The 72,089-nt window shown below is 35.6% G+C and overlaps 2 protein-coding genes across 5 annotated transcripts in view; both read right to left on the bottom strand.

Annotated features, from left to right (window-relative positions):
- Positions 1 to 14,909, bottom strand: part of LOC138711951 (leucine-rich repeat-containing protein 38-like) — a 17,265-nt gene extending 2,356 nt beyond the window's left edge. Inside the window, exons 1-3 of the mRNA XM_069843255.1 lie at positions 14,665 to 14,909; positions 13,545 to 13,658; positions 1 to 2,045 (exon numbers count right to left, since the gene is read on the bottom strand). The exon at positions 1 to 2,045 is cut by the window's left edge and continues 2,356 nt beyond it. Of these exons, the coding sequence (XP_069699356.1) occupies positions 746 to 2,045; positions 13,545 to 13,552 (1,308 nt within the window). The 5' untranslated portion in view covers positions 13,553 to 13,658; positions 14,665 to 14,909 and the 3' untranslated portion in view covers positions 1 to 745. The remainder of the gene's footprint in view (positions 2,046 to 13,544; positions 13,659 to 14,664) is intronic.
- Positions 14,910 to 30,632: 15,723 nt separating this feature from the next.
- Positions 30,633 to 53,845, bottom strand: LOC138711950 (leucine-rich repeat transmembrane neuronal protein 4-like). 4 transcript variants are annotated; one of them, XM_069843254.1, is made up of 3 exons: positions 53,628 to 53,845; positions 53,180 to 53,299; positions 30,633 to 37,281 (listed from the first exon to the last, which is right to left on the bottom strand). In XM_069843254.1, exons 2-3 carry the CDS (start codon positions 53,185 to 53,187, stop codon positions 35,970 to 35,972), a joined length of 1,320 nt encoding a protein of 439 aa, XP_069699355.1. In that variant the 5' UTR covers positions 53,188 to 53,299; positions 53,628 to 53,845; the 3' UTR covers positions 30,633 to 35,969. The 4 variants fall into 4 exon arrangements, 1 of the variants encoding a protein (XP_069699355.1); XR_011335544.1 differs by lacking the exon at positions 30,633 to 37,281 and adding an exon at positions 40,885 to 41,298; XR_011335545.1 differs by lacking the exon at positions 30,633 to 37,281 and adding an exon at positions 41,317 to 41,725.
- Positions 53,846 to 72,089: the final 18,244 nt, after the last annotated feature.

Here is a 72,089-nt window from a genome sequence, read left to right as displayed (position 1 = left end):
GTATGCAAAAAATCTTAATAATCTAGTTGGAAATTGGAAAAACAAGTTATTTTGAATGTTTTATAATATAGGAACCTAAGGAATTCATTTTGCAGCAGTCAATTGAATTAACGTTGTTCTTTCAACGAGGATTCCAAATTAATGTAATATATTCCAACTTGCTTCTAAGTGGTTATAAAATACAAAAAGAAGTTGCTTGAAGAATTTAGAATTTCCAATTACAATTCCCAGTGATTTATAAGCAGACTTACCAATAACTGTTATAATGTGATCTTTGAAGTTTAAATAATATTGTCAAATTCTGTACCTAAATCTCTTATTCTTGAAATACATTCCAATTTTTTGTCTTTAGGAGAATAAGATGTGAAAATATATGAATATTTCAGAAAATTGAAGATAATATATATAAAGTGAATTTAATGTAAACAAATAATATTTTTCGAACAGTGTTTATTACTATAGCTATATCTCATACATTTAATACATTTGGTCATACAATCACATGCAATTAAATCGGTTTTTTGTCTCTTTTCTTGATCGATTGATAAGCTAACAGTCACCATATTGATATCAGCTAGAAGCCTAACTAGACCGAAGAGTTATATTGCATATTAATTACCGTAAAATTTAGTGTGAAATATATTAACTTTCTGTGCATCACCTTACTAATTATACTTTTAATTCAAATTAACAAACAATAATTGATACAGTGAGATAAATGTTAACAAGCGAATATTTACACTTTTCAAGCATTAGAATTTTCTTCTGTTGTTCGTAATCTTTTATAATTATTGACGTACCGTGCCAGTATAAAACCAGAGACTATACTGACAATGACCGTTAGAATTAGTAAGAGCGCGCAACAAATTGTCAAAAGTGCTGTATTTACTTTTATTATCTTGTCATTACTGTCTTTCGTAGTAGGAGTAGGGGTAGCATTAGCATCTTCTGAGTCAATTGTGAATGTTTTAGAGGAAGGGAGTTGCAATGTTTTCGTTACACTGCTAGTAATCGTGGGTCTTAGTTTCACCGGGCCCTTGACAATAGTTTCTGATGGATAAGTTTTGCCAGCTGTATCAGTAGTTGACTCAGCAGAGGAAATTTGATTGTCATCTGTGGTGTCCTCATTTGGTGTCGTCTCAGAGAATGATTGTTCTGTATTGTCTACTGTCTTCATACTAATTTCGAGCAAGTTGTGAACAATTTCTGTTTCAGGAGTAGTACTAGAGACCAGTCGAGTAGAGGAAGTGTCACTGCAAGATATTTCAAGCTCCGCCAGGTTGTAACTTCGTACATCACGACTCTTTGTGTAGCACTGCAGTTGACCGGCTGATCTCTGTCGCAGCCAGCAGAGGAAAATGTTAAACTGGTTGCCACAAATCCACTTATTTCCACTGAACCGGACTTGTGTTACATGTGATAGTGACATCAGTGTGTCGTTTGTTGTAGTGTGCAATCGGGTTTTGCTCAAATCTAGGTTCCGGAGCTGAGGGAGTTTGGAAAATGTTTGAGGAGAAATATTGGATATTTTACAGGAGCCGAGATCGAGGTGCACCAAAGAAGCTGATATCAGTATGGGGATGTTATCTGGCATCATGGATAGAGGATTGTTACGAAGTGACACTGATTTTAGATTGGGATTCTCTGCGAACATGTCGGAGAAAATATATGCTAGAAAGTTATTGGACAAGTCAATTGTCGTCAGACGCCCCAATTGCTGGAATGCGGTGAGGTCGATTTTACGTATTCTGGCGTTTTTGAGAAGCAGTGTATGCACGTTGAAGTAATACTTGATGGAGTGAGACTCCAGTTTATTAAAGCTGTTGTATGACAAATCCAAAGAAACCACCAGACTCGTAGATGCCGATGTGGGAATTTGGGTCAAATCTTGATGGCGGCAGTCTACCTCGAGAGCAGGGAGTTCGGCTTCTTTGGCGTTGCATGAACACAGTGAAGGACAAAGGTCCTGCTCACCCGTGATGTATAGAAGTTGGAATACCAAGATGTATGCCATTGTCAACATTTGGTTCACTGTCATTTTCTTTCTGAAAATATAAGGACAGAAAAAGTAAATTAGTACACATAAAAGAATTGTAATAGATTTTAATACACAGCATGATTAACGAAGATTTATTGACAGATAAATAGTTAACCAATTAATGAAGTATTAACTGTAGACCAATCTATAAGACAATCAAACGTAGCCAAATATGGATGGTAGCTCTAAATATATTGAATAAGCAGTCGCGGACAGCCGATGAGGGGTGGTCCTCCAGTTTGGGGGTTGGGCGAAGGGCTAACAACCTATCACCATAAAAAAACAGCTTGTTACGAAACCTCAAAATAAGCCACGGACTGGGACTGATTCTCTGGCAAGACCACAGCAAAGGAATAAGATTAAGAGAGACGTTTTATATGATATTCTTATTGAATTTGGTATTCCCAAGAAACTAGTTCGATTAATGTGTCTCAGTGAAACGTACAGCAGAGTCTGTATAGGCCAGTTTCTATCAAATGCGTTTCCAATTCACTGTGGGCTAAAGCAAGGAGATGAACTATCACCTTTACTTTTTAACTTTTCTCTAGAGTATGCCGTTAGGAAAGTCCAGGATAACAGAGAGGGTTTGGAATTGAACGGGTTACATCAGCTGCTTGTGTATGCGGATGACGTGAATATGTTAGGAGAAAATCCACAAACGATTAAGAAAAATACGGGAATTTTACTTGAAGAAAGTAACAGCTTTAGAAGTAAATTCCGAAAAGACAAAGTATGTGATTATGTCTCATGACGAGAATATTGTACGAAATGGACATATACAAATTGGAAATTTATCCTTTTAAGAGGTTGAAAAATTCAAATATGTAGGAGCAACAGTAACAAATATAAATAATACTCGGGAGGAAATTAAACACAGAATAAAATATATGGGAAATGCCTGTTATTATTCGGTTCAGAAGTTTTTATCATCCAGTCTGCTGTCAAAAAATCTGAGTTAGAATATTTATAAAACAGTTATATTACTGGTTCTTTATGGTTGTGAAACTTGGACTCTCACTTTGAGAGAGGAAAAGAGATTAAGGGTTTTTGATAATAAGGTGCTTAGGAAAATATTTGGGGCTAAGAGGGATGAAGTTACAGCAGAATGGAGAACATTACACAACACAGAACTGCACGCATTGTATTCTTCACCTGACATAATTAGAAACATTAAATCCAGACGTTTGAGATGGGCAGGGCATGTAGCACGTATGGGCGAATCCAGAAATGCATATAGAGTGTTAATTGGGAGGCAGGAGGGAAAAAGACCTTTGGGGAGGCCGGGACGTAGATGGGAAGATAATATAAAAATGGATTTGAGGGAGGTGGGATATGATAATAGAGACTGGATTAAACTTTCTCAGGATAATAACCAATGACGGGCTTATGTGAGGGCGGCAATGAACCTCCGGGTTCCTTAAAAATAAGAAAGTAAGTAAATTAGTAAGTAATTATTATTATTATTATTATTATTATTATTATTATTATTATTATTATTATTATTATTATTATTATTTAAAAAGAGTACCCATCATCGGCTATAAAAGCAATAAATTTCTTTCTTTTTACGACAACATTAACAAAACTGGCTTCTCTTTGGGTGGTTTCACGTTGAGAGTGGCCTGAGTTTAAACTTAACAATAAGTTCTTCCTGACTTAAAAATTTAGTCCTCAATATGAAGGCCATTCTTCTCATTAAGACCATATTTCGAATTTCTAAATCCAATAAATTTAATTATGAAAATACTTAAATTCGTGGAAAATCTCTACATTTCCTCTGATAAGTGGTTCTCGAATATTGAGCACACAATTATGGTATTGTGAGAAAAATATGAGAACTTTTGATTTGAACTAAACACTTCTTGTAATGTTGTTTACCATAATTAAATTCTCTCGCAGTTGTTTCTGGAGACATATGATCTACACTTCTTCAAGTAAATTTCATTTTATGTGAGAACGATATTCAAGATTATCATTAGAGACAATTTGAGTAAATCCTTATGTCATTCTTCTTAATAAAAACCCATTTGAGTAGTAAAAATTGTTGTTATGTATGTATCATTTCCGGCTGAATTTACTCGTAGCTGCTGAAATACAATACTGTTCGTTATGAGGAATGCTGAAAATAACATGTCTTTGTGTAAGTCTTGAAATCAATACTTCTCTTTATACTTCGTATAACGGAAAAATAAAAACAAAAATTGAGGAAACTATAATAAATGTACGTTTCAGACATAATATATTCTTAATCTTTTACTTCTGTACTCCTGAAGTTAAAATTCAAAGTTTATTCTATTCAAATTTTTAGTTTACATTTTACGATACAACTAAGTTGCCCGAAAGAGCAAACGCTCGTATTAGGGTGCCGTCTACTGGCGTAAAAGTTATAACTTAATTAATTACATTTAGGCCCAATTGTATAAAACTCCCTGACTAAAGATCAACTTTGATCGAAGATCGAAAAGTGAACCGAGTTCAGACACTTCTTCTATTGTATAAAACTTTTCTGCGATCAAATTACCTTGGTTCAAATGCAATCTAAGTTCACGTGAAAACGATTTGGCAACATCGCATAAACAGGTGAAATACGTGATGCGCGGACAGGTTTGTTCAGTGTTGCCAATCTAGCGACTATAACTCTTTTTCAACAACAATTTCTTTTAACTTTTATATTGCTTAAATAGGGATTTAGTGACCTTTTTAGCACCCCATAGTGACAAAATTTAATCTTTCTTTGTTGATAATGAGAAATCTAGCGACTTTACAACTACTTTTTGGCGACTTTCCGTACACTCTGTTGGAGACACTGGTTTTTTTGTGCAATGTAAATAATGGCTTTATAAAACGACAATTTTCGTTTAGTAATACAGTTAATTGAAAATTTATGAATGTACCTATCATATCCATTAATAATTAATGGTTGTTATAAACATAATATAATAATAGGTTATGTTATTTGATACTGCTGAACACGATAGAGCCTTATAAAATATAAGAATGTTTGTGTATTATGGCAAGAAATTGAAAGAAATATATATAAATGTACCGATCATATCTATTAATATTAATAATAATGGATATTTTATTTGCACAATCTGTCACACGTATATTTCAAACAGAAAAGAAATAACTGAACTTGGATCATCTAACTTAATCGGAGAAATTTCTTCAGTCAAAGTTGACTTTAGTTTGAGATAAATTAATCTCAGATTAGACTTTATACAACACAAAATTCCAAGTTCAGCTGAAACAAGGATCAATTTAATCTCTGATCTAAGATTAAATGGTTTATACAATCGGGCCTTAATGTTGCTTAGTCAACTGTCCGAAGAGAGGTTTGAATCTCACAAGTGACACCAATAAGGCATCACTCATGGGTCAACTAAGCCAGGAGATAATGGGGTAGGGTGGCTAGTTCCTTTCCCCCCTCCATTGCTTACATCACCGACTAGCTACATATTACACTAGACAGATTTCAGATGTATACAACAATTATTCTTCCTCTGACACACATCGTCAAGTGAGATATACTGCCTGATAATAGATGTACATATCAGCCAAAACTTCAGTCAGAGGTTATACCTGTACTATACAGTTAAAATAATAATTAGGTGGTAGTAAATATTAGAAAATACTACTACTACTACTACTACTACTACTATTACTACTACTACTACTACTACTACTACTACTACTACTACTACTACTACTACTACTACTACTAATAATAATAATAATAATAATAATAATAATAATAATAATAATAATTATAGTAATAAATTAAAGCGTATTCAAGTAATGAATTTTACTTTATTTCTAAACTTATGAAGTCGCTCTCAGTGGCGCAGTCAGTATAGTGCTGGTCTTCTGTGCCTGAGGTTGCGGGTTCGATCTCGGCCCAGGTCAATGGCATTTAAGTATGCTTAAATGCGACAAGTTCATGTTAGCAGATTTACTGGCATATACAAGAACTCCTACGGGACAAAATTCTAGTACACCGGCGACTCTGATATAACCTCGGCAGTTGCGAGCTTCACTAAATAAAACAAATTACTTTACTAAACTTATGAAGATGTCAGTTATTTAGCTCAGGTTAATTGTTCAATGTAGAATTGTATAAACCTTGTCTATAATTCTGGCTATATCTTAAAACTAGCAGTTATATTACTTTTAGATTTAAGTGATAGAGTTGGGACATACCTTCTTATATTATGTTCATTTGCATCGGTATTGAATTTCATTAGATTTTTTTTAAATATATTAGTAGGGGAGAGTTGGGTAGTATCGGACATCGGGTAGTATCGGACAGTGAGTTTCATTCATCTACCACCAAATGAAAGTACCTGAATGACATGGTTATGTTTCTGTGATGTCGCATACAGAAACGTAACCATGTCATTCAGGAACTACCATCTGGTGGTAGATGAAAGAAACGCACTGTCCGATATTACCGATGTCCGATACTACCCAATTCTCCCCTAATGTATATTTATATCTTTCATCAATTTTACCACTTGAAATTCAGATCAAAATAATTTCGTCGGATAATCAAAATATAGTTTATGCAATCAAATTTTGATGATACGTGTTTGATGAAACATTAGTGCAGTCAGTATTCTCTTTGCAGTTCCACCCCAACCTATTATTCCATATTGAATGACAGAGTGAAACAAAACTAAACAAACCACACACATGATATAAATCGGCATATAAGAACGCATGGTTACAAATTTGTGGATGGTGTCCCACTGGATGATTTATATGTTTCCATTATTCCAAGTAGGATGTAGTAATATTAAACGTTTGGTATGGATAAGTGAAGACCAGACATAAAAAGGTTGTAAGTGCTAATATCTTTGAAAATTAGTTTTTCCAAAATAGAGTCTATGTCTCTGGTTGAAACCAGAAAGAAAAGAGGTTAAGTTCCATTTAATGTTATTTAGAACGTGGCTTCGCCCATAGATGTGCAAAATGTATGCACAAGAAAGCCCTGTTTTCTAGAGTTTTTCTCTCTGGCACCTACAGGCTTTTTATATTCGTCAAAAGCAAGAATAATTCTAGCAACTAATTCTTTTGCTGTGTCGATGAGTGTTCCATAAACAGTTGATTTAATGTGACCCCAAACACAAAAATCAACTGGAGTCATGTGTGGGGAATGTGCCGGCCAAGCAACTGGACTTTCTTTCCCTATCCAACGATTCGAAAAATGTATTTTTAAATAAATTCCACAATTTAAGCCGAAATGTGCGGGTGCACCGTCGTGTTGAAGGAACATGGTTCTCCGACTACTAAACGGGAAATATTCAAGTAGCTCCGGAATATGGCGCTGAGGGTGTTGCTTCGCTTTGCCAAATTAGCATTGCCGTGAGCTACTCCAAATGTCTTATGTATGTCTGCAAGTTCGATATTTGTATACCGATGCATTTTAATACCATGAAATTAAATGAACAGATCTCACAGACGATATTTTGTGACATACAACAACAAACTAATTTCAATTATTATTTCCATGGTAACAAGAAAAGCTAAAACATAAATGCAGCCACATGTGAATGATGAGCTTGTCTTTTATACGAAGCATATCCGGACACTACTTTATTAAGAAAAAATGTTTTTTCATATCCTCTATCACATCAGAAAATTAAGAAATATCCTCTATCACATCAGAAAATTAGGAATTGTTTTGTTATACTCTGCATAAGTTTTTCTCTCAGAATACTTACAGGTACATGAACTTAAAGCAGAGAAAAAGAAGAATAACAACAAAATATTTGTTAAGTTAGGAAGTCAGAATGAGGATACAGATATGAACTTTTTAAATATAGATATTGTGATTCTGCAATACACTGTTTAGGTTATATATAATGTGTGTGAACGTATATATATATATAGACACTAACATAAATTTACACAATTCTTGTAATACTACCAAAAAGGTGACCACTGATCGGGATCTATCTCATGTCACCTGTTTTTTATGATGTAGAAACAGCCATCCAAGAATGGTAAATTAAATTTGAAAACTAATTTTTGAAATCAGGGAAATGGGTTTTAAAGATCAAATAAGTTTAGTAAAATTAGCAAGACCTGCACAATTATTGTTACATACTATAGCACTAAAGTATTAAATTAGAAATATTCAGTGAATAATCCAAAGTAGTGGTCTTTAAGAATAAACTTATTTAAATTGGTAGTTCAGGATATTATAGAAAAAAGTAAATAATCTGAAATCTATAATCATGATGACGACCTACTAAATAAACTATATAAATTTAAGTACATGTACGAACTATCATTTGTATCCTTAAAAAGAAATTTAGAAAGGAAACTAAATTAAAATTTTATAAGCAACACCCACTCAAGTGGATGTAAAACTAGGGCACTAAATACAGCATAATGGAGGAAAAATAAGAAGAGCCAAAATGAAATTTCTAAGATATGAAGCTATATATAGAAGAATGTGCGACATACAATAACCTCACAATAAGAAAAAAACTAAACGATTTAAAACAAACTATTTAGGCCTTAAGCCCTAGTATGACGAAAGAAGACTAACTGGAAAGGACACGTATTAAGAACAAACAAGAATAGTTCAACAAGTTATGATCTAGTAATAAGAGAGTTGTAGTTCGAAGAAGAAGATTGTGGAGAGACGATTTCGATGCATTATGAGCCGAGCTGAAGCTGTAGTCGGGTGGTCCAGCGATAGTAAGATATTTTTTTTCTCCTATATAAGTTATAGTATAGTTTCATTTTAGATATTTCTATATTTCTGTAAGATGTTTAACTTACGCGAGGAGGATCAGCGAAGCGCGTAATAGGCTCTTTATTCACTCAGTCTGACAGGCGCCTAACGCATTTAAAACCAGTAGACGCGAGGTAGGTTACTGAACTTTAGCATAGCATAAAGGGGTTTTTCCTGTCTAGGAACGCGCTGGTAGCGTTGTTTGAATCTTGCAAACAATAGTAGCGTCTGGTGAGCGCGTCACCTTAGTGAGTATTTAAAAGGACGTGAGCCGAGCGTGTGCCCCCCGAGACGATTACCGGCCTGTGAGCCGAGCGTGTATTTTCTCAGAATATTACCGGCCAGTGAGCCGATCGTGTGTTTGGTCAGAAGACTGCCGGCCAGTGGCGTGTTTACTCACTTATATAGTCCACGGCCTGTGAGCCGATCGCGTGAGTATTATTAATATTTCCGGCACTTGTTCCGATCGTGTATATCTTATCATTCTCCGTTTTCCAGCCGATCGAAATGATAAAGTATAGATTTCGCACTTTTTAGTTTTGTGATTTACTCAAAAAGTGACAGCAGCGATTTTAAACTGGCGTTAGACGAGAAGCCGAAATCACACGGAAGACAACAGCCAGTATTCCGTCGCTTGGACTCAAGCACGGGAAGTGAGCCGAATAAATACACTTAGTGGATCTTTACTCCTTGGTTTCTTTTCGTGAGAACGACGAACATCACATTATATCCTACGCCCACAAAACCACAAGGTCCCTGAGAAGAGATCTCCTCTACCGGGGGACAAGATCTTCCAGCATCCGTCCATCGACTTCTCCTCTGCCGGCGACGCGGCAGAACAAGAAGAGGGCAACCGTCGAAATTGGCGCAACCAACACGTGCCACCAGGTACAAACCCGTCGCAGAGCAGACCGGAAGACTCAATCAAATGGTGGTGATGATGATGATGGTGGTGGTAGTGATGATGATGATGATGACGATGATTATGATTATGTATAGAAAACTAGTGAATTGGTACTCTTTTCTATGATAAGTATTTTACAGGTCATAAATACAGATGTCTAAATATTTGGTAACATGTTCAATCACACTCAAGACCACTAATGCAGAGTTAAATTAGTCCAAAAAAGTCAAATTTCTCAGAAAATCACGGAAAACATAATCATCGCAAGTTGAAAGAGACATTTCGCATGTAACAGCATAATCTATACTAATAATAAATCTGTAGCCGAAATTTTTCTGGTAATTTTCGATTTTCCAAAAATAATTGGTCCTAACATATATAATTAACCACCCTGAAACCGAAAATCGCTTTTTTGAAATTTTTGTTTGTATGTCTGTCTGTCTGTATGTTTGCTACCTTTTCGCGCGATAATGGCTGAAAGGATTTCGATGAAAATTGGAATATAAATTAAGTTCGTTGTAACTTAGATTTTAGGCTAGATGGAATTTAAAATACATTATTTAAAAGGGGGGTTATAAGGAGGCCTGAATTAAATAAATCGAAATATCTCGCTTATTATTGATTTTTGTGAAAAATGTTACATAACAAAAGTTTCTTTAAAAATAATTTGTGATAAGTTTTATACCTTGAAAAATTTTGATAGGACTGATATTTAATTGAGATAAATGAGTTTTAAAATTAAAATAACTGCCATCTAAGGCCGTGTAATGAATTAAAAAACAAATGACTTCGTCTATAAGGGGCCTTGGACAGCAACAATCGAAAGCTATGAAAGATAGCCTACAGAGAATGTTTCTGTGTTTGTATGAAGTAATATCGGAAGCTAAATTAACCAATTTGTAAATTAATTATTATTTCACCATTGGAAAGTGTAGTTTCTCTAGATGGACATAATGCTATAATGTTATTACAGTAACTTCTGATATAATATAACGTAATGTATTATAATATAATATATAATATAATATAATATAATATAATATAATATAATATAATATAATATAATATGTAATATTATATAATATAATTTAAGTTATTTGAAGGGTTCAGAACCATAGTGGGCCAAACGCCATTTACTGAATACGTAGAAAAGAAGGGTTAAAATTAAGTTATTACCATAATTCAATGGAAACCTGTAACAAGTAAAATAAAGTATAGACATTAAATCTAAATGATGTCAATATTCATTGAACTATGGTTGCATGTAATAACAATTAAGAAACATGTTAAAGGAATGTCATTGCACCAAATGAGTGACTCTGGACCGAAATGATCGCATTTTAATTATTTGAATTCAATTTAAATTAAGTAACATATTAAACGATTTATCCTTGTATCAAACACGAATGTTCCCTGGATCAAATGTCCTATTTTAATTATGTAATTACTTTATATTTATTTCTAACGGGTGCAGCGGAGCGCACGGGTGCGGCTAGTAATTAATATTTAGACATTTTATTCTTTTCTGTTATTAGTTGCTTTACTTTTAATATTTGCCAATTGCGTTATACCCTACAAATGTATAAATATTTCTCTTTGCCGTCAGCGCATGATTCAAAGCATTAACCTTCACATATACATATAACATACATTCACTTGCAAGTTTTGGATGTTTATCACTATAGCTCATCAATAACTTGTGCAATAATCATTAACACTCTCCGGATAAAGATTTATGTCAATTTAAATGTTTATATTCTTTACTTTAATCCCGGTTTTAAAGGTCCTGTTCAATTATATTTCATGACTGAAATATTTATATAAATTCGACGAGTCTTCCAATGTATATTCTGCTGTTCTTTTACATAAGTATTGTTTAAATATAGAGCAGCAATTGCAGCTTCCATAATGATACTTCTTTCGACTATTCAGTCATTTAAAGTCCAATAATCAGATGAAATTTTATTTAAATTAGCATAAGCTTCAAAATCTTCGGCTGGAGGTCTGTTTAATATCGAACATCAAGGCCTAAAATATTCTAACACCTTCACCTTAATTCATACTATATAGCCTACACGTAATGGCGGCCGCAAAGTTTGCATCACTCAAAAATCAATCTTTCTCTGTGCTTCTGCCTAATACTTATTAATGAATCAACATCCGTAAATCAATAAATAATTAGAAGCTGTTCACTATCACAGTGAATTCAGAATAATTATATTTCACGCTCACCTCTTCAACAAAATATACAATTCTCAAATTGCACGTCCTCTAGGCTCAAAACTAAGCGAGCAGATACCAGAGTAGTGACCAGTGTTGCCAACTCGATTCTTGAAAATCCGCTATGAAACCGTGCAGAATTCGCTAAATTGCTGTAGGCTACTGTCAATGTAAAATTATATTATTTTGCCGCTGCGAGTGCTAAAAATACCCACTAAATCCCTATATCAGCAATACAAATTTCATAAATTTTACCCGCTAAACTAACACTGAAAAACGCTAGATCTAGCGGGAAAACCGCTGAATTGGCAACACTGGGTGACTGTCTCGCGCAGATGACGTTTGTTTCCGTTTCCCAGTATCACACTATAGACACTATGCGCATGCGCACGTATTATCTTCTTGTGCTGAACCGAACTCGTATTATTGCTACAGAGTCAGGGAGTCACATAACGTTTTATATTAAATATTAATTTAATTTAATTATCTAAAATTTAAATATGAGGACAGTTCCAGTGAAGATAGATACCGATTGTGACTTAGAAATAGACAATGTTGACATCTTGTAATGTTATATACACTTAATTGGTTATTGCTAGAGCTACTCTTTGACTGCACATGTTCGCAACCGTAGCCATAATAGCTATACCAGTAGCCGCTTATCAAAGAACCTACTGCAGGGGGGTAAGAGGGATATAGCATGCGCGGCTCGAGGAGTCTGAGCTGAGTTTTGCTTGTAGGATACCTATACTTATGAAATGATAAAAAGAAAGATGGAACTAATACGGGAAATTATGCTTAAAATCGATTATGACGTCAAACTACACTTTTTCCCATAATCCATCGCGAAATACCGCCAATTGCCAAATATTAAATTGCTACTATCGGTTTCGGTCATACGTAAACGGTTTAGAATGGATGTGGAGGTAACAGGAGTATTAGCAGGTTATTATATCAATGTACATTTCACTGTATATTTATTAAAAGTGTTACGGTTGTGACATGGACTGAACATTTAATTTCCACATTCTTTCTTTTATCGAGAAGGATGTTGGCACTCCTGCATACGTTAAAGCATAGGGGGACATATCTAAGGACATATTCTACAGTTGAGCCGAACAGAATATTACCTTATTTATAAAAAAAATAACACCTGCTGAACTTGATTATACTTTTGAAATATTCACAACACGAAACATTTTGTAATCGTAATAATGCGAACACAACCGCTGATAAACACACCGGAAGAGATGAACTATGGGTAATTGGACGGCCATACCAGTACACCTTTTTGATTCCACCGTTTCAAGCTTATGCTCTCTCCTTTCTTTCTATTCTCGAAGGATCACTCCCACATCCATTACATGTTACACAGTTGTGGCAATTTCTCCTAGACAGCAGGACGTATGTCGTCATGCGCCATATTTTAAAAAGTTACGTAAGCTGACAGCAAAACGTACATTAAAATATACGTCGAAGTTACAGAAATATTTCAGCCATGAATTAAAATTCTGTAACATCTTCAAACGTTTGGATAAAATAATTTAAACAATGATATTAACAGAAATCTTTACCCGGAGAGTGCAGTATAACTACTGTGATTAGTTTTTTATAATTAGCATCACACCATAGCTTACCTTGTCATATCGAAATAAAATAGTCCAGGATGCGTTCTTTATATCTTATGACCAGAAGTTTCATTTCAAGGTTGAGAAAATATCTTCTTTGCTGATATTATTAGGACAGAAAATCTGAAATAATATCATATTCTTGTCAATGTCAAGCTTAAAGTATTCTTCAAATCATGAACTCAGAGAAGCGTGTCTTGTGTAATCTGAGACCTTGAGTTCATTTCTTTACTCACTATCAATTGTGTTAATTATTATTAGCGATTTAAGTTGGTAATCAGTAATCATCCAACTCATCTTACAAATAAAGAATGTAATGTTTTGAATATCAACCAAATTTATATTTATACTATTTTGAATTACGACCATAAATATCAAACTAAATTTGTATCATCCGATCATGGCCACAAAACAGAAAGATACAATATTTCGCTCCCCCCATTGAACCAAAATGTAAAACTGAAGCAGGTCTAAGGCACAGTTCTTATTACGGCCCAAGATTGTGTAATGGTTTTATAAAGAGGAATTCTAAACTAAAATTATTAAACAATACATTATTAAAAAACAAGTGCTTGAACTGTTTTTAAAATTATAATTATTATATAAATTCTTATACTTTATTTTTTGTCACTTTTACAATGTCGTATTCTTAACTTAGTATGTTTATGTATATATAATGTTTGTTTGTTTTTCTTCTTTTCAAATTTTTTTGTGTAATTACAGTTAACAGTTTAATCACAGTTGTGATTATTATTATTATTATTATTATTATTATTATTATTATTATTATTATTAATTTTTTTCCTCTTCTGTCCAGTTTTCATTATTGGTCACACCCGACATCAAGCATCTTGCTTTTCGGGTGTGATCCAGCTGCAATTTTATTTATACAATTTGTAATATGCAATTGTAATTGTAATTAAAAGAAAATAAACAATATTCCTCCTCAAAAAAAATATTGAAAGAGAGGTCGTGGCTTACTTAATGGAAACGTATTTTCGGCTCAATGAAAAAACACTGTAAGAATTGAATTTATCTGCTGCAGGCAGAAAAAGTTGAATTATAAAATGCATGATAATTATGATGGTGAGGAGTGTTTGGCGCTATGAAGTTCGGCAGCATGACTCACCTCCCGTTTTCTCTCGTATTAAAAAAGTACACTTTTTCTTAGATTTTCCAAGTTAGTGGAAGGCAATGATTATGAATAGTTATTTTATATCTTGATTTGTGCAATTTTTCAAAAGATTTGTAATTTTCCCTGTCGTAGTTCATGTTTTCACTTCTTGCAACTCTTTTAAAGCACTTGAATTCTGATGTGAATATTTCACAACTTGTCTACAATCACCACAGACTTATACTGTAGCTAAAGGCTTACCGTGTGAAAACAGAACAGCGTAAGGAATATCTTATCAGTGAGATGTTTATCATGTTGATCCAATCGGTTCTAACAATAAGAAGATGGACGACAAGAGTATTTTGCAAGACGTTATGATTAGATATCTAGATTATTAATTGGCATTGGCGACTTCGGGAACAGAAGATATTAAGATTTACCGAGGTTCCAGGATGATTATGACTTTGAAAAACGGAAAGAATGTTCAAGGAAGCGACTATAATATACTAAAATAATAACGAAATTTATAGAAAGAGGCCAAAGTGAGAGACCACGGAATATATCATTCGGTTTGTCCTATGTTGTTTAATTATAATTCCTCATTTCAATTCTCTTTTAAACTACAATTAGGGATGATGAAATGCTAATATAATAGGGATGAAGCTGTAATGGAAAGAGAATGGTAGCGAGTATACTCGGAAAAATCTATTTCGTAATATTTCTTAGTAAAAGTCTCGCAGGTTTATCTGAGAAACAAACAAAAGCAAGTTGTCATTTGAATGAGGTGAGGCTGTTTTCACTGCCACTCAAGTACTAAGGTTGCCTAATTGTTAAGATAGCAAAACCTCTTATTTCAAAAACCTACGTTTTCAGGAAACGAAAAAAAAAACTGTCTAATATCCACAACTTTGATTCAATCTTTGTAACACCAATATGGTTTAATATCTGTTAATAAACAAAATGCTTAATGTGTATAATTCATATTAATTACGAATTATATATAAATTATGGGGCCTTTTGTGAGATACGAGGTTTTAACACAAACAAATTTGAAAAGATACATCAAGTTGCGAGTTTTTGCATTTTACTGAAAATCGATCTCATAGGGAGAGGAAATAAATAAATAATTCAATACCTCGTAATTTAACCCAGATTTAATTGGAGGAACTTAATATGATTCAAATAAAGTGATGCAGTATGCCTACATGAACACAATGGTAAATATTACACACTTTTTGTCCTTTATCCACTGAACTCTTTATGAAGACCTTCGTAAAATGGATGATAGTCTCTTGGAATAACTGGCTTTAAAGACATTACATCGAAGCATTTTTGTGTAGAAATAGAAATAGGTCCAGCATAAAGTTGTTTCTCACTTCCGATGATTGTATTTGGGCGTCTAGGAAGTAAGTAATTTCGAATCGTTGTCAAAATTCAACATTTATAAAATACCAACATTTGGAGTATACTTCAGTGCAGAAATATCAGTAACACACGGTTCACCAACTTCATTTCCTGGATGTATTGACTTGTAGTACTGATTTTGAAAGCAATCCTTGAAAAAATCATGACAAATTTTTCACTTTGTTGTGCCCTTGTTTACCACATCGTGCTTCTTTTATCATTTGAACGTAACTGGCTGGGGAGTACAGATCCCTGTTTTTCTTTCTTCTTTCAATTGTAGAATGGACGCTGTCGCATTCCATTTGAGTATGCCCTCTCACCAGGCATTCCTACATAATCGTTGTTCTACTGGTAATTATATAATGTTGCTGTACACTAGAGACGACTGCATTTATATTTTGGGCACAGCAGCCATCACTGTAAAATATTTTGTTTCTATTTTTATTGCAGTCTTTAATTTTTGTGTCCAAGAAATTTGCAATACATGTTGCAGACACGTTGGCGTCCAATCCCTCTTTACCTTCATGCCAAACATAGCATACTACAGATCGATCTCCTAAATTGTAAATTGTGAAATTATGACATGCTAATTTCTGTTTAAAATACATAGAACTGGCTTGAGTAGCAGGCACTAGGTGCACTGCTTGAACATCCATGGTAAACACACAGCTTCCTTTTTGTCTAGAGATTTTTCCTTTCTTGCTCTCTCTTTCTTCAACTAATGTGCATTATAATCATTATCTGAAACATTGTGTACTTTGTAAGAAAAACAAAGATCACACTTATATTTCTTCAGTTTGAAAAGGGCAATGTTGTGTTCTTTAATGAGTTTCACAAATAAGTCTCTACCAGCCACAGGTTGAATATTATTGCAGCTGTTGCATTCTTTTTTAAATACTGAATGATGAGGAATGTGGCTACAGATAAAGCTTGGAAGTAGGTGATGTGCAATAATAGTATAGTAATTTCGGAATTTTATCAAGAAATTTAGAAACATTATCTTTCATTAAGCTATTTCCTTTGATTTTGAACATCCCTCTGCAGTGTCTTTGACCCAACTGCTGACCGACCATTCACCAATCCCTAACGTTGAAAAGAACATTTCCTTACACACAGGAATTACATTATCCTTTACTTTTAGATTGTATTGGAAACTGCATTTTTTCTTGATTCTCCTCTTGTTGTTTAACATCTTTCCTATTTACCAGAGTAGCAAAATACATTTTTCTTTAATCCCAATTCATGTGTGACCAGAAAAATTTACATAGTTCGGTTCTCTTCAGCTATGGAAGAGTACTTTCTTTTACTTTTTTATTTTAAACATAGTTGGGATTAGCACCGCGGTCCAATTTGACGTGGCTCTCTTGTTATTTCTATTTTTCCTTTTTTTTTTTTTAAGTAAGGCTCTTATATTCTTCACCTCTCATTCTAACATTTTTTGTTTCATTTCTTTTCCACAGTGTAGGGTCTGCTTTTCCTTTATGAGCACTTTTTAAATTTTTACAACCCCTTCTGTAACATTTACAACTTCCGGTTCTTTATGACTGTCAATATGCATTGGTGAGTGATCTCTTACGCCTACATCACAGCTCTCGTTTGCCAACAGAATAAATTTATCTGTTATACCCTCATTTTCATTTTCTCCTAGATTATGGTCTCTTTTGTGATCAGTTTCCTTACTTGTGGTATTTTTGGTTATGTATAACTAATTTTCTCCCCCATTTTTTCTTCTCGTCGTTGGGTCATCAGCATTTGATTTTTCAGACATAGTTCACTGCTTGGCTCAAAACTTGAGCTCGTGTCTTCACTTCAGAGATTACTTTTGTCTCTCGCATAATGTATATCATGGACACAAAATTAATAGTTTCAATATATTTTCGAATGCTAAACAATTCTATTAACTTCCATTAATAAATTCAATAATACAATAACAGAAATGGGCAAAAAATTATAACGTGGTAAATTTCAATGATGAGATACGAGTTATAGAATCTTAAAATTGGAGCAAAGAACGGCCAATTGTTGTGCAATAAACATGTATATTGAGATACGAGATTTAAAACCTTAAAGTACGGACATCGCAAGATATTTCTGCATCGTGATGCTATTATTAAATATATTGAGATACGGGTTCTTGCAACTTCTGCGGCACATGTTGTTTAATATCATGAAACTCACAGCTCGAAATCGTCAATTTTTGCGATACGAGGTTTTGCTATCTTAACGACGCTATGACGAGACAATTTTATATCCTGAAAAATAATTTCTAATATATGTTTTTCGAACAACAACATTAATAACGTCATACATGTTCAAAATAACATATGAAATATATAGCCTATGTCTATATATACTGTATATTATATATACTATATACGAAAATTAATTTCATGATAAACATTCCACTTGTCAATATACTCCGATTATTGTCAGCAGGACATCAAATCAAAGGAAGTTTTTGTTTAGTGAACTGTCCGAAGACAGATCTGAACCTCACAAATGTATCACAATGCACTACTTATGAGGCAACTAAGCCAGGAGATAATCTGGTAGAGTGGCCAGTTCCTTTCCCTCTCAGAGGAAGTATATAAATAATATCTTTAGTCCTGCCTCCATGAAAAAAAGCTACAGTAGTTTTTTAAACCAGATTATATTTTGACGGTATTTTATACACGTTGTTCATAAAAAATAAGAAGTGTTCTTGTAATAGTAAAATTTGTACATAAACAAAGTGATTAAGGAATAGTACAAAAAATTGTTTACTTATTTATTGTTACAGATTTTAAGCATTTACCATCACATGACACGAGCTTAAGGTGTGTATGTATATCTAATGCCAACCCACTTCACTTGCGTGATTTGGGTTCCGCATATTGCGGATAGATGACAGAACTGTGACCCATTTTCAATTTGCACACCACTTTGGCTGGCCTGGCTGTGCATGATGTGTATCTGTGAAGAGTTATGTCATGTGTAGGATGAGTGTATGTGTACGTGTTCGTGTAGGGAATGAATGAGGATTATGATGAAGATGAGGATGACGCAGGGAGAAGGGGAAACTTGGTGCCGGCACGTAGCTTATTCCTGTCGAATAGCACCAAGGAGGCCGCCAGGCTTAATGTTCGCATCCGACGGACAAATCATAGCTTAAGTTGTAATTAAGGGGAAAAAATATTTTGTATTCTGATAAATTCGTAATACCTGATGGGACTGCAACTATTACAATGAACAAGTTCAGTGAACTGCCTCCTCAGACTACAAAGTTTTGCTAAAGCTCAACGAAACCAAGAATTATTGATCTTGCCTGTAATGTGGCCACTAGATCAAAATGTTGCATCCTGACTTGTTCTCTGTTTGCATTAGTTTTTCTTCGTTAGAAGTCAACATCGCCATTACTTTTATTGTTATCATCATTATCGTTATCATTATTGTAATTTTCATTGCCACTATCTTCAACACGAGTTCTGCTCCTCAGCTTTATTTTCTTGTTAATCTGTTCCTCGTCCTAATTGCGAGCTGTTGTTCCGGACTCTTTCCAAGCTCATTTTCCAAACGTTTCTTACATACTTTTCTCATTACTCAGGCCTCAAATTCATTTACAAAATATATTAGTATCATAATTGAACCACAGAATTTGATTTGGACCCTTTTTTCTAGTTCTTTGTGTTCGCAGTTTGCCTTGTCACACATTTAAATATTGCCATTTTTTTCTTAATATCTGCCCCAATATGGTGCGCAGCAGTGGTCTGTAAATCATAATATATACAGAATTTCATTAATCACTAAATTTGTTGGGAAGTGTCAATGAAATTTAAATGTACATAAAAATACGGATATTATTACCGTATCTATAAATTGTCTCGAAAGTTGGATTAGGTCACACCTAAATCATTCTCTAGTATTATACAAGTTCCTAAAACCATTGCGCAATAGGTCTATTATGCATATTCCTAAAACCATTGCGCAATAGGCCTATTATGCACATTCTTAAAACCATTGTGCAATATCATCAAAAGTTCCTATGAAAGACAGCCATATTTATGATCATCGCTATTAATGCCAGCAAGGGCAGAAAGGAATATAGGGTGAAACATGGTAGAAGAAATTATATTTATTGCCTGTGATAGAATTGATACTTTATTTTATTTTGTATTTAATAACAAAAAGTTACATAACACGTTACATAAAAGTACCTCGTTAGAGCAAAGCTCGTTACATATAATATTTATTTCCTATAGTTTATACATAATCTAGCATAATTTTACAGTTCGTTAAGAAACTAGGCTAATGTTATTACATAAACATTCATGTTTAACTCTGAACAGCGATTTTCCACATGTACACAGAAACCATTAGGTAATGTGAGATATATTTACTTTTGACACATTTCAGTTTGGAATTATTTACATGTAGACTTTATGAAACTGCTTTCTTAAATGCAGAAAAGTGGATGCATTTAATAACGCAATTAAAATCTCATAATCGCAGGGCACCGAAACGCATTAAGTTACGGTTGTGTAGATCGAGGGAAATGGGAGATTGAATGTGCAGTTATTCCTAGCCTCAACATGTAAACATTCAGTCTCAATAGGACACAAAATAAATGTTCACGTTTACAAATATAATATAATACAGCGCATTTTTATTACAAAACATAATTGCCTCCCATTACATGTTAATTATGTTTATTATTATTTTTAAGTTCATATTTGTATACCGGCATGTATTTTTTCTGTATGTGATTTGATCCTGGTTGACTGGAAGAAAAGGCCTGATGGCCTTAACTCTGCCAGGGAAAATAAAACTATTATTATTATTATTATTATTATTATTATTATTATTATTATTACATGTTTGAATTAACACTATACTGTACAAGTTTTAACAATATAAAATAATCATGTGTGTGAGCAGAAAAGAAAATACATATATGCAGTACTTACATAAAATACATTTCTTCACAATTCAATGCAACGACTTACAAGGTACGAGTACATCCGCAACGTATCAAAAGAAAAGTATCTCCTACTTTCACTCAAAATAACGTTTTTTCCAAGAAACGCTTTGAAATATTGTTGAAAGGGATATTGGCACGTACCAACATTATACACATCTCGATGAAATGTTTTTTCATGTTTTATGTCTGATTTTGATGTTGAAGGCCAGTTTTGACTGTATAATTAAATATTTTCCAAGTACCTTTTGCTATTACACTGCTTTTTAAAAAAATAGAGTTCTATCTGACCTTATACTTTTTTTTAACAACTTGCAAAATTCAGTGTTTTTTTTTTTTCATTTAATAATAAAATATTCCTTTCCGAACATCTCTGTAAGTTCGTTCTGAAGGGAACGCTGCTGCTCTTAATTTTCGACATGATCCTCAGTAGTGTGAATTATAAAATAGCGAAATTAACACTAACACAAATATGCATGTATAAAAAATGAAATAAATAAATGAAAAGATATAAAATATACTTGTTTACTCAAAGGACCTCAAGTACTTGTGGTGATTGCAAGGACCCATGCCAAGCAGAAAGAGAAAGGCAGTAATGTCATTTCTTACGAAACCATCTGTACTCACAGATATCTAATTCTAAGGTCACAGTTTTTCTGTAAAGAAAGCAGTATTCCTATTATAGTCTTACCATAATATTGTTACAAAAAAGTTCTTAATGAACTATCAGCATAGTTTGAGGATATTTTAATTCAGTATCTATATCCCATTCACATCCTGACTACTTTTTTCTTTGTTTTATCCTGTCATAAGAATAAAGAAGGATGTACAGATTGATATAAACACTTCATCAGAACATATTATTTTCGTTTCTCGGTATATCGAGTGAATTCTAAGTAATGTCCTTAATTTTGGTGGATGATTTTTCGGGTACTATTTTGCCGTGTTTACACACTTTTTCAAAAAACGTGCAATTTTATATATTTAAATTTTGTCATTGTGCAAAGTTGTAATCAGTGCACAGTAGTCTGTTGTTTTCCGGTGAATAATCCCTTTACCGGACGTATTTCGAATAGGGAAGTAAGAGGTAATATAGATTCTTTTAATGTAAAAAAAATACAGATGTGTATTGTTTATTTCTTCTGTTTTAAACCTGTAGAGAGAATCTGCAAGTAGTATTTTACTTAAATCAATCAGAAATAGTTGTCTCCCACTTCATTAATGAAGTAGATAATCGGTCAACTTACATTCCAGAACTGACTTCAAACTTTGTTTATGTTTACATGTATTGTTAAATTTCTTGTCTTCTCCTCCATCGCAGTAACATATTACCCGTTCAAGGCGAGTGAGGGCCCGGCATTTCTGCGAACTAAACTGTTGATCTGTTGTGGCTGTGAATACATTCGCGTGTAACTAAGTATGTCACTAACAATTACTCACTTTTTAAATTTTATTTATTTATATAGATACAAGATTATGTCCAAAACAAAAATAATGTCATGAAATCTAGATAAATACGTTGCGTGGTCGCATCTTAATTATTACGTTGCGTTAGTATCTATTGCATGGAAGGGCACCCTGCGGCTCAGAGTACAGCAACCAGTGGTGCAGGGAAAAGTTGGAGGGGTGGAGATGTAAACACAGCTGTTTCGGATCGTTCTCTTTAGGATTCCGGTACGCAGCCGTAGCCTCATTATATTACTGTCTGCAGATGTCTTCAAAATCTGATTCTTCATTCGTGAGAACAATATTTAATATTGCTAACAAATGTTCATTGCTCAAACGAGACCTACGTTCTGATTTAACATATTTCATTACGGAGAATAATTGTTCACATAGATATGTGGAGCACAACATGGCTATCATTTTGGAAACAAATTTACGAAGGTTCGGGTATTTTGAGTTTGGCAGTATGTAAAAAATGCTTCAGCCAAATAGACCTTGACACCTACTTTTAACAACTACGTCACTTTGCATTTCTATAACTTCGAACTGTAAATTCAAATGCACAATTCGCACATCAACAGTCATTGGATTAGCAAACAATAAACAATCATTTTCCATTTGTTGGAAATTTCTAAATCGCTGAGAATTAAATTTTATATGTACGTTTTCTAATAGATTGCTGTAATTTTGTAGTTTTTGTTGTGTCTCATTTCCTATAGAGTTGAGACTAGGAAAATGATACAGGTTGTTTACTAAAATTTGAGATTTCCACGGATCTACCTTCGAAATGAATGCTTTCACGTCTCCATACGCATCCACTATATATTTTGTTTTCACTACAAATGTGTATTTAACTGATTGAAATGTTCACAAATATCGGTCAGAAATGCCAGGTCATTTAACCAATCTTCATCTTCTAACTCAGGAACAGACAATTCCTGTGTTCGCATGAATTCAGCAATTACCTCACGAAGTTCGAAGAATCTGTGTAGCATCCGACAGCGGCTGAGCCACTTCACTTCAGTGTTTCAGTGTAGTAAATTAAATCTTCATAATGTTGAACAATATCTTTAGGAAATGTTTGAAACTGACGGTTCTTAAGTGCTTTAGATTTTATTTTATTGATTGTCTTTACAACAATGTTATCCATATTCAGCATTGTAATTCAGTAAATTTGCGCTTGTTTGAAGAGGTTGAAGATTTTGAGAGAGACATTGTAAATGTTAATCCGCCACTGCTTGTTGACTGTTTTGAAGTAGAACTCTGCTTGTTTCGGCCCACACCGCACAGTAGTTCGAGACTGCGACTTAAATTGAGTCACGACACAGCGATTGCCCATCTATGATCTAGTGCTTCAGTTGCCTCTACAGTGTGACTGTACTTCTGCAGCACGGTCTAGTTCGTAAAAGAACAAGTGGCGCGCCTATGTCAGGCCCTCACTCGCCTTGGATGGGTAATACACGCGAGCTGTAGTACGTATCTGTTGATTCGAGGCAATAACATTTTACAGCGATGTCACGGTTCCGTACAATTTAAAATTGCTCTGAGGAAAAAAAATATATTTGTTCGGATCAAGTTTCTGAACATTTGAGGGACAGAACTAAAATCTTTTCAATCATTCATCATTAGAATTCACTGCATTCTTAAACTGATTGAGGATATTGGGAATTTAGTTAATGTTTTCCTAAAATATGCTACGAACGTTTCATTTAAAAACATGCTTTTGTCGAAACGTAAGCAAATTATAGCGGAATTATATTTCACTTTTCTGTTTGAATATATTCAAGGTTAACTCCCTGACATTAATGACATGACTTGGTTCACTCTATATTTTGCTCATATCCAAGAATAATTTTTTACATTTATAGACCTAACGACTGTTGTTTAACTAGAAGTAGAGGGAAGAATGTACAAGTTTACCCCGATATGATATGGACTGCAAGAGAGTACAGAAAGAGGAAGAAAGAATAATTACTAGTAGTATTTCTAAAGAAGTAATACTAACACTACATACGACTTCTGATATGAGGCTGGATCCGGGCATGGGTTCGAATTCCGACTTGATAGATTACCTAGTTGGTTTTGTTTTCCAAGATGTAAGGCGAATGTCAGATAATCCATTGCGTATTCTCGGTATCCTCACTATGACCTGTTCTATCGACGCTAGATAACTTTGGAAGTGGTACACTTCGTTAAACAACTGATTTTAAAATAAATACTGCTGTTTAAAATGTATTTTGTGAGAGTGGTAAACCAAGAGGACGCACAGATGAAGGAAAACCTAGACATCGATGGAGGGACCAATCCCATTTTTCTTAGATTATCGTTACATATCACATGGTCTAAAACGAGGAAGTTCATGATGATAATGATGTGAGAGTGTAACTTGTATAAGTAATACTACTTACCCTATTTGTAGATTTGTTTCATGTGAATCTTTCTATAGCCATTGGTCGTTCATGATTCGTGACGGTATTGGCATTTCGACACTACTCAGTGTATACTCAGAGAAGTTTAATCTTATCTAACATATAACAATTAAAAGATAGCATGCTTTACCAGATGTATAAAGTACAAAAAACAGGTTTTATCAGACGTTTAAAGTACAATAGGTTTAACTAATTATTCCAGATATATGTGTCTTAACGCAGAATGCTTTTTTATTGCTTTGGCATACCTTCTTATCATACTACTCTGAATATAAACTGTTCTCCTCTCAGTTGAATCTTGAAAGTTATTTATTCTTGCTATTAAAGTAAAAGCACTAATAAACTAGGCATCTAGGCCTATACCGCAGTATGACAGTTTTGACATATAATATTATTTATTTTTTATTTGGTTTATATCACGACGCTTTATCAGCCGCTAAGGTTATCTAGCGTCTGAGTGAGATGAAGGTGATAATGGCAGTGGAATGAGTTCAGGGTTCAGAGTCGAGAGTTACCGAGCATTTGCTCTTAATAGATTGAGGATAAACCCCAGAAAAAATCTCAAACAAGTAACTTCACCCAACCAGGATTTGGATCCTGGCCCACTCGTTTCACAGTCATACATGCTAACCATTACCACACACACATATTATATAGAACAGTTATTCTTTTAAGTTTTTCTGTTGTCTTGAAATTTCAATCAGTCCATGTGTTTGTTTGTTACTTCAATGAATACCGGTAAAATATACTACATAAATGTAGTACGTACGTTGAAAGATGAATGATACTAAATGTTTTGCAAATGCATACTCTTGTCTTTGATTCTGTAACAGTTTTAAGTTAACATTTCTTCTCATATCAATGAGAGACTGTAACTGAGCGTCAGGCCAAGGATACATCATGAAGAGAAAAAATATAATATGAGCATAAATTTTGTTATCGTCCATGTACTTCTTTCTCTGTCCTGTGTAAAATATTTTTAACACACTAAAAATAGGTTTACAAATAAGAATAAGAACAGGCCATGAAATCTCATAAGAGTAACGGCAAGCCACAGGAATAAAAGCCCGCTCCCACTTAGCGGAATCGAACCGAATCCACACTCTAGTGGAATTGAATCGAAGGGTTTTGCAGTGTAAAATGGATCGCTTAAAGCTTTAGCACAGTTATGTGCTGAGGCAGAAAGAAAAGAAATACATATCCAAAACAAGAAACGAAAATACTAGATGAATGATGTTTTAGACTAGGGATTTACGAGGAGATTTTCCACTTTATTTCACTATATTCTGAGAGATGAAACAAAGTTTTGTTCTTTAGCGCTTCTTTGGATTTAATTTTTGCCTCATGTTTCCGTTAATTTACTTATTTCGCTTCAAGCATTATCACGGGAATAATTACACTAGTCAACAAGGTTTTTGTCACAAGTGTGAAAATGGTCATCTTAGATCAATTTTTGTGTGCTGATAGTGGATCTAAACTTGAAAATTTTCCATCACGCACCATTTAAGTGGAAAATTGCAAATTGTAAAAAAAGGAGAATGAATTTACTAAAGAAATCTGTTATCGAACTATGGACTTTATTTAAACGGATACACAGTATATTCATACTTTTTATAACTTATTGTTGCTCAGAATATACTAGAAGTGTATTTTAAGGAATAGGTTCTTTCAAATATGTGAGTCTGCATTAATAAGGTGCGTAGTGGGTGATATATATCTGTATAACGTTATTGCTTTATGGCGCTAGACCAAGAGAAAGCACTGAGAGGGTGGGCTTTTAGAGTGAAATAGATTGCATTTTAGGATTAGTTGAAAATTGTTTGAGTTTGTGACAAGTTGTATCGCTGATTTTAAGTGTTTATCTTCGCGTTCATTTACGCTTTCTGAGAATGAAAAAATCTCGTCGTGCGTTGTAACTTCGCCGGACAGCTTTTGTTACGTATGTGGAGAATTTACGGCAAAATCGCAGTGTCGGCCTTTATCAGATAAGTTAAAACAAGCATATTATTGCTATTTTGAATGTAATGTGTGTGATGAGGACAAATCGTGGGCTCCCCATGTGTGCTGCATAACATGTTACTCAAAACTGATAAAATGGATGAATGGAGAGAAGAATCGAAGTATGCCGTTTGCAGTTCCAATGATCTGGCGTGAACCGACAAGCCATGCAGAAGACTTATTTTTATTTAACAAAGATTACGGGATTTTCAAAGAAAATAAGATCTAAAATTGAATATTCTAGTGTTCAATCTGCAATAAGACTTGTACCAGATGGACCAAAACTCCCTATTCCTAATCCACCTTCGCAATTGGAGGAATTGGTTCTTCCAATAGAACAAACAGATGACTTAGCTCAACCATCAGCATCCTATGATCCGTCCTATAGTCCAGAACATCATAAAGAACCCCATTTAATCCAACAATGTGAACTGAACGACTTAATAAGAGATATATTAATCCCACTACACAACAAGCTGAGATTTTAGGGTCTAGACTTCAACAATGGAACCTGGTAGCACCAGATACTAGAATTTCATTGTACAGGAACAGACATGAACGGTTTTCGAAGTATTTCATAATGAAGAATTCTGTGTGTATATGTAAATATAGACGACGTAATGGAAGAACTAGGATTTCAACACATCCCAGAGGAATGGAGGTTATTCATAGATTCTTCCAAAATAAGTTCAAAAGCAATGTTAATGCACAATGGAAACACTAAACCATCAATTCCAGTGGCGTATTCAGTGGATATGAAGGAACTTATACAAATTTGTCAGTGTTACTAGGTGCAATCCAATATAAAACATACTGCTGGAAACTCTGCGGAGATTTGAAAATTGTCGCCTTATTGCTCGGACTTCAGGGTGGATTCACAAAATACCTTTGCTTTCTCTGTTTATGGGATAGTAGAGCGACTGAAAAACACTATATAGTGAAAGACTGGCCTCCCAGAGAAAGCTATATCCCAGGAGAACATAATATCAAGTATGTCTCTTTAGTAAAACCGGAAAAAGTACTGCTTCCTCCTTTACATATCAAGCTTGGTTTAATGAAGAATTTCGTTAAAGCTATGGATAAAAATGGAGAAGGTTTTGCATATGTAAAGAATATGTTTCCGAAACTCAGTGAAGCTAAAGTGAAAGAGGGAATTTTTGTTGGCCCTGAAATTAGGAAACTTTTGAAAAGAGCTTCGAAAAAAATTAAGTGTTGAGGAACTAGAAGCTTGGAATGCCTTTGGAAGTGTTTCAGTGCGTTTTTAGGTAATAATAAAGTTGACAACTACCAACAGCTCGTGCAAGAACTCCTGCATAGTTACCACAAACTTGGTTGTCAAATGTATTTGAAAATGCATTTCCTATATTCCCATCTCGACTTTTTTCCCAAAGAACTTAGGAGCTGTAAGCGATGAACAAGGGGAAAGATTCCATCAAGATATACACAGGATGGAACAACGACATCAAGGAAGGTGGGGTTCTAGTATGATTGGGAACTACTGTTGGTTTTTGTTCAGAGAAGGTGACTCAAACTACAAGAGGAAAAAATAACTGTAAGTAACTAAATATATTTTAAAAAAATCTAACTTGAAGTCTGTATATGATTGTTTACTTCAGTGTAGGGCTCCTAAGTTATTTGATTTGAGATTTGAATCATTTTAATTTATAAATCTTAAAAAATTATAGTTCATTTGATCCAGTTTTAAATTAATAAAGTAAAAGCTTATTTTGAAGGGAAAAAAGGAATATAATGCTACTTTTTCTAATTGTAATTATTATTTATGCAGCGTTATTATTTTTCTGTGAAACGTCAGTGTATTTTATATATAAATTTTCTATCTTAGGAATTTATTTATTGTCTCTGTTGTAATTACGTATTTTAAAATGCACGAAAACGTTTTTTTAAATCAAAATACTTCCCCTTCTGTCACACAAAAATGTTACGTGTTACAGATTTTTCACTGCGATTTTCGTAATCAGCAGGGTCGTTTTAGTAAAAATCAGCTGATTTCATTTCTGTGATAGACAAAAAGTTAAAATTTGTTGACTAGTGTTATTATGGTAGCACTTTTGTGTTTTGTCATACAATAGCGGATAATTCTGAATAAAATGTATTAATTTTCCTTCGTTCAAATGATTAAATTGTAATTTTCTGTATAACCTACGTAATATTTCAACAATAAATTTCAATAAAGAAATTGCGCTACCCGAAATGGTTATGGCTTATTTGTTTTTTCACGCAGGCATCACGAGAACATACGATCAGACTCGAAACCAGAAATTGTGTTCCGGCAGTAGAATAAATATTCTGCCTCGTAAATTCTATTCGATTGGACGCGGCTCTTTCTGCCATCTTCCATTTAAATACATTGTGAAGAGAAATTCTATTCGATTTGATTCAGCTAAGTGGGAGCGGGCTTTAACTCGATTATTTTCAATTGGCGAGCCAATCAAATTGAAATGTTTGCATGCTTTTTCTGCTTTTGATTAATTGATTTCTTTCCGTTTGCGCGTTCAGCTTTCACACTACATTCCATCTTCAATCTTTATATATTATGTTATAAGATCTACTATTTACATGCTTTATTATATGAAGGATAGAGCAAATTCAAGTACTGAGCGATCAGAATTTCAGTACCCCCTTTTAAGATAATCGTTTGCTCGGTCCTACATATTTACATTGTTTTCTTTCAAGCGCTCTTATTACTATACTTTTCCAGGCTTTTCGGTGTATTACTGTTTCTCTGAACAGATCTGATCAAAGCCGCCTCGGCATGCCTTGGCTTCTCATATTAATAATAAATTAGTATAAATAATTGATTAAATGGCGATCTTACTCGTGTTAATTGTTAACACGAGTAAGATCGCCATTTAATCAATTATTTATATTCAAGTGTTAAAAGTAGTGTACGAAAGATTCAACATGGAATAAATTAGTTTTAATGTCTTAACCGTTTTCAAGAAGTAAAACCTTTTCATCCCATTTCATTTTCAACAGTGCTGTACATCCAAAGTTACTATCACGCTCAACATCAACACAGGCAATCAGTGGTTTTGTACGTTATTAATTTTATGGTTGATTAAGTTTTTACCACGTAATTTTTTAGTTGCACTCTTCAAGCTGGCTGTTCCAGCTATCAGACGTTGCCATATAATAATATGAATATTTGATAAACACTTAAGAAACGTGTATTCTAAATTATTACCACACTCAATATGGATATCTTTTACAACGAATTCGTCAGAAAATCTTTAATTGTCCTGAAAATCTTACACAAATTTAGCCAACTCCCATCCTCAAGTACTTATGGGATGATTTTCATGTAGGATTGCTAACAGGTAACAAAAACGTTCTGATATTATTCTGTATAGCCATTTTAAAAAGGTTGAATTTCTTTACCTCAACATTAATTTAAGAAATGACATTTTTTGTGGACCCATTCGCTTACCATGTGTTACTATTCCGATTTTAAGCGATTAATTCCATGACATGCGTGGGATAGGCGTATCTCTTCCTGTATATGTAATATCTTTTCTTTTGTTTTTGGTTTATTTTACAACGCTTTATCAATCGCTAATCTAGCGTCTGAATTATATCACGTATTGAAGTTAAGAAATTCTCCCCTGTAAAATGTAAGAAAAGTGACTTAGTATGTTCTTTCCGTGGATCCTTCAAGTATGTGCATTTTTCACATCGAAGGCGGTAGTTATTCTAAACATGCATTAGAAATTCACACTCTATAAGCCTCTTAATCACTCAATAACAATTTTAATGATTATTATTTCACACAGTACAGCACATGACATATTTTATCACATTATAGGGCCTATTTAACTTAGATGATATGATATATTTATTCTTCAACCAACTTTATAATTAATATTTATGGTGGACTTTTACATTATTTAACTTAAATTCAACACATTTTTCTGATATAAGTTACAATATAAGATGCAAGTAATTGTTAATAATTTCAGTAAAATGGCAGTAATGCTTAATATATATTTCTCAACAAAAGTAAACAACACTACAGTAATAACAAACTAATAATAACGAATATAGTGTTATTTGTAAATGATCAGGAACAAACACTCCTATTCTATGGCTGATGTGAAATTCTACAGTCCTCGTCAGTAATCGAACGAAATTCTACAGATTCGAAGCCACATGCATTACTTAGGCCTATGTACTACAGAGTCAAAATAATATCAATCCGTTACTAATTATATTATTACTCACTAATCTTCATTTTCGCAGTTAACATCACTACTAACCTTAGCACAGCCAGTATTAAGTTATGGCAGTGAAGCGTGGACTGTGAAGAATAAAGATGTCAGTAGAATAACAGCAAGTGAGATGAGGTTTATGAGACCAACAGCTGGACATACTCGCTGGGATCATAAAAAAATGAGGACATAATGCAAGAACTTCAAATAGAACCCATTATGCAGTTCATCAGCAAATATGAACTTCAGTGGAAGGGTCATCTCGAACGAATGAATCGATGCAGAATTCCAAAAGCACTGTTTCATTACCATCCGTATGGCAAAAGATCTCTAGGCCGTCCAAAGAAGAGATGGACTGAAAATTCTAGTTTGAGACCGTAACAGGCCACTTTTCCTAATACTTGTTAGGAAGACGACGACGACATCACTACTACAACTACCTTCATAATCTAATGCTTCATTGACGATGCGTAAGTATGAAGGATTATTTAGTTAATCCACAAATTCAGAACAACTCGTCATAATTGTAGACAGGTGCAGAATTTGCTACTGTAAGTGAATCTCATATATTCACAATGTAGCAATAATTTGCCATTTATGTTGCAGACCTTTATGTGACGATTGCAATGTCTTAAGAAATGTACCCATGTCGTAATCCTTAAGTTCAGAACAACGCGTCAGAACTGCAAACAGAAGCAGAATTTTTCTGCTCTAAGTGAATCTCATAGATTCACAATTATGGCCGGTGAGCGGCAACTTTGGCTACCAGAGGACGTGCTTCCACACATTGGTAACGCAAACGGTGAAATATATAGGCTATAGCTATTTCGACAAACCACAAACTATAAATGTAAAATATTATCAGATACAGAGTGTCTCACTCAAGCCGTTTATAAACTGTTTGAGACATCACGAACAACACTAGGGGGTGACACTTTTCGTCGTTGAGATTCTCTAATTCGCAGCGATTATATTTTAGATTTAATAACGATTGAAAACAGCTAAAATGATAAATAAGCATAGACGAGTGGACTGATTAATATATTGATTCATACCATGCTTTTGAGGAAAGAAACATCCATTTTTAATACGTGGATCTCTCAAGGTAGTTCATGGCTGTCATCTAGAGTAATGGTTCTATGTATATTTCGACTGCCTGTGAGAATTCGATTCCCGGTTCTCCTTTTCGTACTCTTTCACTTCGAACTCCGATTCCAGGTGATCCTAGAACGTCCTAGTAAAAACTACTTAAAACTGAAAATACCTATGGAAGCTCGAATCCTGTCTTCGGTAATCATTCACGTTTCGAATCTCTGAAATTCATGACAAAAAAGCGAAAGATAGCGAGCGAATACAGTAATTATTGAACATAACATGTTCCAGGAAGCAGAATATATCGAGATGCTCCAGCTTTATGCGGGTTGTCATTGATCTTGTATGTCATAGACCATTTGGTATGTCATAGTCTGAATCCAACGTTTTTCTTGGTCTCCTAGGTTGTGACGTTCACATGGTGGTGTCGTTAGGAGTGAAAAACTTGAAATATATTTAAATTAATAAATAAATTGTGTTAAAACTCTACGCTGTCTTTTCTTTAAACTTACTTTTATGACGTTTGTTAGTTATTCCGAATGAAACAAAAAAAAAATAATCTGAGAAATTGGAGATAACTTACGCATTAAGAAATAATATCGGGATTATAAGAAGAGCAATTGACTCAATGAACACTATTCAATGATAAACGCGAATAGAAGAAACATTGGAAAGCCGAAATAAAATAAATAACTAACAGAGTGATTGTACTTGTTTATCATAAAATTATCAAACGTACAACATTCACGAGGACGCTAATATATACCTCTGATTCCGCCTGCGAAATCATTATATACCTTCCTCATTTCTGGACTGATATTTGGGCTGCGTAAACAAAAACGAACGGATTAAATCAGACACTCTGTACAACTAAAAATGTTTGGAAGAAGATGACTGGCAATTTTTGAATCTCATTTCTTAAGTTGAATGAAGAAATAACGTTTTAATTACTTATATTTGGTAATTTAATAGTTTATGTTTTGTCGAATAGCCGATACTGCGCTGTCTTTGTAACCGGTTTGTGGAAGAGCTCCCGCATAGCCAAAATTATTGCTGCTTTCCTATCGAAAGAGAATCTGCTCATGTAGTACATTACAATACTGTAATTGACTACTGAATGTCTTGGGGATTGTAGTAACTTAATCCACAATTTCAGAGCAATTTGTCAGTATTGCCAACATGAGCAGGATTACTCTGTTGCAAATGAATCTCATAGATTCACAATTCTGGCATTAATTTGCCATTTATCGGTGGCGTGAACAGTCCGTGAAAGACAGAGGCCGACCAGCCCGCTGCTACCTCACGTCCACAAGCCTTAACATAGGCGAACGATCATGCAACCTGAACGGAGGTATACAGGTTTTACCAAAAGTTTAAGGACACTCCTCCATAGGTGGTTTCACTGTGTCCTTATACTTATGTGAAACCACCTGATGTTTATACAGGGACCAAATGCCTGTGAAACGTCAAGTTTTTACTCAAACCCAGTCTGTCTATTTTCCAAACTGTGGATTATATAACAATTTTTCTGTTAGGAAACTTATTGAAAAATTACTGTGTAGCAAGAAAGTTAATTACTTCAGAATGACTTAGATCAATGAATTTTGGGATGGAGTTAGGTATTATCTCCAGTCATTCTTTCACATCCCAATAATCTGCGACTTCTCTCCACACTCAAACGACCTATTTTCATTTTTTTTTTCAGGGAAGAAATCCAATCTTTTTGCACTTGTAATAAACTCCACAGATGATTACTAGAAATGGAGGGAATAAGCTGTTTCACCAATGTTACCAATTCCCAATTTAATGTTGTAAATGGCAGTGGCGGACTCTGGTCTATTTGCCGCGAATTTCAAGCTCAAGAGAATTTAGAAAACGGCCATTTTTCCTGAAGGGGGAGGGGAATCAGTTTGGATTACAATGCCTGGACGAAGTGGCACAATTTTTTAAACAGAAAACAATAATTACACAAGAAATCTTTCAGATATGTCTAAATCCATTACAAAGTTGACTGATATAAGTCAATGCATCCTGGAGTAATTAATTTTTTCTACACAATATTTAATTTTTCAATAAGTTTCATAACAGACAAATTGTTATATAATGCACAGTTTGGAAGACAGACTGATTGGGTTTGCAGTAAAAACTTCACTTTTCACAGGCATTTAGTCGCTGTATAAACATCAAGGGATTTCATGTAAGTATGATGACAGGAGTGTAACATCACTTATGGTAGGGTGTCAAACTTTTGGTAAAACCTGTAGTGTAGTCAGGACGATGATCCCCACAACCGCTATAACTGGTTTTCAAAACCGATTTCGCTACCTGTTGTAGCTCCAAAAGTTTATCACGTTGCTGGGTGGGCACCGATCCTATGCACTAGTTGGAAATTCATGAGAAAAACCTTCCCCATAAAGACTGAAACCAGTGCTAATTCTATAACGTGAGTCCAGGTAAGATACCTTAGACCACGACTCTACGGTTATTTATGTTGCAATACAGTAATTGACGATTTCAATCTATGAGGGATTATAACAAATCCATAATTTCATAGCAATTCGCCAGTATTGCCAACATGAGCCCATTTCCTCTGCTATAAGCGAATCTTACGAATCCACGAAATATAATACTTTTATACTTCAATACAACATATTGACAGTAAAAACACACTATCAGAGCAATTTGTCAATTTTACAAGGAGAAACAAATTTTCTCTGTCGTACAACACAAATTAAGTACTATAGATTCATAAAACAAATTAAGTACTATAGATTCATAATTAGCCATTTGACATTTAGTTTTAGAACGACTTAACTTTTTCAATGTGTGAGAAATTGTTCGGTAATTGCATAGAGACATCTGACTTATGTTGCGAAAAATGAATAGATTTAATTTTGTAATTGCATCAATTTTACCTCCCTTTGTTCTATGAATGAATATTCTGTGGTTCTCAATTAAAAAAAAAATTGAATAATTCGAATCACTTCTGTGTTTCGGTTTTGGTTTTTTTTTTGTTTACTTTACTAATTTTAAAACAAAGTTGCAACTGCAAATTTTTGTGTTAAGTATTCTAAAATTCTAAAGCCTTACCGCCTGAAACAGCGTAACTATTCTCAATATTTGAGTACAAAATTCTACCATTTTATCTTGTTACATATCAACGTATTTACTATTCATTCATAGTTTTATGTCCAAGAGCTAGTCTTTCACTGCAAACCCATCATTATCCAATCTTTCTTCCTTTTAGTTATCACATACGATCCACTTTTTTCTTGAAAAAGATAAATGCGGTAGATTCCCGTTCTTTCCGCACACCACTCTCTCTTTCGCATCTTAAAAGATCCCAGGGGGCCCCAACGTGGAGGTGAGGAGAGTGGATTTGACTAGGCCTAATTAGGCCCTCCGGACTTGACTGAAATTCACCGCAAGGGTTAAATATGAGTTCTATCAGGGTTTTTGACCTGATCAGAGACCGGGAAATCCCACTTAGTCTTTGCCCCCCGCATTTATTATTATCATTATTATTATTTATATTTTTATTATTATTTATATTATTATTATTATTTATATTATTATTATTACAGTAAGCCGCCTCTTGTAGCACATAAGTAATGCATGTGACTTAAGGGGACAAAATGCTTTTTCACGTTCTGTTGTAGATTAGATATGTTCTCTTATCTGAAGATAATTCTATTCAGCTCATAAACTTAGAACTCAGAACTTACTGATACTGATAAACCTCTGATGTACACTCTTATTTTAAGACAATAACTATTCGTCATTGTGAGAGTTATCTGATATTGCACCCTTATCATAGACTAAGAAACGTTCTGAATTATACCAATAGAATTTATCCCTTTCTTTTCTGCTTGAGTTATTTTTCACTTTTATACGTCCGTATAATAGAATCACACATAACAAAGGTAAAATGGTCGATACAATACAAATTATAATTATTAATGCAAATCCACTAGACATATTGTCATGGCTCAGAATTGTTGCTTTAGTAGTTGGTGTAGGTATGGTTGGAAACGAGAAGAGTTTAGTGGAGGAATGGTCAGGTATACTATCATCTTTAGATGATTCTTCAATTGCTGAAATATTGTAGCTAGTTTCAACAGAAATATTTTCCAGTGGAGCGTATTTCATAGGTAGTGTTGATCCGTCAGAATGGTTAACAGCGGTAGTTAGAAGGATAATGGGAAAGAAGGTTTCTACAACTGATGAGGTGGTTTCGTTATACTTGGGTGATTCTGATCTAGAGATATATTTTTGACACATTTTTTCTTGATCTGAAGGGCTGAACACTCCTCTGTGCCCTTTTTTCAATTCGCACATTAGGTGAGAAACTTGCGAACCTGACTTCTCATACAAGGAACAAACAAGTCTTTTAAAATGAGGATGACACTTAAATAAATTGTTGTTGAAGTTGACTTGACTGTTGCGTAATAGTGACACAGCGGTGTCTTGAGATATGTCTTTTATACGATTGCTACTTAGATCCAAGAATTTTAAGCTAGTGAGATTTGAAAAACTTTCTGGATATAATTTTGTGATTTTGCTGCGGCTGAGATCGAGAAATGTGATTGAGTTTGATATTAGGATCGGAGAGTTCGATTGTATCATTGAAAGTGGATTATTGCCTAATGACACATTTTCCAGTTCTATGTTCTCTTCGAATATCCGTGGCGAGATGTAACCTAAGTTGTTGTTAGAGATGTCGATACTTTTCAGATGTTTCATCTCATGAAATGTCAAGGAATGAATGCTTGTCACTGCAGAGTTTCTTATGTCCAGTTTGAACACATTGACGTAGCCTTTGAAATCATGAATATTCAGCTCGTGTATTCGGTTGTAGGATAGTAGTAGGATATTCACATTGGGAGCAGATGAAGTTTTTGGAACGTAATAGAGATTTCTGTTTTTGCATTGAACAATTAAAGTTAGATTCCAGTCATTTTTAATATTCGGACAAGTGCATTCTGCTGGACAAGAAGAAATTACACGTTGCGTACAAAACGTTACCATCATTGCATGAATCAGGATAAATCTCCTCACTGCATTCTTCATAATGTTGATAAATCTGAACAGAGAAAATAGAATCAATTAGATATTTAAATTCATCACTAAACATTGAATGAAGTCATATTAATAATCCTGTGTTTTTATTGCTTTATTTTTTTTTTTGGTAGAGTTAAGGGCGTGAGGCCTTCTCTTTCACTCAAGGGGAGAATAAAAAGGAAATACATGATAATATAATACTAATACAAAAGAAAGTTATAGGTTTACCCAAGACAAAATCGAAACAAGAAAAATATGCATAAGCCAGAGGATTATCGAACGTAAATACTTACTTAAAGTAAATGACACATATAATTATTTATTGTATGTTTTGCCGTCTGAACAGCTTATCTTATGCTAAATGAACTACTGTTCACTAAATATATTTGTCATACACATCATGCTAATTTAGTGAACAGTATTTCACTTAGCATAAGATGAGCTATTAAGACGGCAAAATATACAATAAATAATTCTATTCATTTCACCTTATCGGAACTTATACAATTTGCCTATAAAACTTAAAAAATAAATGACACGTCTAGTTTCACATGTTTAAGAAAATATCACACTTTGGTTAGTTTCATCCTCACTGTTAAGAAATTAAACTAATGCAATATATTCATATGTAACGAACTATAGCCCCACGTGGTAACGAAAATTTATTTAATAGATATTAGTTCTGTGATCGGCAGATCAGTGCTCTGTGACGTCACCACTCAGAGCAATTGTGCTCTCTTTTAAGAATATCGGTATCCAGAGCTCTCAGTGAGCGGAGAAGGCCTGATAAGCTTCAATTGAACTGTACAGCAGTGGTCAGCGCTTCTTGAGTCGCAAGTCAGCTCCTCAATAAATAAGCAGAGCGGAAAGATAAGGCGTGATCTCCCTTACCTAGGTAATCACTTTTCTTTCAACGTTAAGCAGTTTGGGTATCCTTCACCTCCTACCTTCCCCTTTGCTGTGTATTGCGGGCTGCATTTTATATGACGTGATTTTTGCCGACCACTGCTCTAGGGTATAATGGTGGCTGAACATCTTATTTCGTGTGGTTGATACATCCACTATAGTACTCATAGCATCATAAATTATTCTAAAACACCGATACATATTTTAATTATTCAAAATTCGAATGTAACATTTTCACAGCAGAATTTCTATGAACACAAAATTAAATTACTGTAGAAACTGCAATGACCTACTATACAAGCCGTCAGTGAACTGCTGTAGCTTGCCTTCATACGATTGTTGTGTTTTTCTCTTCAGGGCAGGGGATACTTTTATTACAGTTGAGAGCCAGTAAATTTTCATTTTCTATGCTTTAAATTACACTTTGATAGTATATGAGAAATATGTAGCATAAAATTTAATTCGGATTTATGCCCGAAACATGTACTGCGATGCTAATTTTAAAGCTCTGATACACAGTGTTTTCAAGGGGAAAGGATGTCCAAACCCTTTCTGTTATCATGGATTTTCCTAATGGCATATTCTAGGGCAAAGTTAAAAAGTAAAGATGTTAGTGCATCTCCTTGCTTTAGCACGCAGCGAATTGGAAAGATATCAGATAGAAACTGACCTATACGGACTCTGCTGTACGTTTCACTGAGACACAATTTAATCGAATTAATTTCTCGGGAATATCAAATTCAATAAGAATGTAGTGTAAATCTTCTCTCTTAACCAAGTCATACGCCTTTTTTAAATTGATGAATAACTGATGTACTGTATCCTTATACTCCCATTTTTTCTCCAATATCTGTCGAATACAAAAAATCTGAACAATAGTCGATCACACTGATGCTTCTCAATAATTTCATCCAGCTTGTATAATGGAGTTAATCTTCTCAAAAGAATGTTTAACAAAATGTACGACATGAACAAAAGTGTTATTCCCCGAAAGTTACTACAGTTACTCTTGTTAGTCTTGCTATTATTATTATTATTATTATTATTATTATTATTATTATATCAATATGAAGTAAAAAGTAATGACCATATCACTGGAAATTTGAAGTTGAAGGGCGGACCCTGTTAGTCTTCTGCATAATCATATCAATACGAGCAGGTTGATTGGTTGTTTCATTTCACCTATACTCTGTTTTGCATTTGGAAATTTAGAAAATAAAGTATCACATACAGTTAGAAGGCACTTCTTGACGATCTCCGAATCTGTAAATAGCTTAATTTCTGTTACGTCCGGTAAGATGCTCTTGTTGTCAATTCGTTTTATGTATAGTGAAATACATTACTTTCTGTTCAGATATTAACGATATTATAATAACTATAATTTTAAATTTGTTAATTTTTGTTGATTAAGTTCATTTATACAGGCTTTAATATCTGTAGTCATATCCCGTGTTTAGGATCTGTGGGTATACCAGAAGCCGTTTTACTATTGTTGAGTTCCTGTGTCTATTGTATGTTGCAGATGGGTTATGTCGGCTTAGAGTATAAACCTGCTAACCGCCAAAAAGGAAATTTTACAAGAGAAGCAAAAAACTGAGTTTAAATTAACTTTAGGACCAAATCCGAAGTATAGGTGACATTTGTACCTGTACTTTGGATTTGGTCCTACAGTTTCAGAGTTAATTTAAACTCAGTTTTTTGCTTCTCTTGCAAAATTTTCTTTTTGGCGGTTAGCAGGTTTACACTCTAAGCCGACGTTATGTTCATGTAACTGATTATAGATTTTGTTTAATGTCTATGATTTGGTGATTGAGGCGCTGATGAATCATGGTATGTAAATTTCCAATACAGTATTTGCCTTTGTGATTGAGGAAAAATACGGAAAACCCCAGTCAGATTGGTCGACCACGAGATTTGAATCCAGGACCTCTAGAATGGTCTCAAACGCTACAGTCTGAGCCAGTTCGTTCGATCGTCAATATTTTATTCTAATCAATTTTATTTTATTTTATAATTAATTCTTCTCCCTCGTCATAGCTGCCGTTTGTTTCTTTGTGAAAAATTATTTTAGTTTGAAGCAATGTATGATGAAATTTGGCTGTGTAAGTTGGCCTGTGTTGCTGATATCTTCAGCAGATTCATTGACGTGAACAAGGCACTCCAATATAAACTGTAGTCGCTATAAGATCATGCAGTCAGACGACTATAAATGAATGCTTGAACGAACTTCGTATATGATCCATGATAAAGTAAAAGCACCGACTAAAATCTTGAATTGGCAACAAAGGAAGTTACCAAAATGGAATGTCAAGATTTCGTTATCTTCAAAGCTTTATTGAGGAAATTTATATTTGTCTGAATCCTGAAATGGCGGTCTGAGATAGAGAAGCACTGCCAATATTTTAATTTAATTTAATTTATTTTACTGCATGAGTATTACTCTTACATCACCATTGCAGCTTTGAAATATGGAACAAGCAAATTACTGTACACAGATTTATATAAAGCATAGTAAGCAGAGAAATTCAGTTTACAAGCGGAAACAGTTAACCCTATTCATCAGTTAAGTAGGAGATATGAATATGGATAAATTTGGTTAATAATGTTCTAAACTTTTTCTCTCGATCCTTCAAAGCTTTAAGACAATCAGATAGTGCATTGAAAACTGTAATACATAAATAATGAATGCATTTTTACACTGGTCAAAAAAAGTTTTGCATATTTCAGAATTTTTTTATTTCTGAAGCAGATGTGCCATACATTTCTATGCATTTCTATTACATGTCAATTGCTTAAAGAAAAATACAAATTAAATTTTAAATTCCTTACACACATAACGAAAAAAAATGTCGTAGACATTCCTGGGTACGACGTGGCGTGCAGGAAACCAGGTTATCCAGTTTGTTTTGAGGAAGATTGTTCCATTCCTGTATGACAGCTGGTATTAGATCCCACACATCTGGGCTGGTATTCATGAGGTAGTGCGTTCGAATACAACCTAGTCCTTTTTATTTTTTAAAAGAGAGAGAAAATATGATTGCTCCTGTCTCTTTTATGACTGTTTCAGTAGTTAGAATCAGGTTCATGAATGTATTTTGCCATGACTTTATCATTATTTATTATGACATTATAGCTGCAAATGGAAAGAAAGAAAAATTTTATTGTCAACAAAAATGTCTTTCGTGGCATAAACAAAACAAAGTTACTGGCGTCTGCCTTAGAAAATTCAAACAATTAAAAGTTAAAAAAACGAAAAGCCACGATTCAATATTTAGTCCATCTTCCTCCCATCTCGATCATAGCTTGCAGTCGAGTGGGCATATAATCGACTAGTCTTTTCAAATCGCGGCTGTTCTCAGCCACAGCATAATTCCACAAATCATCAGCACGTCTTGGAGGGAAATTGGGTCAATTTTTCTGAATATGCTTCTTTACTTGTGCCTACATATTCTCCAAAGGGTTCAAGTCTGGAGAGCGACAAGGCCAGTCTATCAGTTCGGTATCCTCTCTCCTCGCAAACCAGTGAATCATTGAGACGTGTGGACTGGATGAATCACCTGCTGGAATTGAAGAATTCCAGCAGGATATTAATCTAGCATGAAGAAAATATAGCGTTTCAGCAACCGTTGATATTTCTGCTGGTTCAATTTACGACGAATGCGATAGATTGTACCCACTCCGCGATAAGAAATCCACTTCTAACATGACACAGATACTCTACCACTACGGGTACGAATGGCAGCGTATCTCTGTTCGAATCGGGTGTCAGAAAGACGATATAGCCTATAAGAGTAGGTGCCTTTGTAGTAGAAAAGGTGATTTCATCAGAAAAGATTACTCTTTTCCAATCCCGATTATCATTTCCCACTGCAAAGTCTAAGCCCTCTTCTATATTCTCCTCTTTATGAAATTCCCTAGGAATGGCATTTCGATATCTCAAATTGGCGGTCCTTAAAGGATTTCTCACGGTCTTTTCGTGGCCAGGGAAAGTAACATCTACAATACCTTCAAAATAGCAGAGGTATGAAAGGGATTCCTTTCAACCTCTGTCACTAATGTGGCGTCCTGTTGTGGTGTTGAAATTTTCTTTCCACCACTCCCATTTTTTCGGCCAAAAATGCCGAACGTTGATAATTATGTACCCATCTCCGAGCTAGCCTTTCTGAAACGTGAAAACGCCTACTTGACTTTCACATCCCTATTACACTTTCTTTCGTTCCTTCACCTCTCTCTGCAACCATGTAAGTCAAAGTTGCATGCAGAAATGGCGTCGTGGTTTTCTCGAAGAGTCTTAGCTTTTACCTAGGTCTTAAAATAATGGCAAAGTATTCATTCACTATGATAAAAATATACATTTTTCAATTAAAAATAATAATATACATACATATTAGAGTCTTATTAATAAATCTATCATTCGCAGACATAAATTCCACACAGTAAAAAAATATAGTTCGTAATCTCGACTTCAGAGCCGAAATTTGTTTTCAAAAGACCTGCATTGAACTGTATGAACACAATACGTCCTTAATCATGGTTTAGTTACAGTTATCAATAGTACTACTGCTGCTGCACCTGCTACGACAACTACAGATATTATTGTTATAAACGTAACCTTTTTATATCATTAAATATTCAGAATATAATCTACATGAATGTTAAGTTGCAGTTTTTATGAAAATGGGTTGCATTACGTCAGTTCGAAGTAAATGCCGTAGCTCAGTGGGGAGAAGGTCGGAATTTAGATGTCAGCGTTTCAGGTTCAAATCCTCGTCACTCCTTTTCATTTTATTATGTTATATGATAATATAATGTAATAATATAAGAAGAAAAAACTAACACTCGTATTATGCAGCTGTAGTGTTCCAAACCTGATATTAAATTTATATTACTCATATTTACAGTATATCGCTAAAGAACGGTATAAGAATATAGTATGAATATTATTTATATCGCTAAAGAACGATAAAATAATACAAATGATAACTTGAATATTATTTATATCTCTAACGAACAATAACAAAATAATATGATAATTTGAATTCAGAACCTTAGTACCATTAAGCGAACTCTCTACCGATGTACTATGAGATGCAGATATCGATTGATTTCTGCTTAAACACCATAGTTCAGAAACTGCTTCAAGTGCGCACCTACAAGCTCATGTATCGGTGTAACATCACCGTGATCCGAAGTGGACTTAGAATATATTCGCTGTTCGTGAGTGCGGTCACTTTTTTCCTTGACAGCTGTACTGTCATACGTATCCTTAAAAACAAATCTAGAAAGGACACTGAATTAAAATTTGATAAGCAACAATCATTCAAGTGGATGTAAAACTTGGGCATTTAATAGAGCACAATGGAGAAAAATAGGAAGTGCCAAAATGAAATTTCTAAGACATGAAACTAGACGACGTAGTAGCCTCAGAAGACGAAAAGAACTAAATAATTTAGAACAAATTACTTAATATGTCGAAAGAAAACTAACTGGAAAGAACACGTATTAAGAATAAACAAGAATAGTTCAACAAGTTATGATCTAGTACATAATAAGAGAGGTGTAGTTCGAACAGAATGATGATGGAAAGACGATTTCGATGCATTATGAGCCGAGCACACCGAATGATTCAATCAAATGATGATGATGATGATGATGACGATGATTATGGTTATGTATAGAAAACTAGTGAATTGGTATTCTTTTCTATGAGAAGAATTTTAGAGGTCATAAGTAGAAATGTGTCTAAATATTTGGTAATATGTAATATCACACTTAAGACCATTAATGCAGAGTTAAATTACTACAAAACAGTCAAATTTCTCTGGAAATCACGGAAAACATAATCATCGCAAGTTAAAAGAGTCAGTTCACATGTAGCGATATAATAATTAATATTTAGTCTAGACTTTTTTCTTCTCTATTATTAATTGTTTTACTTTTAATATTTGTCAATCGGACTAACCCAACAAATGTATGAGTATTTCCTTTTGATTGCAGCGCCATGATTCAAGGCGTTAACCTTCACACACACACGCACTCGCACACGCACACACACAACAGACAGTCACTTGCAAGTGGTGGATATATATCATTGTAGTTCATCAATAACTTCTGCAATAATCATTGGTAATCTCGGGATAAAGATTTATGTCACTTTGAATGTTTATATTGTTTTGTAGTTCATTTTGAAGATGTTTTTCAGATAAGTCTTTGAAATAAATAAATAAATTTAATGTTGTTCTCCGTCAATGACTTAACATGTTATACGTAAGGTATAAAACCTTTATACTATACATTTAATTGATGGTATTGTGACAGCGACGTGAGATTCGAACTCACGACCAGCGTCCCGCAAGAAAGCAGATCGCGCGGAGCACGGAGGGATGGCGCGCGGCGGAGTAGTGGGGAAAGGGGCCTACACGCGAGGGGAGGCTGCGCGCGCAGCTGCTACTTAACGCAGTGAATGGGGAATGGAACTTCCCGACTCTTCCAGAAGTGCGTCGAAGTGGAGATATCCAGATAATTCTCTACACACCTGTAGAAAATTCTCGCAACTATGATTTTGCTATAAAAGAAGAAGCGCCAGCGAACTCGAGCAGTTTTCAGTTGATTAGTCAGCCAGTCAGTGAGAAAGCCAGAGCAAGCAAGCCAGTCTTGTGTACCGGAGTTCGACTCGAGTGTGCGTCCGCATCTGCGTCAGCATCCGAAGGCCTGAGTTCGAGTGCAGTGGACCGCAGTTGGAGGGGCCTGAGTTCGAGTGCAGTGGACCGCAGTTGGAGGGACCCGAGTTCGAGTACAGTGAACTGTCTCTGAAGGTCTGTGGTTCGAGATACTGTGAACTCGAGTGACTGAGATAGAAGAACTGTGAACTGAGAACTGGTAGTTCTGATTTGTAAATAGTGCTTTGTAAATATTAGTTAAGATTAACAGTTCATTGTTGTGCGTAATAGTCCAAGTAAATTGTCATTGTCGTCGGTGGAGTGCTATAACGAATACTGTGTTGAGTGAAGATCCAATTGTTGACGAGAGCGTTTAAGGTGAATTGTAGAAAGGAATTATTGTTGTGACGAATAAATTACATTGTTGTTACTAATAAAATTCACATTGGTGTCAGAATCGGGACATTATCGACAATGGAGAACCTACAGCAAATCCTGCAAGCCATCACGGAAATGAAAGCTGAAATGAAAAACGACGTAAGTGCAGTAAAAGCAGAAATGAACGATATCAGTGAGGTCAAGAACGACATAAGTGAAGTGAAAACGGAGATGAAAGGCGACATAAGCGGAGTGAAAGATGACGTCACTACGCAAATTGAAAGCGTTTCGGCCCACGTAGATGGAATTGTCGCCATCGTAAAAGACGAACTCAAAGCCGATCTTGACAACCTAAACAAGAATTTTACAACTATAAACGAGACAGTAACCGAATTGAGACAGGAGGTAGACCATTTCGACGGCAAAATCCGCGATCTCGAACGTCGTCAAGAGGAAACGTGTGTGCTGATGGACCAACATGCTGTAGAAAACAAGCACATCCTCGCGTTGGTGGATCGCCAGGCTAGAGAACATAAACAGATAGTTGCCGAGGAGGTTCGACGTGCCATGCAAGAAGCGGCCACAGAGTTGAGGACTCCCTATAGTGGCCCTGCGGAACCATCGCCTTCAGCCAGACATCACAACGTCAAGACGCCGAAGTTAGACGGTACGACGTCTTGGGCGATATTCCGTCGCCAGTTCGAGGCCATCGCAGAGCACAATGGGTGGACGCCGGCAGAGAAAACTACTCAGCTGCTGGCCGCGCTTCAGGGACAGGCGTCGGAGATTCTTCACAGCGTTCCAGAAGATGGGACAGCCGCTGAGATAATGGCGGCCCTGGAGGGACGTTATGGTGACCATCAACTTGCTGCAGCATTTAGGACCCAACTAAAAACGAGGGTCCAACAGTCAGGCGAGTCCCTACAAGAATTCGCGATGGCGGTGGAACAACTGGCCCATAAGGCCCTCAGGGGCCTACCTAATGATTTCATCGCTGGAGAGGCGGCCTACACCTTCGGAAGCCGAGTTCGAGACCCCGAAATCAGACAACAGCTACTCCTGGCAGAGCATCGTACCATCAACGCAGCTCTGGCGGCGGCCCTCAGGATGGAGTCAGCAAAGTTGACGGCGAACGTCTCGATGTCGCACCGGATTAGGAGCGTCGCGGCGGCCGACGTCGAGGAGCGTCAACCGAAATCACCCGAGCGACGAAGACGAGGAGTGTCTACCTGCTGATCTTGTGGCGAGCCTGGACACCTGAGGAGGGACTGTGACCGATCTGGTCACAAACAGGAAAACTAAAAGGGGCCGATGCGATGAGGGGCACGTCGGCGCCGTCATCACCATCCCCTCGGCTAATCTTGAAGACGGTTAACAGAAGATGCGACGATGGGCTGATTTCTGACGGATGGATAAGAGGCCGCCCATGCAGAGTACTGGTAGACACCGGGGCGTCGCTCACTATCGCCAGACCGGAAGTCGTGCGTGGCCTACCTGGGAGGACGCCGCTGCGCCGATATGAGCTACGTACTGCCTCAGGCGAGAGCCTGCCCATCCAGAAAGAGGTTTTCCTGGATTTGACCTTGGGAAAGAGGAGACTGGAGATGTGGGTGTTCGTCGCCAACATCACTGAAGACGTCATCCTGGGACTCGACGCCATGAGGATCTTCGATGCAACGGTGGACGTCCGGCGCCGTATCCTCCGTTTTGGTCAGGATGAAGTGTTCCTGAGGGAACCCATGGCCAGCAGACTCACCTTGGAGGATCATGTGACAATCCCGGCAGGCTGCGAGATGGTGGTGACGGCAAGACTGGACGGACAGCCTAAGAGAAACCTGCTCCTCGATTCGCAAACAACTCCGATAGATGCGGTTTATGTGGCCAGATCCCTACTCCCGAATCAGAAGGTGGTACCGGTGAGGATCCTGAATGTCACCAATCGGGACAAGGAGGTGCCTAGTGGAACTGTACTAGGTAACGTCGAGCCGGTGGTATCTGTGACGTCGCTGGCAGAAAACGAGGAGTGTCACCGACCACGTCCAGATCTAGACCTATCACTGAAAGAGCTGGCTCGAGAATTGCCGGCGAATTTAAGCAAAAAAGAAAGAAGACAAGTCCACGATCTACTGACAGAGTTTCAGGACGTGTTCAGTCTGTCTGAAAACGACTACGGGAGAACGGAGAAAGTTCAGCACCGCATCGACACCGGAAATGCTCGCCCAATCAGACAACCTCCTCGACGCATCCCTCTAGCTAAACAGAGGGAGATAGACAGCCAATTGGAGGGCATGAAAGTAAGAGGACTCATTGAGGAATCCGACAGCCCTTGGTCATCACCTGTGGTGCTGGTGAAGAAGAAGAATGGGGACCTGCGTTTCTGCGTGGACTACAGAAGACTGAATGACGTCACCAGGAAAGACTGCTTTCCCCTTCCACGAATTGACGACACGTTGGACACCCTGGCCGGAGCAGAGTGGTTCTCGACGTTGGATCTCAAGTCAGGATACTGGCAGGTGGCGCTACATCCTGAGGACAAGGAGAAAACGGCATTCTCTACAGGCCAGGGACTATGGCAGTTCACTGTTATGCCGTTCGGCCTCTGCAACGCCCCGGCTACATTCCAGAGACTAACGGAGTCCGTAATGAGAGGCCTGACATACGACACCTGTTTGCTGTACCTTGATGACGTCATCGTGGTGGGCAAGACTTTCGGCGAACAGCTGTTGAACCTGAGGAAAGTGTTCGATAGACTGCGACAAGCCAGACTGAAGTTGAACCCGAAGAAATGTCATCTATTCCAGAAGAAGGTCAACTACCTGGGGCACGTAGTAGGGACCAACGGAGTGGCCACGGACCCGGAGAAGCTACAAGCCGTCAGAGGATGGCCGAGACCGAGGGACAAGCAGGAGCTGCGCCGCTTATTACAGAAGGTTCGTAGCTGGGTACGCCAACATCGCTAAGCCTCTAACCCAGCTGACCGAGGAGAAACGACCATTCCAGTGGACAGACGAGGCGGAGTCATCCTTCCAGTCGCTGAAAGAGGCGCTCTGCACTACTCCTGTACTGGGATATCCCATCCCTGGAAGGAAGTTCACGCTCGACACGGACGCTAGCAACGTAGGCATCGGCGGAGTACTCTCTCAGGAACAGGACGGGCAAGAGAGGGTGATTGCCTACTTCAGCCGAACACTATCCAAGGCTGAGAGAAACTACTGTGTGACGCGTAGAGAACTTCTTGCCATTGTGGAAGCCCTGAAGCATTTCCACAAGTATTTGTATGGCCAGGAATTCCATCTGAGGACAGACCATTCTGCACTCACCTGGCTATTGGGCTTCAAGAATCTGGAGGGGCAGACCGCCCGTTGGGTTCAACGACTGCAGGAGTACAACTTCACCTCTGAACACCGACTAGGGAACAAACATTCCAACCCTGATGCCTTATCACGACGCCCGTGCCCGGATGGCAGTAAACACTGCCTGAAAGTAGAAGAGCGGGATGGCACCCACGCAGTCCGAGCAATTGCCGCCCACCCGAGCCCAGGATGGGATAACGCCGCCATAAGGAGGGAGCAGCTGGAGGACCCAAACATTGGACAGCTACTGCGTGATGTGGAGTCCGGCCAGAGACCAGTGTGGGCCGATATCGCAAACCGTAGCACCACTTACAAGAGCTACTGGGCCCAGTGGGAATCCTTCACTGTCAAGGACGGTATCCTGAAGAGGATTTGGGAGTCGGCCGATGGAAGGACCCGCATAGAACAACTTGTCCTGCCTAGGAGGAAGGTGAAGGAAGTGCTGGAGGAGACTCATGCTGGAGTGACTGGAGGACACCTGGGAGCCAACAAGACGCTGGACAAGTTAAGACAGAGGTTCTACTGGTTGCATCAGAGAACCGACACGGAACAATGGTGCCGAAGATGCGACACCTGTGCGGCCAGTCGCGGACCAAGGACACGCAGCAGGGGAGCCATGCAGCAGTACAGCGTGGGAGCTCCTTTTGAGAGGATCGCCATCGACGTTGCTGGACCGTTCCCGGTCACGGATCGCGGGAACCGCTACCTGCTAGTCGCCGTGGATTACTTCACAAAATGGCCAGAGTTGTACGCGATTCCCAACCAAGAGGCTTCGACGGTGGCCGACGCGCTGCTTGACAACTTCATCTGCCGATTCGGGGTGCCCCGGGAATTGCATAGCGATCAGGGGCGCAACTTCGAATCCAACCTGATGGGAGAATTGCTCGAGCGTCTGGGAATGCATAAAACCAGGACCACTCCCCTCCACCCACAGTCCGATGGTATGGTGGAACGCTACATCAAAACCTTGGAAGAGCATCTGCGGAAGGTGGTGTCCAACCATCAACGAGACTGGGATGCCAGAGTCCCACTGTTCCTCTTGGCCTACAGAGCTTCGGTCCACGATACAACAGGGATGACACCGGCAAACATGGTCTTCGGGAGAGAGCTGCGCTTGCCCTGTGATCTGCTGTTTGGCACGCCACCCAGCGCCGACCAGCCAGCGACTATGTGGCAGAACTCACCGAGAAGTTGAATGGAGTTCACCAACTGGCCAGAGAGCACCTCAAGATGGCCAGCGACAGGATGAAGGTGCGCTACGACAGATTAGCCAACTCTGCAGGATTCCAGGAGGGCGACCTGGTGTGGCTGTATCGACCTACCAGGACCAAAGGGAAATCACCAAAGCTGCAGCGTGCCTGGGATGGACCATACAGCGTGGTGACCCGGATCAACGACGTGGTGTACCGCATCCAGCGACAACCTCGAGGGAAGATGATGGTGGTGCATCTGGACCGATTAGCAGCCTACCAAGGGACTGCCCGGGACGAGCAGCCCTAAGGAGGGGGCAATGTGACAGCGACTTGAGATTCGAACTCACGACCAGCGTCCCGCAAGAAAGCAGATCGCGTGGAGCACGGAGGGATGGCACGCGGCGGAGTAGTGGGGAAAGGGGCCTACACGCGAGGGGAGGCTGCGCGCGCAGCTGCTACTTAACGCAGTGAATGGGGAACGGAACTTCCCGACTCTTCCAGAAGTGCGTCGAAGTGGAGATATCCAGATAATTCTCTACACACCTGTAGAAAATTCTCGCAACTATGATTTTGCTATAAAAGAAGAAGCGCCAGCGAACTCGAGCAGTTTTCAGTTGATTAGTCAGCCAGTCAGTGAGAAAGCCAGAGCAAGCAAGCCAGTCTTGTGTACCGGAGTTCGACTCGAGTGTGCGTCCGCATCTGCGTCAGCATCCGAAGGCCTGAGTTCGAGTGCAGTGGACCGCAGTTGGAGGGGCCTGAGTTCGAGTGCAGTGGACCGCAGTTGGAGGGACCCGAGTTCGAGTACAGTGAACTGTCTCTGAAGGTCTGTGGTTCGAGATACTGTGAACTCGAGTGACTGAGATAGAAGAACTGTGAACTGAGAACTGGTAGTTCTGATTTGTAAATAGTGCTTTGTAAATATTAGTTAAGATTAACAGTTCATTGTTGTGCGTAATAGTCCAAGTAAATTGTCATTGTCGTCGGTGGAGTGCTATAACGAATACTGTGTTGAGTGAAGATCCAATTGTTGACGAGAGCGTTTAAGGTGAATTGTAGAAAGGAATTATTGTTGTGACGAATAAATTACATTGTTGTTACTAATAAAATTGACAGTATTAATATTTTCATCGCTACGTGAGACATCATCAGATACCACATTTGCATTAATAAAATAATAACCTCTGTTTTTGTTTTAATCCAGCTTATAAAGGTTCTGTTCAATTATATTTCATGCCTGAAATATTTATAGGCTATAAATTCGACGAGTCTTTCAATGCATATTCTGCTATTCGTCCGCTGAGTTAGCTCTGTGGTAGAAACCTTTGGAAGTTTTATATAAGCAGAAGCAGAGAAAGAATATTTTAAATTAGATCTTCATTTCTATAATTTACTGAGTAACGGCTATATATATATATATATATATATATATATATACATTACTGAAGACTATAAAACTTACGTAAGGTAACAATGTTGTTTTTAAAATGAAATGTTTTCATAGTTGTTAATGAAGTGGTATGTGTCTTTTTCATTTATTTAATGGCGGTGTGATGTAGATATTTATATTTGTGATTCTCTAATTTTCCTAGGTAGTAGCTGAGTCATGCTTCCTATTTTAGCTGCATCTTTAAACTACATCAAAATTATTTTCATATTTCTTTGGTTTAATCGATTAGATTTGTGATCGCTGCCAAACATATAAATAGGCCATTTCACTTCTTGCTACCGTGATGAGTAAGTTTATTTCTTGCAATCAGTAACGAATGAAACACTGAGACTGCTTACGATTTACGATGAACAATTTTTTTTAGGGCGCATATAAGATTCTACAACTCTGATACAGCATTCGCCTCATTTTCCGTATCTCGCAATAGGTTCCTCACAAGAGCCTATACTGCTGAAAATATACGGGATAAACATAAATAACTTACGTATCTGATCTTCCGTCATTAATAATTCATAACGAGCTTGTGAAAAATTATACATCATTGATTGAACATTTGCTAACGTTTTACATGGCCAAAATGATGTCCAGCATTCACAGATACGTAATACGCTCCAAAAGTTGTCAGATATTTTTGTTAACAATCTTTATGCTATTTTCTACAAAAATGCAGGACAAATATTAGGAAATGAAGAAAATGAGCCGTCTGCAGATTTAAGTTCTGTTGATGATGTTATGTTAGATCAACAGTGATACAATAAACTTACTGCAGAAGACATTGCAGGTGTTTTTGTCTCCATAGAGGTGGACCACCAAAATCCTGTAATGTTGTGCATGGCAGACAAGGGCGGACCAAATTAAGCCCTCACTGTGATCTTATTAAGTATATCACCTCCTCTTCCCTGATGAATCGTAATTGGAATACATTGCCCAACGCCAGCAAAACAAGCCCACTAGAAAGACTTTACTTCAGTTTGTACTATTTTGGATTGCTGTTCGTAACCATTCTCATACATTCATAAGTCACACAAATTAATCCAGCAATATTTGGTGGATGAGTATTGTCTGGAGGAAGCGCATAAGTTACAAGTCCTAAGAAAATACCAAAAAGTATTACTTACCGATAAAATAAGATGCCTACAAGATTTTATAGTCTCTTGATCACCTCAGCAAGATCTCTTAGTGAAAAAAGTGATTCTGCCCTCTACCTTTCAGGGTAGTTTACGAAGCATGCAGCAGCTATAACAAGATGCTATGTCTTTTGTTCAAAGCATGACAAACGTTACATTTTCTTAACTCTCACCTACAATCCACAGTGACCTGAAAGAGCTACCACATTATTCCCACATAAAAAACCCACTGATCGTCCTGACATTGTTACTTGCGTTTTCGCATTGTAACTCAGAACTGAAGATGGATAGGTTCGAGGAAAAGTATTTGGCATCACGGAAAAGTATTTAGCATAAAAACATTCAGAGAAAGTATGTTTCACTATTATAGAAGCAAATAACTTTAAAATATCCGGTACGTTTCATTGAAAATAAATCTGAAAAATTTTTATTCGAACTTCTTATGGACTTAGTTTGCAGTATTTGCTGCACAAGCTACTAGTTAATTATATTTCACGCTCCCTCTTCAAGAAAATATAAAATTCTTCTCAGATTGTACGTATATCACTAAGTGAAGATCAGTCCTACATCTATTACATGTTACACAGTTGTGGAAATTTCACCCTAGATGGCAGGATGTATGACATGTCAAGAGTCATGTTTTAGAAAGTTGCGTAAATTGAGAGCAAAACTTACATTAAAAGATACAGAAATATTTCAGCCATGAAATAAAATTCCGTAACATCTTCAAATGCTTGGTTAAAATAAATTAAACATTGATATTAACAGAAAACTTTACCCGGAGAGTACAGTATACATATAACTTATTCTTTTAACTATTGTGATCATTTTTTTGTGATTAGCACACCATAGCTTACCTTGTCATATAGAAATAAAATAATAAAGGATGCGTTCTTTATATTTTATGACCACAAGTTTCATTCAATGGTTGAGAAAATATCTTCTTTGCCGATGCTGATATTATCAGGACAAAAAATCTGAAATAATATATTCTTGTCAATGTCGAATTTGAAATATTCTTGAAATCATAAATCTGAGAAGTATGTTTTGTGTAATGTGGGACCTTGTGTTCATTTCTTTACTTACTATCAACTGTGTTAATTATTGTTAGCGATTTAAGTTGATAATCATATAACCATCGAAAGAGAGGTTGTGTCTTATTTAATGGAAATGTATTTTCGGCCCAATGAAAAAACGCTGTACGAAATGAATTTATCTGCTGCAGGCAGAAAATGTTTTAGTTGTAAAACGCATGACAAGGAGTGACGAGTGTTTGGCGCTATGAAGTTCGGCAGTGTGACTCACCTTTAGTTTTTTCGTATTAATAAAGTACACTTTTCCCTTAGATTTTCCAAATTAGTGGAAAGGAGTGATTATGAGTAGTTTTTTGTCTTGTTCTAACGTAGTTTATGTTTCCACTTCTTGCAACCCTTTTAAAGCACTTTTATTTTAATGCGAATATTTCACAACTTGTCGTCAAGTCACCACAGACTTAGACTGTAGGTGAAGGCTTACTATGTGATAACAGAACAGAATAAGAAATATCTTATCAGTTAGATGTTTATCATGTTGATCCAATCGGTTCTAACAATAAGAAGATATGGCAAGAATATTTTTCAAGACTTTATGATTAGATAGCTTCATTATTAATTCCCTTTGGCGACTTCAGCAACAGAAGATATTCAGATTTTCCGAGGTTCCAGGATGATTATGCTTTTAAAAAAGGAAAAGGATGTGCAAGGAAGCGACTATAAGCTACTGAACATCATATCATAACGAACTTTATATTAAGAACCCAAAGTGAGAGACCACGAAAGTATATTAGTCGTTGTGCCTATGTTGTTTAATTGTAATTCCTCATTTCAGTTCTTTTTAAACTACAAATATCTTCAGAGGTGATGACATGCTGATACGATGAGAATGAAGTTGGAATGGAAGGATAATAGTAGCGAGAACTGATTGTACACCCGGGAAATTCTATTTCGTAATCTTTCTTAGTTTATTTAGGAAAGAAACAAATGCATGTTGTCATTTGAATGAGATGAGGTTGTTGGCACTGCCACTGAAGTACTAAGGTTGCCTGTGAAGAGACAATTTTATACTGTAAAAATAATTTCTGAAATATGTCTTTCATCAAAACGATAACTCGAACTAAAACATTAATAACGTCATTGCATGTTCAAAATAATATACGATATTTCTCTGTATATATATATATATATATATATATATATATATATACTAGCCGTACCCATGCGCTCCGCTGCACCCGTTAGAAATAAATATAAAGTAATTACATAATTAAAATAGAACATTTGATCCAGGGAACATTCGTGTTTGATAGAAGGATAAATCGTTTAAGATGCCACTTAATTTATATTGCATCCAAATAATTAAAATGCGATCATTTTGGTCCAGAGAGACTCATTTGGTGCAATGACAATTCCTTTAACTTGTTTCTTAATTTTTATTACACGCAACCATAGTTTAATGAAGATTGACATCATTTATTATATATTATTATATAATTCCATTGCCGCTGTAATTATATTTTAGTTCCTATTTTATTTTACTTATTTATTTATATTATTATTTTTTATTTTAATATTATATCTGAACTGCGACCGAGCACGAGCGCTGCTCATTCGGTCTCAAATTTTGTTAATAAATTACTACTGTATCTTCTTTTTATATTGCTTGTATTATTTTATCTGTATTTCTCTTTGTTTGTTTTGTAATTATATTTCCTTATTCTGTATATTTGAAATAAATAAAATAAATAAATAAATAAATAAATTTAGATCTAATGTGTATATTTTATTTTACTTGTTATAGGTTTCCATTCTATTATGGTAATAACTTAATTTTAACCCTTGTTTTCTACGTATTCAGTAAATGGCGCATGGCCCACTATGGTTTTGAACCCTTCAAATAAGTTAAATTATATTATATAATATTACATATTACATTATATTATATTACATTATATTACATTATATTATATTATATTATATTATATTATATCATATTATTATATTATATTATTATATTATATTATATTATATTATATTATATTATGTTATATTATATTATATTATATTATATTACATTATATTATATCAGAAGTTACTGTAATAACATTATAGCATTTTGTCCATCTAGAGAAATTACACTTTCCAATGGTGAAATAATAATTAATTGTACAAATCGGTTAATTTAGCTTCCGATATTACTTCATACAAACACAGAAACATTCTCTGTAGGCTATCTTTCATAGTTTTCGGTTGTTGCTGTCCAAGGCCCCTTATAGACGAAGTCATTTGTTTTTTATTTCATTATACGGCTTTAGATGACAGTTATTTTAATTTTAAAACTCATTTATCTCATTAAATATCAGTCCTATCAAAATTTTTCAAGAATAAAACTTATCAGAAATTATTTTTAAAGAAACTCTTGTTATATAACATTTTTCACAAAAATAAAAAATAAGCGAGATATTTCTATTTATTTAATTCAGGCCCCCTTATAACCCCCTTTTAAATAATGTATTTTGAATGCCATATAGCCTAAAATCTAAGTTACAACGAACATAATTTATATTCCAATTTTCATCGAAATCCGTTCATCCATTATCGCGTGAAAAGGCAACAAACATACAGACAGACAGACAGACAGACAGACATACAAAAATTTCAAAAAAGCGATTTTCGGTTTCAGGGTGGTTAATTATATATGTTAGGACCAATTATTTTTGGAAAATCGAAAATTACCAGAAAAATTTCGGCTACAGATTTATTATTATTAGTATATATATATATATATATATATATATATATATATATATATATATATACGAAAATTAATTTCATACTCAACAGTCCTCTTGTCAATATACACCAATAATTATTATCAGCAGGACATCAACCAAAGGAAGTTGTTGTTTAGTGAACTGTCCGAAGACAGGTCTGAACCTCACAAGTGATACCACAAGGCACCACTTATGAGACAACTAAGCCAGAAGATAGTCTGGTAGAGTGGCCAATTCCTTTCCCCCACAGAGAAAGTATATAAATAATATCATTAGACCTACGTCCATGAAAAATAGCTACAGTAGATTTTTTAACCAGATTATATTTTGGCGGCATTTTATAGAAGTTGTTTATAAAAAAATCAGAAGTGTTCCTGTAATAGTAAAATTTGTACATAAACAAAGTGATGAAGAAAATTATAAACAAGAACATCTTTTGAAATAGTACAAAAATTGTTTACTTATTAATTGTTACAGATTTTAAGCATTTACCATCACATGACACGAGCTTAAGGTGTGTATGTGTATCTATTGCCTACCCACTTCACTTGAGTGATTCGGATTCCGCATATTGCGGATATATGGCAGAACTGTGACCCATTTTCAATTTGAACACCACTTCGGCTGGCTTCGCTGTGCATGATGTGTATCTGTGAAGAGTTACGTCGTGTATAGGGTGAGTGCATGTGTAAGTGTTCGTGTAGGGAATGGATGAAAATGATGATAAAGATAAGGAAGGGAGTAGGGGACACTTGATGCCCGCACGTAGCCTATTCCTATCGAATAGCACCAAGGAGGCCGCCAGGCTTAATGTCCGCATCCGACGGACAAATCACAGCTTAAGTTGTAATTAAGGGGGAAAGAAATTTGTAATATGATAAATTCGTAATACCTGATGGGAATGCAACTATTACAATGAACAAGTTCAGTGAACTGACATCTCAGACTACAAAGCTTTGCTAAAGCGTCAACGGAACCAAGAATTGATCTTGCCAGTAATGTGGCCACTAGAGCAAAATGTTACATCCTGACTTGTTCTCGTGTTTGCATTAGTTTTTCTTCTTAGACGTCAACATCGCTATTATTTTTATTGTTATCATCATTATCGTTATCATTCTTGTAATTTTCATTGTCACTATCTTCAACACGGGTTCTGCTCCTCAGCTTTATTTTCTTGTTAATCTGTTCCTTGTCCTAATTACGAGCTGTTATTGCGGACTCTTTCCAATCTCATTTCCCAAATGTTTCTTACATACTTTTCTCATTACCCAGGCTTCAAATTCATGTACAAATATTAGTATCATAATTGAACTACAGAATTTGATTTGGACCTTCTTTTCTAGTTCTTTGTGTGGGCAGTTTCCATTGTCACACATTTAAATATTGCCATTTTATCTTAATATCTGTATCAATATGGTACGCAGTCAGTGGTCTGTAAATCATAATATATACAGAATTTTATTAGTCACTAAATTTGTTGGGAAATGTCAGTGAAATTTAAATGCACATAAAAATACGAATATTATTATCTATAACTTGTCTCGAAAGTTGGGATAGGTTAAGTTAGGTCATACCTAAATCATTTTCTAGTATTATACAAGTTCCTGAAACCGTTGCGCAATAGGTCTATTATGCATATTCCTAAAACCATTTCGCAATAGGTCTATTATGTACATTCTTAAAACCATTGTGCAATATCATGAGACTTCCTATGAAAGACAGCCATATTTATGATCATCGCTACTAATGCCAGCAAGGACAAAAGGGAATATGGGGTGAAACATGGTAGAATAAATTATATTTATTGCCTGTGATAGATTTGTTACATTATTTAATTTTTTTATTTAATAACAAAATAGTTACAAACACGTTACATAAAGTACCTCGATAGAGCAAAGCTCGTTACATGTAATATTTATTTCCTATAGTTTATACATAATCTATCATAATTTTACAGTTAGTTAAGAAACTAGGCTAATGTTATTACATAAACATTCATATTTAACTCTGAACAGTTATTTTCCACATGCACACAGAAAACATTAGTTAATGTGAGGTATATTTACTTTTGACATATTTCAGTTTGGAATTATTTACATGAAGAATTTATGAAACTTCTTTCTTAAATACAGAAAAGTGGATACACTTAATAACACTGTTAAAATCTCATAACCAGACTGCGGCACAAGGTACAGAATTGCATTAAGTTACGAAAGTACGGACCACTGTGTTGTGTAGATCGAGGGGGAATGGAAGATTGAGAGTGCAGTTATTCCTTGCCTCAACATGTAAATATTCAGTCACAGTGGGACATAAAATAAATGTTCACGTTTATAAATATAATATATACGGTGCATTTTTATTACAAAAATAATTATCTAAAATTTTATGTTTCAATTTACATTACACTGTACAAGTTTTAACAATATACTGTAAAATAATCATTTGTGTGGAAGCAGAAAAGAAAAAATATACAGTTCTTACATAAAACACAATTCAATGAACCGAATTACAAGGTACATTCGTAACGTACCAAAAGAAAACTTTTTTCAAGAAACGTTTTGAAATAATGTTGAAGGGGACGTTGTCGTGTACCAACATTATACACAAATCTCGATGAAATTCTTTTCCTTGTTTTATGTCTGATTTTGATGTTGAAAGCCAGTTTTGACTGCATAATTAAATATTTTCCATGTAGCTACCTTTTGCTATTACACTGTTTTTGAAACAATCGAGTTCTATCTGTTCTTATACTTTTTTTAACAATTTGTAAAATTTATTGTTTTTTCCTTTAATAAGAAAATATTCCTTTCCGAAATTTTCTACAAGTTCGTTCTGAAGGAAAGGCTTGGTACTATTAATTTTCGATATGTTACTCAGTAATATGAATTATAAAACAGCGAAATTAACACTAACACAAATATCCATGTATGAATAGTCAAATAAATAAATTAAAAGAAATAAAATATACTTGTTTACTAACAGGATCTCAAGTACGTGTGATGATTGCAAGGACCCACGCCAAGTAGAATGAGAAAGGAGGTAACGTAATTTCTTACGAAACCAACTGTACTCTCACAGATAACTAATTCTAAGACCACAGTTTTTTCTGTAAAGAAAGCAGTATTCCTATCCTAGTACATAGTCTTATCATAATATTGCTACAAAAGAGTTATTAATGAACTATCAGCACAGTTTGAGGATATTTTAATTCAGTATCTTCATCTATATCCCATTTCCAGCCTGACTACTTTTTTATTTGTTTTGTCCTGTCAGGAGAATAAAGAAGGATGTACAGATTGATATAAACAGTTCATCTGAACATATTATTTTCTCTTCTCGGTATACCGAGTGAATTCTAAGTAATGTCATTAATTTTGGTGGATGATTTCTTGGGTACCATTTTACCGTGTTTACATACTTTTTCATAAAAACGTGCAATTTTAAACATTTGAATTTTGCCATTGTGCAAAGTTGTAATCAGTGCACAGTAGTCTGTTGTTTTCCGGCGAATAACCCCTTTAACGGACGTATTTCGAATAGAGGAGTAGGAGGTCATTGTCATATAGGTTCATATGTAAAAAAATACAGATGGTGTATTATTTTATTTCTTCTGTTTTGAACCTGTAGACAGAATCTGCAAGTAGTATTTTACTTAAATCAATCAGAAATAGTTGTCTCCCACTTCATTCTTGAAGTAGTTAATCTGTTAACTTACATTCCAGAACTGACTTCAAACTTTGTTTATGTTTACATGTATTGTTAAATGTCTTGTCTTTCATCGCAGTAACGTATTACCCGTTCAAGGCGAGTGAGGGCCCGGCATTTCTGCGAGCTAAACTGTTTATCTGTTGTGGCTGTGAATACATTCGCGTGTTACTAAGTATATCACTAACAATTATTCATTTTTTTAATTTTATTTATTTATATAGATACAAGATTATGTCCGAGCAAAAATGATGTCATGAAATCTAGATAAATAGGTCGTAGTCGCATCTTAATTATAACGTTGCGTTAGTATGTAGTGCTTCAGTTGCCTCTACAGTCTGACTGTTCTTCTCCAGCACGGTCTATTTCGTAATAGTACATTATGCAACGAGCCTATAATGGTAGTAATTAAGACGCGAGTATATTTGTTTATGAAACGAGCGCAAGCGAGTTTCATAATTTTCATACGAGCGTCTTAATTACCATTATAGGCAAGTTTCATACGACTTTTTATGCTCGACCATATTTCTAACTTGAAATTATTTATAAGTATTCATGTTATGGTTATGTAAGTGAGGAGCGAAACTGACCTAAATTGTGAGATGCGCGCAGACGCGATAGTATTGATTTTTTCCGAGGCACGAATGTCATTGACCTTGATATAATCTAGAGAATAACATGAACATTAGCCTTGATATAACCTGGAAATTGATTTAGAATTGAAAAACGAGATGACAAATTGAACTTATTTGAACATTATTTACAATTAACACTAATTAGAACATAACATTCTGCGACAGTATTGGATTTCCAGCCTCCGTGACTTTTCGCTAATTGTCTTTCGATTGCATATCCGAGAATAATCGATACTTGCGGTTTTATAATGGTACAATGGTGAATTCTCATTGGCTGAACAACTGAATTATAATGAATAGGTGTGCTTTAATGAGGTGCATTAAAGGGCTACTACCAGGTGTATAATTACTACATTTCGGCATGGTCGAGCATAAATGAACAAGTGGCGCGCTCATCTGTCAGATCCTCACTCGCCTTAGATGGGTAATACCCGCGAGCTTTAATACGTATCTGTTGATTCGAGGCAATAACCTTTTACAGCGATGTCACGGTTCCGTACAATTTAAAATTGCTCTGAGGAAAAAAAAAAAATACATTTGTTCGGATCTAGTTTCTGAAAATGTGAGGGAAGAATTAAATCTTTTCAGTGATTTATCATCAGAATTCACTGCGTTCTTAAATTGACTGAGGATATTGGGAATTTAGTCAATGTTTTTCTAAAATCCGCTACTAACGTTTCATTTAAAATATGTTTTTTGTCGAAACGTAAGCAAATTATAGCAGAATTATATTTCACTTTTCTGTTTGAATATATCCAAGGTTAACTCCCTGAAATTAATGACATAACTTGGTTCACTCTATATTGTGCTCATATCCAAGAATAATTTTTCACACTTATAGGCCTAATGCTTGTTGTTTAACTAGAAGTAGAGAGAAGGATTCACAGGTTTACCCCCCATATGATATGGACTGCAAGAGAGTACAGAAAGAGGAAGAAAAATTAATTACTAGTAGTCCTTCTAAAGAAGTAATATTACTAACACTATATACCACTTCTGATATGAGGCTGGAACCGGGCATGGGTTCAAATTTTGACTTGGTACATTACCTAGTTGGTTTTGTTTTCCCAGATGTAAGGCGAATGTCAGATGATCCATTGCGAATTCTGGGTATCCTCACTATGGCCTGTTCTATCGACGCTAGATAACTTTGCAAGTGGTATACTTCGTTAAACAACTTATTTGAAACTAAATACTACTGTTTAAAATTATTTTTTGAGAGCGATAGACCAAGAGGACACAGAGATGAAGGAAAACCAAGACATCGATGGAGGGACCCATGCCATCTTTCTTAGATTACCGTTACAGATCACATAGTCTAAGACGAAGTTCATGCTGATAGTGTAACATGTACAGCTGTCAAAAAAAAAAAGTGGCCGCACTCGTGAACAGCGAATATTTTCAAAGTCCACTTCGGGTCGCGGCGATGTTACACGATGCATGTGCTTGTAAAAGCAGTTCCGGAACTATGAAAGTGTTCCATATCTGCTCCTCGCAGACCAGCGGTAGAGTGCTTGTTTAATGATTCAAAGGTTCTGAGTTCGGGCCTTCTTCAAGTTTTTATTTTATTTTTTAATCGTTCTTTAGCGATGTAAATGATATTCAAATTATCATTTATATCCAGTTATCGTTCTTGATGGATATCACGTTATTTATATTTTATTATCGTTCTTTAGAGATATGAATAAAATTCAAGTCATCATTTGTATTCTGTTATCGTTTTATAACGATATGAATAATAATTATTACTATTGTAGTTACAGTATCTCCAATGGGGGTTAGCCCTATTTTACATATGTATGTTAGGGCTATAGTTTTATACACACAAAAGATAAGCATAAAGAGAAATGGAAAAGAAAATTAAATTAGCTTACGCGATGTAAACAAAACATAAACAATCCGTAAATTAGGCATTGCGATTGCAAAACAGATATCAGTTATCAATTTTAAACATACAAAAACATTAACAACACACATACGTAACACTTCTATAACACAAATATGCAGATTTCCGTATCATACATCATAAATTAATACACAATAGTCACACAAACACAATCAAACTATAATTACGACATTGCGACGACATCAAGCATCCCATAACTGACTCACATACATAACAAATCAAGCATCCGTTGCAACACATACACTTCAACATAGTAACCACACTTTTAAAAGTTACAAATTTGGCTCCAAGAAGAATAAATAGGACACTGTTACTAATTACTATTCTTCTACAATTTCTTAAATACATCTGTAATAAATCTGTGAAATTCCGATATGAATAATATTCACGTTTTTTATATTGTTATCGTTCTTTAGCGATCTAAATAATATTCAAGTTATCATTTATATTGTTTTCCTTCATTAGCATTATAAAATAATATTCAAGTTATTTATATTGTTATTGTTCTTTCGCAATTTAAATAATCTGTATTTTATGTAAGTAATTATTATAACACAAATAAGCATCTTTCTTTGTAAAATAGGTTATTTTATTTAGATAATTAAATACGTATTATATAATATCTTATATTAATTAAACAACCAAGGTTGCGGGTTCGATCCCGGGCCAGGTCGATGGCATTTAAGTGTGCTTAAATGCGACAGGCTCATGTCAGTAGATTTACTGGCATGTAAAAGAACTCCTGTGGGACAAAATTCCGGCACATCCGGCGACGCTGATATAACCTCTGCAGTTGCGAGCGTCGTTAAATAAAACATAACCTTAATTAAACAAACCGATATTTATCATTTATATTGTGTTATCGTTCTTTAGTGATACTGTATAAATAATATTCAAGTTATTTATATTGTAATCGTTCTTTAGCGATATAAATAACATAAATTTAATATTAGGTTTGGAAAAATCCAGTTGCATAATAATAGTATTAGTTTTTCTTTTTGTATTATTACATTATACTATCTTGAACCACAATAAAATGAAAAGGAGTAACGAGGAATTGAACCTGAGACGTTGACATCTAAATTCCGACGTTCGTTCGCTGAGCTACGAGGGCAAAAGTGTGGAAACATTTTCGGAAAAATTGGAAGATTTTCTCATGATTCGTAGAAGCTAGTCCAGGATGCGGGGGGCAAAGGCTAATCGAGATTTCCCGATCTGTGATAGGGTCAAACATCCTGATAGAATTAATATTTAACCCTTGCCGTGACTTTCGGTGAAGTCCGGAGGGCCCAATTAGTCAAATCCACTCTCCTCATCTCCACGCTTGGGCCCCCTGGAATTTAATAAGATGCGAAAGAGATAGTATTGTACGGAAAGCAACGGGATGTTACCGCATTTAGGCCTATCCTTCCCAAGAAAAAATGCAAACATGAACAAAGGAAGCTTTTAATGGAAGAGGGAGGATCTTCTGCGGACCTCTGGAAAAAGAACTAAGGAAGAGACTAGTGAAGTGCTTTGTGTGGAGTGTGGCATTGTATGGGGAAGGAACATGGACATTACGACGAAATGAAGAGAAACGAATTGAAGCATTTGAAATGTGAATGTGGAGAAGAACGGTGCGTGTAAAGTGGACAGATAGAATAAGAAATAAAATTGTGTTTGAAAAAGTGAGTGAAGAAAGAATGATGCTGAAACTGATTAGAAAGATAAAAAGTAATTGGTTGGGTCTCTGGTTGAAAAGAATAATAGACGACATTAGGATATGTGGATCATACGCGGAGACTAAGAGGAAGGCAGAAAATAGGAAAGATTGGAGATTGCTGGGTTTGCAATGAAAGACCTGCCCATGGACAGAACACTTATGTATGTATGTTCAGAATGCCTGGAATATCGTGTCTAAAACAGTCGCTATTTGCAAAGACTAGTCAATTCCATGTCCACTCGACTGCAAGATGATCGAGATAAGAGGAAGATAGACTAAATATTGAATTGTGGCTTTTTGTTTTGTTTTTTGAACGCTTAATTGTTTGAATGTTTTAAGGCCGACGCCAGTAAATTTGTTTTGTTTATGCCACGAAAGATATTTTTATTGAGAATAAAATCTTTTTTCTTTCCATTTGCAGCCACAATATCATAATGATAAAGTCATGGCATAATATATTAATGAACCTGATGTTAATTACTAAAATAATCGTAAAAGAGAAAGGAGCCATTATGTATAGTTTGTCTCTCTCAAAAACAGAACAAAAAAGAACATAAAAAGCACGTGGTTGTAGTCGAACGCAGGACCTCATGAATAAGAGGCCTGAACGCTACCATTATGCTACCGATAACACACAGAATACTTCAATTATAACTGTAGATATCAGGCATCGTGGTCCAACAACATGTAACATCGCCTGTCTCCGAATTGTAGCGAAGATACTCGAAGGGAACATAGTTTCAGGAGAGCGGCCACTTTTTCTTTTGACAGCTGTACGTAAGTAATACTACTAAGCCTATCTGTAGATTTGTTTCATGTATATCTTTTTATAGCCATTGGACATGCATGATTCGTGACAGTATCGGTATTGCAACATTACTCAATATTCTCAGCAAAGTTTAATCTTATTTAACATAATTAAAAGAAAACAGGCTTTATCAGATGTACAAAAAAACACAGGTTTTATCAGATGTTTAAAGTACAATAGGTTTAACTACTTATTCTATATATGTGTCTTATTGCTTTGGCATACCTTCTCATCATACTACTCTGAATATAGACTGCTCTCCTCTCAGTGGAATCTTGAACGATATTTATTCTTGCTATTAAAGTAAAAGTACTAATAAACTACTGTATTGATGCCATCTATACCGTAGCATGACAGTTTTGACATATAATATTATTTATTTTTATTTGGTTTCTATCACGACGCTTTATCAACTGCTAAGGTTATCTAGCCTCTGAGTGAGATGAAGGTGATAATGGCAGTGGAATGAGTTCAGGGTCCAGAGTCGAAAGTTACCGAGCATAGGTTGAGGAAAAACCCCTAGAAAAAATCACAACCAAGTAACTTCACCCACCCAGGATTTGAACCGTGACCCGCTCGTTTCACAGTCATACATGCTAACCATTACCACACACATATTATATAGAACAGTTATTCTTTTAAGTTTTTCTGTTGTCTTGAAGTTTCAATCAGTCCATGTGTTTCTTTGTTACTTCAATGTATACCGGTAAAATATATTACATAAATGTAGTACGTACGTTGAATGATGAATGTTACAAAATGTTTCGCAAATACAAACTCTTGTCTTTGATTCTGTAACAGTTTTAAGTTAACATTTCTTCTCATATCAATGAAGGACTGTAACTGAGCGTCAGACCAAGGATACATCAAGAAGAGAAAACAAATATAATATCAGCATAATTTTTTTTACCGTCCATGTACTTCTTCCTCTGTCCTGTGTAAAATATTTTAATACACTAAAATGAGGTTTACACATCAGAATAAGAATAAGAACAGCCCATGAAATTCCATAAGGGCAAAGGCTAGTTCAAGGAATAAAGGCCCGCTCTCACTTAGCGTAATCGAGCCGAACCGAATCGAAACGAAAAGTCTGCTGCCGCTCACATCTAATGAAATCGAATCGAAGCGTTTTGAGTGTGTAAAATGGATCGCGTAAAGCTTTAGCGTAGTTATGTGTTGAGGCAGAAAGAGAAGAAATACATAGACAAAACAAGAAACGGAAATACTAGATTAATGATATTTTAAACTACGGATATAAGTGGAGATTATCCACATTATTTCACTATATTCTGAGAGATGAAACAAAGTTTCGTTCTATAGCGCTTCTTTGGATTTAAATTTTTGCCTTATGTTTCCGTTACTTTACTTATTTCGCTTCAAGCATTATCACGGGAATAATTATTATGGTAGTACTTTTGTGTTTTGTCATACAATCGCTGATAATTCTGAATAAAAGTATATTCTGAGAGATGAAACAAAGTTTCGTTCTATAGCGCTTCTTTGGATTTAAAATTTTTGCCTTATGTTTCCGTTACTTTACTTATTTCGCTTCAAGCATTATCACGGGAACAATTATTATGGTAGTACTTTTGTGTTTTGTCATACAATCGCGGATAATTCTGAATAAAATTTATTAATTTTCCTTCGTTCAAATGGTTAAATTGTAATTTTCTGTATAACCTACGACTATTTCAGCAATAAATTTCAATAAAGAAATTGTGCTACCCGACATGGTTATGATTAGACTTCGTGGAATTGCCACGAGATTTGCAAGGTTTACTGTGGACGCGGTATAGACTGTATGAAAAGGGGGCGTGTCTCTGATGTAAACACTGAGCAGTATACTGCGGTTACAATAAAACCTGTATCCTGCATTCAAGAAATATAATGAATGATCATTGAAGTAGGAAATGTCTAAACATGTAAATACACAATTATTTTATAGTGAGATATATTAACTCTTAAAATTTAATGTAAGATACATAATCCTTGAATATGTACATTACAGTAAAGAGTTATGTACATTTTGAGCGACTGCAAAGTAACCTCCTCCGATGGTCACCTAAACAGTTTTTAGATTGGGAAAATGTACGTTCAACATCACACGATGTAATACGTGCATATTTGAAGAACGGAAAGTCACTACTTTTTAGTACACCAACTTCAGACGTCTTGTCGTGACCTGATAGTACATCATTTATAATACGAAGTTGTGAATAGGCAGAATTTTTAGCAATAATGTTTCTCAACTTACATTTCACTTTTTCTGAAATTAGTGAATTGTTATTTTGGATAATGGTTTGTGATACTTTTAATCCACTATATGAAGGGCTTCTGAGAGTTGTAGTTTAGACGATCTAACAGGATGATGCTTTTGGACACGATTTTAAAATTAGAATCAATGGCAGAATATCTTTCAATAGCTCTTCAGAAAGCAATGATTTTACAGCTGCAATAGCGGAACTGTCTGTGCTATCCAATGCATCAATTACCTCCATTATTTTGCCTAATGTTCTGCATAATAATTAACAGAATTCAACCACGTTCCCCAACGGGTCAAGACTGGCTACGGGGGTAAGGTTATTCCAGGAGTAATTTTTTTGGAACAGCAACACTCTCATTGTAGTATGTTTTATTGAATTCTTGTCTGCACTGAGCAAATGTTAAACTTTGACTATTGCAACCACAGTAATGCAAAAACAAGTGCTTACTTAGGTATACATTAGCTGTAGCTGCTCTATCTATTTGGACAGGTCACAACTCTTAACATGAACTGCTTATACTACGAGAGAGGGCGGTCGCTCACCTCCTCTATACTACCGTACATCGGCAACCTGATTGCATGCTGCGTGTGGCAATTCAACGAAGTCTAGTTATGACTCATTTGTTTTTTCACGCAGGCTTCACGAGAACACACGATCAGACTCGAAACAAGAAATTCTGTTCCGGCAGTGGAATAAATATTCTGCCTCATAAATTCTATTCGATTAGACGGGCCTCTTTCTGCCATCTTCCATTTAAATACATTGTGAAGAGAAATTCTATTCGATTCAGTTAAGTGAGAGCGGGCTTTAACTCGATTACTTTCAATTGGCGAGCCAATAAAATTGAAATGTTTGCCTGCTCTTCCTGCTTTTGATTAATTGATCTCTTTCTGTTTGCTCATTCAGCTTTCACACTACATTCCATCTCCAATCTTTATATATTATGTTACATATAGATCTACTATTCACATGCTTTATTATATGAAGGATAGAGCAAATTCAAGTACTGAGCGACCAGAATTTCAGGACCCCCTTTTAAGATAGTCGTTTGCTCGGTCCTCCTACACATTTACAGTGTTTTGATTTCAGCGCTCTTATTTCTAGACTTTTTCAGTCTTTTCGGTGTGTTGCTGTTTCTCTGAACAGATCTGATCAAAGCCGCCTCGGTCTGCCTTAGCTTCTCATATTAATAATAAATTAGTTTTAATGTCTTAAACATTTTCAAGAAGTAAAGGCTTTTCATCCCGTTTCATTTTCAACAGTGCTATTCATCCAAAGTTACTATCGCCCTCAACATCAGCACATGCATTCGGTGTTTCTGTAGGCCTACGTTATTAATTTTATGGTTGGTCAAACTTTTACCACGTAATTTTTTATTTGCACTCTTCAAGCTGATAAACACTTATGAAACATGTACCTATTCTAAATTATTACCACACTCAAGATGGATATCTTTTACAACGAATTTATCACAAAATCTTTAATTGTCTTGAAAATCTCACACAAATTTAGCCAACTCCCATCCTCAGCTACTTATGGGATGATTTTCAAGTAGGATTGATAATAAGTAACAAAATATTTCTGATATTAGTCTGTATAGCCATTTTTTTAATTTGAATTACTTTACCTTAACATTAATTTATGAAATGACATTTTTTGTGTACCCATTCGCTTACTAGTCCCATGTGTTGCTATTTCGATTTCAAGTGATTAATTCCATGACATGTGCGGGATATCTCTTCCTGTACATGTAATCTCGTTTCCCTTTTTTATTTGGTTTATTTTACAATGCTTTATCAATCGCTATGGTAATCTAGCGTCTGAATGATATCAGTGTATTGAAGGTAAGAAATGCTCCCCTGTAAAATGTAACAAAAGTGACTTAGCATGTTCTTTCAGCGGACCCTTCAAGTATGTCCATTTTTCGCATCGAAGGCGGTAGTTATTCTAAACATGCATTATAAATTCACACTTTATCACATTATCAGTTTCTTAATCACTTAATAATAATTTTAATGATTATTATTTCACACAGTACAGCACATGATATATTTGAACACATTATAGGGCCTATTAAACTTAGATGATATGATATTATATTTATTTGTCAACCAACTTTACAATTGATATTTATGGTGGATCTTTACACTATTTAACTTAAATTCAACACATTTTTCTGATATACAATGTAAGATGCAAGTAATTTTTAATTATTGCAGGAAAATGGCAGTAATACTGAATATCTATTTCTCAAAAAAATAAACAAAACTACAGCAACAATAAACGAATACTAACGAATATAGTATTATTTATAAATGACCAGGAACAAACACTTCTATTCTATGGCTGATGTTAAATTGTACAGTCCTCGTCAGTAATCGAACGAAATTCTACAGATTCGAAGCCACAAGCATTACTTAGGCCTATGTACTACAGAGCCAAAATAATATCAGCTTGTTACTAATTATATTATTATACACTACGCTTCTTTTTGTAGTTAACATCACTACTACAATTACCTTCATAATATAACGTTGCATTGACGATGCGTAAGTATGAAGGATTATTCAGTTAATCCACAAATTCAGAGCAACTCGTCAGAATTGCAAACAGGTGTAGAATTTTGCTACTATAAGTGAATCTCATGTTATCACAATGTAGCAATAATTTGCAATTTATGTTGCAGTGCATAATTTGACGATTGCAATGTCTTAAAAAATGTACCCATGTTGTAATCCTTAAGTTCAGAGCAACGCGTCAGAACTGCAAACAGATGCAGAATTTTGCTACTGTAAGTGAATCTCATATATTCACAATGTAGCAATAATTTGCAATTTATATTGCAGTGCATAATTTGACGATTGCAATGTCTTAAGAAATGTACCCATGTCGTAATCCTTAAGTTCAGAGCAACGCGTCAGAGCTGCAAACAGGTGCAGAATTTCTCTGCTCTAAGTGAATCTCGTAGATTCACAATTATGGCCGAAAAACGGCAACTTTGGTTACCACAGGACCTGCTCCTACACGTTGGTAACGGAGACGGCGCAATATAGATATTTCGACAAATCACAAACTATAAATGCAAAATATTATCATAGGTATTCAGAGTGTATGATTCAAGCCGTTTATAAATTGTTTTAGGAATCACGCACAACACTAGAATTTATACTTTTCGTCGATGAAATTCTCTAATTCGCAGCGATTGTATTTTAGTTTTAATATCAACTGAAAACAGCTAAAATGATAAATAAGCATAGACGAGTGGATTGTTTAATATATATCGGTTCGTACCATATTTTTTAGGAAAGAAACATCCATTTCTAATACGTGGATCTTTCAAGGAAGTTCATGACTGACATCTAGAGCATACCTGCACAAACAACGCTCAACGAGCGCGCGCGCTCCTTCGGAGCGGGAGACCTGTGTTTACCGCTCGCCGAATCGGAGAGGAAGATACGTCAAAATGACAAGACTTGCTATAGGAAGAGGAGAAGGATACGACCACCCAGCTATCTAGTGGAGTGCAGTGCGTATTGTCAGTAACTGTTTCGCGTTGCTTACCTACTGCTACAGTACAGTATGAAGGAATCTAAAAGACGTAAAAGTGGTGATTAGGCAAATTATTTCAATGTTGCATGGGAAAATGCTTATTTTTTCATAGCTACTGGAGTAAATACTCAGTGCTTTATCTGCCACAACATTTTGAAAGGTAGAAAGAAACGTAACATAATGCGTTATTACGAGTCCAGACATAAAGGGCCGTATTCATAGACAATTTTAGCCCGTGATTCCGGTGGATGATCAGCGTTTTTCGTATTCATAAACCGGTGTTAGCGATAGGATATGATTTGAATTCTGTACAATAACCAGTCGATAGCCGGGGCTAGCTTAGTACGCTCGTAGCGCGTGCTGCGAAATGTCTATGAATAGCACCCAAAGATACTAAAGATATTAATCTTCAACAATTTAAATATCTCTCTTCATGGAAAAGGCCAGCTCAGTGGTGATATGTTGAATAAATTACGGGATTTAAGTCGTAAACTTACACTTTTCGTAAGTCAGTTTCGGGAAGGTAATATGGCTTACTTTCGAACGATAGAAACTGTTCGTGATGAAGCCATGTTAAACGATTATGTGCAAATATTAATAAGTGACATTCAAAATGAATTTAATTCTAGGTTCCAATATCTTGTCTTAAAGTCCACACCTGTGGAGTAACGGTTACGCGTCTAGCCGCGAAAGCAGGTGGCCAGGGTTCTATTCCCGGTCGGAACAAGTTACCTGGTTGAGGTGTTTCCGGGGTTTTCCCTCAACCCAGTATGAGCAAACGCTGAGTAACTTTGGGTGTTGGACCCCGGACTCATTTCACCGGCATTATCACCTCATTCAGACGCTAAATAACATAAGCTGTTGATAAAGCGTCGTAAAATAACCTACTAAAAGTCTTGTCTTAATTGAAAAGAAGTTTAAATTTATCAACAGTAATCTCACTAGAGGTTTTGATTTATCTAGAGAAAATCAAAACTCGAGTGGGATTTAATTGACTATTACACGATTAGAAGAAAGTAGCCTATATAAAGATTAGAAGTAACAAAGTGTACAATAAAATATTAATTGGCTTACGAAAATACAACTGTCTTCAAATGTATTATTGTACCATCTCAGCATTACGCTAGATGGCAGCAGTGTTTTATGATGATGTTTTCTTGTTACCGGTATCAGTTGTGCCAACTATGGAATCATCATTGAACTCTGTGGCCTGTTACTAGTCAAGAAGGCTTTGTTGATTCAGTTTCATTTTTATTAAGACAGTTGCATTCCACTTCAATTATCCGAATCCCAGTAATCAACGTCACTTGATAGATGATTTTCAATAAATCTTAATATTAAACAATCTCTGATACGTGACTATCCATAATATCATATAGCAGAAGCT

Source organism: Periplaneta americana, chromosome 13 (genome assembly GCF_040183065.1).
Source record: "Periplaneta americana isolate PAMFEO1 chromosome 13, P.americana_PAMFEO1_priV1, whole genome shotgun sequence".
NCBI lineage: Eukaryota > Metazoa > Arthropoda > Insecta > Blattodea > Blattidae > Periplaneta > Periplaneta americana.
Note: the sequence above shows the minus strand (reverse complement) of the source record. Positions and strands in the feature narration are given on the sequence as shown.